Below are 71,746 nucleotides of genomic sequence, written 5' to 3' on the forward strand. Positions count from 1 at the left end.
GGTGAAACTTCTTATGTTTTTATGTTATGTTATGTTCTTATGTTTTAGTTCTCTACCACACTTAATGTAAAGAAGTTGTTCCTAATGTTGAGGTGAAGCTTCTTGTGTTTTAGTTTAGGGCCATTGCTCCTCCTCCTATCGCTGGGTACCATTGAATAAATCCTCTTAAAATACCACCTGCCTTAAGAACCTCCTAAAACTCTCGAGTCGAGGGCCGTCACAACGTCTCCTGCCTGCTTCTCACAACCCCGGGACCGGTGCATGTAGCTGTACAGCTACGAGTGCCCTACTGCCAAGGGCTCGCTGCTAGACTGGGCGTCTCCCCGGGCGGCCCCGCCAGCGCCATAACGGCCGCGCCGTCTCGACCCCGCCCGCCGTAAGATCCCCGCAGCAGCGGCGGCAGCTCACGGGGCAGCTCCCAGCCCGCAAGTTCCCTCCCAGGTCTGTCCGCCGCTGAAGGGCAGGGCCCCGGCAGGGGAAAGGAAAGAGTTCCCCCCGCCCTAAGGAAGGGAAGGGAAGCCAGACCCGCCGTTCCACCGCCAAGCGACCCCTTTAAGCCGCCGGGCGCGCCAACTCCGCTGCGCCTCCACGGGATTGGCCCGCGCAGCCCGCCCACAGCCACAGCGCGCCAAACCTGCCCGCGCGCACCACCCCTGCCGCGCCCCGCCCCCGCCGCAGCGGGCCAATCAGCGCCTCCCCTGGCGCCCCGAGCCCGGCTTCTGCCCAATGGGGTGGCTGCAGCCGCCCAGCCTCGCCCTCGGGCCCCGCCCTCAGAGGCGCGGCCGCCGACTTTCCCGCCCAGCGGTTGGCCGGCGGGAACAGACTCCCCGTGACACCCGCGGCGGGCCGGGTGATTGGCTGCGCTCGGGCGCGAAACGTAACGCGGGAAAACCTGGGGCTCGGCCCGGGCTGCGAGCGCGGAGGTATCGTGGCGGCGGCGGCGGCTCTTCCTCGGGCATCGCCGGGACCAGGGCTGCCAGCGGGGCCGGCTTCACTTCCGAAAGGTGCGGGGACGCTGTGACTGCTTCGCTCCGGCCGCTGCCATGGCCAGGGGCCGCCGCTAAATTAGCGGATCCGCTCGGGGGTGGCCGCAGAGGCGGAGGGGTGCGGAGGGGAAGCCACCGAACCACAGGGAGCCGCCGTCCACAGTGATGAGCGGCTGAGGCGGGCCCGGGCGGCGACAGGTGGCGACGGCCGCGGGACGTCCGTGCAGCTGCACGGCCCAACCCGGGACACGGGCGCGGACAGCGGGGCTGTGCCGCCGCGGATCGTCCTCCTCTTCCTCTCTCTCCGCGCTCCCTTCGCCCCTGCCCGCGAGTGTTCGGCGATGGCGGAGCGGCTCCCGCCGGGACCCCCCCCGGTGATTTTTTGCCAGGACTCCCCGAAGCGCGTCCTGGTCTCCGTAATCAAAACCACCCCGATCAAACCCTCCGCGGGGGCGAGCGGGGGCGAGGAGCCGATGCCCGTCCCGCCTGTCCCCACCAGCCCCGGCTTCAGCGACTTTATGGTGTACCCCTGGCGCTGGGGGGAGAACGCGCACAACGTGACCCTCAGCCCCGGCGGCAGCGACAGCACCGCCGGCCCGTCAGCCCTCCCGCCGCCCCGCGGGGGAGCGGGCAGAGTCCCCGGCGGGGACGAGGAGAAGGCGGGGAGCCCGGGGAGCGGCGGCCGGCACCGGCACCTGAAGGTGAGTGCGCGGCGGGCGGGGGCGGGCGGGCCGCGCGCTCACAGGGTGACTCCGCGGCGCGCGCCCCTCCCGCGCTTCCGCCCGGACATTTAAAGTGAAGTCACTTCCGGCAACGGCGCGCGCGCCGCGGGGAAGAGCAGGGGGCGGTGCAGCTGCCCGTCCTTCCTCCTTTCCAAAGTAAAAAGTAGGCTAAAAAAACCCCACCTTCACCATCGAAAAACCCCTTGCCCTCTGTCTCCTCGCATCTGGAGTGCTTTGTCCCGTTCTGGGCTCCTCAGTACAAGAGAGACGCGGAGCTCCTGGAGTGGGTCTAGTGTAGGACAACAGAGATGATTGAGGGACTGGATCGGGTCTCTTGTGAGGGAGGGCTGGGGGAGCTGCGCCTGTTCAGCCTCGAGAGGAGATGACTGAGAGAGAACCTTATTAATTGATATGAATATCCAACAAGGGTGCCAGGAGGATGGAGCCAGGATCTCCTTGCTTGTAACAAGCTATTGGAGAAAAAAGGCAGAAGCTGATATGCAGGAAGTTCCACCTCAGTATGAGGAGGAATTTCTTTATTGTGTTGGTGACCAAGCACTGACACAGGCTGTCCAGAGAGGTTTTGGTGTCTCCCTCACTGGAGATACTTGGGAACTGCCTGGATACAATCCTGTGCCATGGGCTCTAGAACGACTCTGTTTGAGCAGGGAGGTTGGAGCAGATGATCCACTGTGGTTCCCTTTAACCTGACCTATTCTGTGATCTTCTTAGTTTCTCCCCCACTGCTGAGCACACGGTGGTGCCTGTATCTCCCTCCCCTGCTGCACCAGCCTCAGTGTAGCCATTAGGAGTGGGCTGGGCCCAGTCTGGCGTGGCTCTGTGCTGTCACGGCACCATCCTTGGTCATGCTGTCCCTCCAGGGGACGCTGTGCCCGTTGGCCAAACTGCAGGGGGGAGGAAGCGCCTGAGTTTAGTTGCCTTTATTTACACCCAGGATGGAATAAGACGTGGCCGTCCGAGAGCAGACACTGTCCGAGACCTGATTAGTGAAGGAGAGCACTCTTCCAGCAGGATACGCTGCAATATTTGCAACAGGGTCTTTCCACGAGAGAAATCACTGCAAGCCCATAAACGAACTCACACTGGTGAGTAAAAGGAAGGTGTGAATAGCTGGGGAGAGCCACTCAGGAAGAGTGAGTGAAGGGATTAAACCTCCCAAGCAAACATAAAGGAACCCCAAAGAACTTGACCTGTTATGATTTTATTGTAACTGCTAAATTAATCATACTTTGCTCTCATTGCTTGTTAGTCAGTCAAAGTCTTTATAACCATGTTTGTCGTGGGGAAATATAGCAGCAGTTTGGGTTATAATAGTATAGGCAAATGATCTGAACATTTTATCTGTTGGTGTCACAGACTCATGCTGTAAGAGAGAGAACTAGTCTTGGGCTTGGTACTCTGTGCTTGAGCTTGATAGCACTTTGTATCCTGATTGCCTCTTCTCTATGATTTATTTCCTCATTGCTGATGTATTTTTCATATTACAATTGAAATTTTTTGTAAGAGGTTAAAGTAACCTAAAAAGGGGCTGGCAACTTCAGGATTGTAACATCCTAGGAAGTGTGCTTAAATATTGAGAGAAGAGTCCACAAGCTGAAAATCACCACCCAGTTGTTTTTTCCCACCACCTCAAATTCATTTTCTGGGGTGGAGGAGATCATGCGAATTTATTGAACTGTGTTTAGAAGGCAATTTGCAGTTAAGTTAAAATGTATGATGAACTCACTTAATACTCAGCTGAGTTTGAACTGAAGATGCAGTTTGGGTTTTTTTAAACCAAGCAAATACATTTTATTTCTTCAACAGAATTCCGTATTTGGCATAAAATAGGAAAAAATGTAGCTCACAACACAGACACAACTACCAGCATTCCCCTCAAACCAACCAAACAAAATCCCTCAAAAGCCTTGGCTTTCAGCCACTCCTTTTGACCCAAATCACTATGATTAATCTAGATAATGATATTAAACAGCAGCATTCCTCATGTTTTTTGGTCAAAAGGTGTTATTTCACTTGGTCCTACAATGTGTTGAACTTGTAAGAAGGACTTAACTGAGTAGGTCTTACCCTGTCATTCCTCTGAATTAATGAGCCAGACTCACCTTCATTTTGTTGCCTCACTGAGGGTGGTGGCATGGCATGCCTTTGTGTAGTGCTTGAGGAAGGAGGCACCTGTTACCTTTGTTCTTCTGGTTGCAGTTTGCCTGAAGAAATCTTCCTTGATGACTGTCCTAAGAAAACTTAAATCTGGAATAAGTTTCTCATGCAGCATCCATCATTATACTTTTCTTAAACATGAGATATTTCTCCTAATGAGATATTTCTACAATCCTGTAATAATGATGACTGCAGATATTTTATCCTAGTTCAGGCTGTGGTAAGGATAAAATTCTTCTGCTTACAACCTGAATTACATTACTTGTCCATTTACTTTATATATTTCTTTCAGTTTCACAAAACTTACGTAGGGCTATCTAACAGTCTTAAAACAGAAAATATGACTAGGAGAAGTAAAAATTCTTTTTTTTCTTTGGAAATAGGTATATTGTCCAGTAGCATAGAGGATGCACTTCAAAGTACCACTAGGTTTTTTTAAGTAGATGTAAGTTTCTGAGTGGGTAAAAGGAGAATTTATGGAAGTCTCAAGCCAGGGAGCACCACTGGATACTACGACAGTTCTAGTCATCTTTCATAAATCTCTACTGTTACTACTTTTAAGGTGAAAGACCTTACTTATGTGACTACCCAGATTGTGGGAAAGCCTTTGTACAGAGTGGGCAGCTGAAAACTCACCAGCGTCTCCACACAGGAGAGAAGCCTTTTGTCTGCTCAGAGAATGGTGAGTCATCAGAGAACAATTTGCAGCTTTCTGGAGTCAGACTAATATCGGAAATGTATGTGTGTTCACATGGCAAAAGCTTTGGAGTTTAATTGGTGGAACTTTTAGAGAAGGGAAGAGCCATGCAGAACCTGCCTAATTCTGCAAGTATGTATCTGAGGATTGCATACATTCTCTATCAGTGGTTACTAATGTATAAAATAATGGGGCATGTTTGGAACCTTGCCTGCGATTTTCAACCAAACCTAGGGTTTTATGAATGGGGAAGGGTGGATTCAAATGGTATTTCCATCCCACAGATGTTACACTTTCTCTGGTTGACTGCTTTCTGTAACACATTCTTCATGGTCACTCTGTGTTTTTTTTAAGGCTGTTTAAGCAGATTCACACATGCAAACCGTCATTGTCCCAAACATCCATACGCCCGACTGAAGAGGGAAGAGCTCACGGACAGACTGAGTAAGAAGCAGACAGCTGACAATAAAGCTGTGGCCGAGTGGCTGGCAAAGTAAGTTCCCTTATGGTGTCATCTTTCTCAAAATACTTAAAAGTGTGGTCTGACACAGCATTTATTCTTGGGGACAGTAAAGTCCTAAGAAACTAAACCTAGATGTTCTTCTGGTACACATCAGCACAGCCTTGTCTCCCCTCAAATAATTATGTACTCCTGATCAAGACAAAGTTCCTAATGAAATTTTTTTTCTTAGTTTTGTTTTGTTTTGTGTTTGCTCTCTGCTTAAACACTTCTTTTTGCTTGATCAACACCTGGTAATACTTTCATTAGCTAGTGCTACAGTTTTGCTGAATTAGCATTTGTATGAGGGACTCTGTATGCCTAGGGAGAAATGCCTGCTGAGAACACCATGGAGACAAGAAATCTGTCACAGATGTTCACTTGGACACTTTACAGTTAAAACACTGAATAAAGAAGGTTTCTGACAGCTTAAATACTACCATGTAAGGACTGAAATATACAGCCAAGTGCACTGCCCAGTTGGATTTAATCTAGTACTTCAGAGGTTTTTGCTCATTTTGAATTGTTGGTGTGCGAGTCAGTTATGTGTATTTTACAAGTATTCTTTACATTTGATGTTATAGATACTGGGAGACTAGAGAGCAGCGTGCTCCTGCTTTGAAGACCAAAGCAATCCAGAAAACGGATCAGGAACAGCAGGACCCAATGGAGTATCTTCAGTCTGATGAAGAGGATGATGAAGAGAAAAACAGCGCTCATTCAGCTGCCCGGCACCGCCGGCTCCAGGAGCAGCGTGAACGCATGCATGGCGCGCTGGCACTCATCGAGCTCGCAAACTTAGCTGTGGCACCCCTGCGACAGTAGATAGGAAGAGCAGTCTCTGCCCATAAAAAAAGTACTTTCTGGTGTTCCTTAACCAGTTAGATCCCAAGCATAAGCTAAGCACCTTATTTGCTTATAATAGGCTGCTATTCTGTAGAATTTATGAAGAATGTTGTTGCCTCATAACATGGGGCGAGAGAATTGCACTTTTGATAAGGTAGAAGACAGATGTAAAGTTTCTAAGTATTTTGTAAATATAGGACTGCATAAGGCAGGGTTGACAAATTTATGTGTTGTGGGATGCTAGATTTTGCAAGGTTAACTCATTTATCTGAAGCAGATTTCACAGGAAACACTTTCTGAGCAAAGTGTTCTCGATTAGCAGGATGGTACATGTGGCCAAAGAAGGCTGACAAAGAAGTATTTATCTGACTATCAAAGTGATGGGTCTGGGGATATTGTTAAACAGCAGTGAAAACATGTTTTTCTAATGTCAGTATATCTTTTCCTAGCATCTCCAAGGTGAAGGGCAAAGGTTAGTTATCTCAACTTGTACAGGGAAAGAAAATGCTTCATGCAGGGAATATCTTCACTGTGACTGCCCAAGGTATGAGGCTTGACTTTGCTGCTTCACATTTTTTTGATTTGATTTCAGCAGAATCTCTTGGTAGCACTTGTTGTTCCTAACATGTGTAGTTGGGAAGTTTTGCACATTGTTTTATCTGAAAATGATTAGTCTTGCAAAGTCTAGAAAAAGGAGAACAATTGGTAATATTTTTTCAGGTGTTTTTGGGCCCTGTAGTGATTTGGCACTTGATTTTGTTAATAAAGGGGTTATTTACAGGGTGTATGGATTTGTAGTAAACTATTCTAGGTCTTCTATTAGCAAACACTAAGTTTTAAAGTATTGCTTTTATAATGATTAGCAAATAGAAGCCTTCATACTTACTGTGCATAAAGCCACCTTACTGCTTTACTCCAGCATAACATGGCGATTTTTTGTTCACTAACCATAGGAAAGCTATAAACACTGCAGAAAAGTATTCACTATACAATTAGAAAATAGGCTTCCAAAGGTAGTTACAAGTGTGTTAACAGTGTGGTTTCATATATTTCCCAAATAAGTTGCAGAATGCTGCCTAGTATTCAGATGCTGATATAAAATGTTTAACAGGGTATCTTGTCACTTTGTGAATCTTGTATACTTTCAGTAGCATTTTTTCATGGTGATCTTTTACCATATTTTGCTTTGAAGGCAGCCAGAGATTCCTAATACGCTAACAAAACTTTGTTTTCAGATTGGACTTTTGTGTGTGGTTTTGTTGTTGGTTGTTGTTGTTATTAAGCTACTGCTTAAGGGGATATTAATAATGTGTATTTACTGACCTGCTTGCTTTAACTTGTTCCTCTCATTGAAAGTCAGGAAATTCAGATGAGAAGGGAAGCCTTTTTCCCTCTCACTTGAACTGAAAAGGAAGAAAACATTTTATCAATCAGTTGATATAGGCTGACCAGATGCATACAGCTGTTCCAGAAGAGTAGAGTATTTTTACATCAGGAGCTGCAGCTGTTGAAGTATGTTCTCTGATATCCTGTTGTGGTTGAAAAATCTCATTAACCCAGTTTGTTTAAATCCTGTGTTGATGCACTTAACTAAAAATAATTGAATAATTTTTAAAAAGTCTCTTGCATTGAATGTAAGTAATTTTGCACCAGTGATACGGTTTAACTTCTGCTTCAGCTTCTGAAAAATATAGGAAACACTAGTCATACAAGGCTTCTTGGCCTGTGTAAAAATTCTAATTCATTCATGTGTGTAGGTTTTGGGCTTCTAAAAAATATTACATGCTTTGGACTGTTCATCTGGCTTTATGTGAATAGTCTGATTCCATAGCCCTGAACATACATCTGTTGTAATTCTGAATCATAACTCAGAATTGCTCCTGAGTAGTATTTCACAGGGCAGAAGACTGTTATTATCAGCCACTTGCAGACTGGAATATTACTTCATCAGGATTGGTTGTGTTTTGGTGGGTTTGTTGTTTGTTTGGGTTTTTTTGTTGTTGTTGTTAGGTTTGAAGTTTTCGAGTTTTTTTTTTCAGTCAGCCAGAATATTTCCTCAGGTCTTTGAAGTATGACAAGTACACTGTACTTTGCCACAGACAAAATTCAGACAGCTGAAGCAGTTTTGGATCATGACAAGTTTTGGCTAAAATACCGAGTAAAAAAAGCAAAGATGAGATGTGGAAGACTGCTTTTTGTTTTATTAAGTGATTACATACAAGGAATTGTTTGGTGTTTTGAAAGATTTAAGTTGTAGTTTGGCGTGAGTTAAAAGCAGAAGAGTTGTGCTGTCATTCTAATAGATGCTTTGAATAAAAACTTGATTTAATTTTCAGATTTAATGTGTGCTGTTTGGTAATTATTAAATACTCAGCCTCTTCCTTATTTCTGACAGCCCGACTTGTTGTGGAGAAGATTGCAGGTGTTTATTTTCCCTGTCCCTTGAAATTTGACACAAGTTAAACCTCCCCAGGCAAATTCCGTAGAGCGTGTTTCATGGTTTGAGAAACCTGTGGGAGTCCATCCCTCCGTGCGAAGCCCAGGCCGAGCTCTGGGGGTGCTGAGGACCGGCTGCAGCCATGTCCCTGCCGCCTGCCCCCGCGGGGCGAGCCGCAGAGGCCCCGCTTTGCGGCCGGCCTCGTGTAGCAGCTCGGCGGGCCGGTGCCGGGGCTCGGCGCTGCCCCGGGGCCCGGCGGGCCGGTGCCGGGGCTCGGCGCTGCCCCGGGGCCCGGCGGGCCGGTGCCGGGGCTCGGCGCTGTCCCGGGGCGCGGCGGCCCCGCGGGCGGTGCGGTGCGGGCCCCTCAGGCAGCGCCCGGCCCTGGCGGCGGCAGCGCCCCCAGCAGGCGAGGCGCGGCGCCGCTCCAGACCCGCCCGCGGGGCCGCCGCGCCCCGGACCCGGTGCAGCCGCCGCCGCCCGGGGACGGGCCGGGGAGAAGGAGGAGGAGGGGCGGCGGCCCCACGGCCGCGCTGGTGCCGCCCGCCGTGCGGCCCTGCTCGTCGCCGCCATGAGCGCCGGTCAGGCCGCGGCGGAGGAGGAAGACGCCGCCGCCGAGTCCCCGGCGCTTCCCAGGGTGCTCTCGGCGCTCTTCTACGGGACGAGCTCCTTCTTCAACGTGCTGGTCAACAAGGCGCTCCTCAGCGCCTACAGGTGAGCGCCGGGGCAGAGCGGGCGCCCCGCCCGCCGGTGCTGGCACAGCCGGCGCCGGGCCGTGGCAGGGTGTCCCTCGCTGCCCGGCGGATAAGCGTCCCCGCTCCTGCTCCCCTTCCCGGTGGCGTCCGTGCCGCTCGCATCCCGGGCTGCCAGCTGGTGGGTAATGGGCTGGGAGCCGGGCCAGCTTCTCCAGTTTCAGACCCCACTTGTGCCCAGTTGTACCAGTTCTGCAGCACCGCCCGACGGCAGGCACGGTTCCGACAACACCCTTTTTTTACTCGGGGTCTTTACAGTATTCCCAGGGGATCGCCTCACCTCAGATACCCGTGAGGGAAACAGCGTGTGCCCTAGCTGTTCCTGCCGAGCAGTATATTCCTTCCAGCATCTTTCTTTTCTGAGGTAGCCAGAAAAGAAAAGTGAAGCTTTTAAAATGGCTTAATCGTATCAGAAAGTAATCGTTTCAGAAAATACTGAAAGGTTCCGTCCTTGACTTGATGGCGCTAATTCCCATCATGGTGATAATTAGCATTTTACACCATTATGTAAAGCAACAGCATTAACTGCAGACCTCTTACACTTTAAGTCTTTCAGCTGTGGGAAACAGAGGAACTTGAGCATTCATCTCCAAGTCATACTTTTCCCATCTAGATTTGTACTTTTTGGACTTCGATCATCCCTGTGAGTCCCTTCTGACTGAGGATAGTTTGTGATTCTATGGTTGTCCTGTGATTCCCATTTTTCTTACCATTAACATCTTTTACTTATCTTTGCTCTGTTTTTGCTGTGGTTTAGCTCATCTTGAATCAAAATAAAAAGAAGAAAAACCAAAATGAAAAGAAAGCTAAAAAGCCAAACTTGCTGTCATTTTCTAACATTCAGTGCTATTTAAACATATAGCAGCTGTATTTAATATGTCTCATAAATTGTACATGGTGCAAGTTGAGGTTTTTTAATACTGACGGACTGCAGCTTCCTGCAAGTCCCTGACATAGATCTAGCACATCTGTGTGAGATAATCGAGTACAATATGTCCATCAGTTAGCCTAAGTTTTATATTAAGACCTTATAGCATTGCTGGAAATATTTAGGCCTCTGCAAATCATAAACGTCTGGAGAAATCTGTGTAGTACAGATGGGTGAGCTGTCCATTTTTGTATGGAGTAGCTGTAAATACTAAACAAAACGCAGTTTAGGTGTCACATGACTTTAAATGGAAGTCCTGCTGTTTCTTGTTTTTCCTGCCCCCGATTCTTCTGTTTCCCTGAATTTCTTTTGCTATTGGTTGCTCTTAGCTCTGTGCTAGGACTTTAATGCTCTTATGGCCTTCCTGCTGTGATTCAGCACATTGTATATTTTGTCAATGCTTTGTTCCTATCCCAGTTATGTTAATTTGAGATGTACATTTCTCACTACACCAAGTAAGAGTACAGCAGTTCCTGCAAATGTCATGGAGTGCAACAAGGCCATGGATGAGTTGTTCAGCCTGGATAAATTCCAGGAAGACCTTATTGTGGCTTTCCAGTATCTAAAGGGCTCAAGAAGGACTTTTCAGAAGGCCATGTAGTGATAGGACAAAGGGAAATGTCCTTAAGCTGAAAGAGGACAGGTCTAGATTGATACTAGGAAGAATTTCTTTGCTGTGAGAGTGGTGAGGCACTGGATGGACTCTCCATCCCTAGAGGTGCTCAAGACCAGTCTGGATGGGGCTTTGAGCAACCTAGAGTGGTGGAAGATGTCCCTGCCCATGGCAGAGGGTTTGGAACTAGGTGATCTTTAAGGTCCTTTCCAACCTAAACCATTCTATGATTCTATCCATGCTTTCAGCTCAAGCCAACCAAAGGGTTATAGTAGGAATCTAGCTAATTTAGAAGGAAATAGATGTTTCTACAACATTTATCTAAGAACTTGATTAGGACAAAAACATATTGCTAGTCTGTTTGGACTGTAGAGATAAACTTCCACATTAGAGCTAGTGCAAGAGGTTTAAGTTACTATTCCATATCAGGATTCAAAATGTATATGTGAAGCTACTCAAGAAACAGTGCATTAAGAGTTCTCTTACCTTCACTTATGAGTATTTCCCAAACAGCTAACAGTTCAGAATTGACCAACTGTGCATGGGCTGTGTTATTTGGACTGCAGAAATAAAAAATTATTACTACAATAAGTGTAATCCCAAGCTCTTCTTAAGCACAGGCCAGTCATCCTCATGTTTAATTGTTGATTTTGGTATTAAACTTTAATTTTTTTATTTTTTCCTAATTATTTCTTTCCATTCCTCAGTACTAAATATCTGTTCATGCTTTTCAGCTTCCCATCACCAATGTTTCTTGGAATTGGACAGGTATGTTCACAAGTAAAGCATACTAAAATTATTCATTATTTTGTGAGGTGAACTAATGATAAATAGAGGTAGATTTTAGGGGGCAAAATCACTATAATAAGCAGTTATAGTGAACTTCTTGTCTACTGGATTAGATACACTATAAGGAACTGTAATTTGTTTCATTGAAAACAGGCAACTTTGAGCTTGAGTCAAAATTATTGGCTGGAGAGAGTCATGTAAAAGGCTGGAATGCTATTTATTTCTTCTTGTAAAATTCAGTAATTAAGGAATCTGGCCTTCAAAACGGTCCAGCTTTGTTCTAGCAAGTGCATACATTCTATGAGAGTCCTTGAGCCTTTGTGGACTACATGCAGAGACATTGCCCCTGTCTGTAGCCAGACCATGTGTTTCCTCATAAATTTCTCCCCACTTCCCAGTAGTTTTCCAGTAGAACCTGTGCAAAATTTTGATTCTTTCTTGCTTTACTTGCACGTGGGTAATTTGCAGTATTGCAGCAGAAATGTTTTTTATTGTTTTTGTTGTTAGGAGGCATCATAGTAAAGCCAAAGTTCATATACTTGTGGACTGGGTCCATAAAGGAAATGTATCACTGCAGAGGGATCACTGATAAAGATTGAGCCTTGAAACAAGTGTTGTTTAGGTAAACACATTTTATAAAGAACTTGCTTTCTGCCAAGGCTGCACAGCAGAGGGGTAGTGAGGAAGAATTGAAAACAGGCTGCAAGTCTGACATCTCTGCTGTTACAGGGAGTAAAATGTCTTGTAAAGACTTAGCGATGGGATAGAGCGAGTTTTACACATCCAGACTGCCCAAGGAACCACAGATCATGTTTCAGTGAAAGGATAGAAAATGTGGCAATAATTCATGTCTTGATGTATCTTTTTTCTTTGCAGAATCTAAGACTTAATGGCATTTCCATTTTTTTTGTTACTGATCCTTCCAAGGTTTTTCTGAATACTATATAAAGTACATGTGATATGGTATAATGATTTAGTCTGCAGAATATGACTCCACCTTATCCTCTAGACAGCCAATTACTGTATTTTAGTATTAGGGAAATTTGACCCTTTGTTTTGACTCCCTGGGGACAGCATTAACGCCTATGATATAGGATTGCTCAGATATTCTTCTTTATTCTGTCTGCACCTTTATTATTTCTTCCTCATGTTGTCAACAGACTGATTAATGCCCAACTTCCATCTTACATTACCAAAAAAAAGTTTTGGGAGTGATTCTGCAGACTAAACAATTCTCTGAATAAAAACTTCATGGTTTATTTGGGATTATGTCCTATTTTATTTTCTCAGCATGCACTGTTTCACAGAGAGCCACTAATTTTCTTCAGGATAGTAAAGTATATGTGTTTAATTTACTTTTAAATAAATAACTGGCAAAATAATTTCAATTTATTAATTGCATTCTGTGCTGTTCTTTTAGAGAAATACATAAAACCTAGCATTTGTCAAATTTGTATAAAGATTTTGTGTTTGAAGCAGTTTTTTCATTCATACGTTACAATTTTGGTCTTATGTGACTTCTCATTTTTTTCTTTTTGTTTAGATGGCCGCCACTATACTTATCTTGTATGTGTCAAAATTAAGAAAGATTGTTCACTTCCCTGATTTTGATAAAAGTATACCTGTGAAGGTAAGGATCACATATGTCTTGGTGTTAATAGAAAAGTTACTTCTTATATAACATTCTTTCTTACAAAGACAAGAAAGCATTTACATTTCTTTTTCAAATGGGATTATTTGTATCATTGTTTCATTTAAAAGTTTATTTGATAATTTTAATTTTTCTGCAATATTGTAGTTTGGGCCATAGATAGAAACTGTTTGCAGAGAAATCTGGTGCCATTATGTTATGTAGCACATGGGAAGGGTGCTTTACTTTTATACAGATGCATGAACTCTTTCATATTCCTGAAAGGTTTTTCTGGATATAGCTTTCTGTGGGATCAATGGGAGATACCTTTGCAAAAGACTTTTGAACATAGCATAATGAGAGAAAGGCTCCTTGGAAATATGAATGGAGCATGTGATAAAATAATAGAAAAACAATGTGATTGATGAGAAACCAGAGCAACAGTTGACTCCTAGTATAAGATTTTTGTTTTAGGAGGGGCTAAAATAATGCCCACTGAAAATGCTGTAGGTGGTGACTAGCTTCATCATACAGACCTTAAATGTGTATGGTCTAAAGAGACAGGACAGAACAAATGTGAGAGGACCTCCTCTTACCTCAGTTTGGGAACTAGGATGTGAAATGACTACAGCAATGATCCTCAAAGATTTTTGCACCTAGGCGATGTTGCTGAAGTGTTTCTTTGATGCATTAGCCTGTAAGTTTATGTCTTGTTGCAGGGTATCGGTTGTGCTCACTCCAGGAACAGGGAGTGTTCCCAGCCCTGCTGCAGGGATGAGATAGTAGAGCTTTTCAGGCCCACATCTTTACTGCAGAATCATGTCTTATTATCAATATGAGGTTTAGAATGGATGTCTCACAGATATGTTTATTCTTAATGCATGTTGAAATTGTTGGGATTTCTACATGTACAAGTCTTGGAGAAAAATCTGTGGAAACATTTATAAAATGGACAGTCCTTCTTTATTCCAGAATAAGAAAGGTTTCCCAGTGGGTAGCTTTGAGTTCCACATATAAACAGCTTGAGAAGTTTCTTCCTTCCATCCCCCCCCAAGTCTTCTGTGCTCCCTCTCTGCTGTTGTCTTTACTTATGTTAAAAAAATACAGCACACATTTTCTTTATCCTACTAATATGTCTTGTTTGGAAGACTGCTGGATAGGCTGGGAGCAGTCAGCATTTTAACTTCCAGGTCTTGCACATTGTTTGTAGAGCTGGATTTGACTAGTCATAGTGAATCAGCTGGATTGCTTATTGTTATTTCTCTACTTTTTAAGGAACCCTTAGGCCAACTTCTTATCCTTTTGTCAGATTTTGCTTTGACACTAAGATAATCATTACTTTTCACTCCTTGACTGGTTTATGTCTTCAGTGCATTCAGCTAGAGTTTTAAAGTAGTGAAATGCTTATTTTAGTGATGAAGCTTTGAAGTTCCTGACCCTTTTTAAGTAAATGATTCACTGATCTCTGCTGTTATGCTGGATGTTGTAATACTATCTTTACAAAGGAATGAATTTCAGAGGAAAGCTAATATAATGTCTGCTCTGGTTTTAGCCTATAAATTAAATGAATCCAAATGTTCTAAATAAAAGTCTGCAGATGAGATAGTGCATTACAACATTTTTGCAAACTTATGTTGACAGGTGGAATATTTATCGTTACTCATACTCCTGCTTTCTTTATAGTCCTGTTTACTTTTACTGTGACTTTCACTTAAAAGTTAACTTCAGTTGGCTATCAGTTAACTTTTACTTCACCTTTTTTTCTCTCTTGCTGTGGAAGAAATGCAGAATTTTTAACATAGATAAAATATCCCAATCCTCTGTATGCTTTTCCAGCAAAGTTTAAGAATGTATAGCCTTTGACTATAGTGTTCTCTAAAGTGTTCCTGTGTAGAAACAAGGGCAACTATTACACATTAAGACAGATGATCTGTTATATCTTTCTGCCATTTCAGCTCCTCTTGACTGATAGTGAATGGGACCAAATGTACACACTGCCTTTGTCCCCATTGATTATTTTGGTTGGTTCAAATCTTCCACAAATTTCAACCTCACCCATTCTGTGATACTGTAATATTTTCTGTAACAGGAAAATTAATGGCTTTGAATTGCAGCTGATTATTGTAGGGATTCATGTGTACTTGTACATTTTCTTAAGGCCCTGAACTTCCATTATTGTTTATCTGTATTGTGTTATGGACCATATGTTTCTGTGCAAATCACTCTCTTTGCTAGAAGCAAAGTTTAATTTACTCATAATTGCTTACCTTTCCTTTCCAGTGTCTCACATGGCATTTCTGGGTAGATCTAAAATGTTGTGACTTCCATATGTGCCAATATATGTGGAGTATGTACAGAAGCACAGCATACTTATAGTTTACTAACTTTTTTATCCCACCTCTTAACTTGCTTATTTAGCTACTGTTGTTAATATTACTTTAATGCCTAAAATTAAATATTAAAATGGGTATTAATCTGAGTGTTATAGTAACTAGAATAAAAGTGATTAACATTTACTCTTAAATGGATTCTAAGTTTCATTAGTGGTAGATTGCAACTCTTTTAATGACATCAATGAAGCTGTGGTCATGACCAGTCACATAAATGGGAGCTGCAGATGAGTTTGCAGCATGGTTACAGTTTTTTCCATTCTTTCTTGATAAATGTACATCTGGTATGACAGGTATCAAATTCTATCAAGTAAAGTTTCTCAACAGTACTTCTAAACAAAATAATCTGAGTTGTGCTTTTAATTTTATCACAGTTGTTTCCTCTGCCTCTGATTTATGTTGGAAACCACTTAAGTGGATTATCAAGTACCAGCAAACTCAGGTACAGTAAGTAGAAATTATAAGTAGACTGTTTGGATTTAACCCTTTTCTCTTGTGGGGTAAAAAAAGAAGCACTAAAGAAGAGCATTGTCTTGAGTCTTAAATTCATGTTGTGTCTGTCTGCCTGTCTGTCTAAATCCCTGGTACTGTTATGGAATTTTGATTTACGAACATTTGATCAGTTTACAAGATGTCTGCTTCCTTTAAAAGGAGCTTAGCCAGGCCTGTACTGACATAAAATCACAGTATTCCTGTGTGACCATGAAAGTGCTTATACATTTGCCTCAAACCCAAGCATCCAGCTTTTCCTGGGTGTCCTAACCAGAGAGTTGGAAAACTGTAAGGTGTTTCTGAAAGAAGAGGCATAAGGAAAGTATTTGTAGAATGATGCCATGGCAGATATTTAGGAATCACCAAGGGATGAAAAAACTGCTGTGTAGTGCAGTAGTGATGGCCTAGCCCTGCTGAATGCCAAAAGCAGATTGCCAGGGAGCATTGCTCCAAGGGTGCCTTGACTTCCATGTGCATGTGAATGTAGACCTATGAGAGTTGCTTCCATGCTAGTGCTAAAAAGGTGTCAGTAATGTAGACATGTGCTGTAACAGAATGAATGACTGTATTTTCTGTGGAAGATGAGCACAGAAGGATGATGGCTGCAGCAGGACTGGAGGATACAACACCACCATTGTGGTGATTTTTTTATGTCATTGCAGCCTCCTGAGAGTTTGGTACCAAGCTAAACCAAAACAGAATTTAGCAGGTTTGTGTGCATCTGAGACAAATGCTAGGAAGGAAAATAGAACCACAGAACTATAGAATTGTCAAGGCTGGAAAAGACCTTTAAAATCATCCAGTCCAGTTGTCAACCCAGCACTACCATTGTAACCCTGGACCAGTAACCTTATCACCCAGTGCCAGATCCAAACACCCTCAGGGATGGTGACTCCACCACCTTCCTGGACAACCCACGCTAATGCCTGATCACCCAAACAATGACATTTTTTTTCCTAATATCTAGTCTGAATTTCCCTGTCTCAGCTGAAGGCCGTTTGTTCTGGTCCTCTCACTGCAGGCACAATAGGATAGACCTGCCATCACCTCACTACACCCTCCTTTCAGGGAGTTGTAGAGAGTGATGAGGTCTCCCAGGGTATTACTTGTAATTTTTTTACATTTCTTTTCTTTTATAGAATTAATATTCTCTAGCTATGAACACTAGATGCCTGATTCCACAGCTCTTTGTTGAATGTGTTCACAAGCTGTTCCACTGAAACAGACATAAAGACTTAGGCAGTACTGTGCCTAGTAGCGCTACAGTCATTGTGAATATGAAAGTAGTTTCAAAACTGTAAAAGCTTGCTTTTTCTTTCCCTTTTCTCTGACTGTAAATTTTAATGTTTAATAGGGTGTATCAATGTACATTCTCCCTCTCCTGTGGCTGGTATACCTCATTTAGATTTACTGGTTGTAACTGATTTTTATAACAGAAACTTTAAAATGCCAGCAGTGTTTCTATCATTAACATTTTGTTCCACTGCATTTTGTTACAATATATGACACTTGTTTACATCATTGCATTCTCCACCTTGTTTGAATTGTCTGGAAGGTGCAGGTGATCTTTTGCATAAATTCGAAATATCCATTATAAAGTTACTAAACATTGTGTTAGGAATTGTGTTATCTATTAATGCAATTGTTAATAATTATCTTAAGCAGGGGATTAATTGGTCCATATGGCCATGCTGTCACATTTACAAAGTGTCAGATGCGTTTTCTTACCCAGAAAGGTTTCCAACTACATTACTGCATGAAGATCAACAATATGTTGCTAAAAGAAGCAGTTTGTTTGGTAGTTGAGGCTGGTCCCACCTTTCATGTTTCTTGTATTTCCTATAATTTTTTAGTCATGGATTTATTTTACTTCTTTTTTTCAAAATATGTCTTGTTTACTAAGCATGTTTTCTTTGTGTTTTATTTCTGTTATATGTTTTCATAGACAGGTTTATTGTCTTCTCTTAAGTTTATAATATAAATAATTTTTATTTAACTCTGCCTATGAATTTTGCAGAAAGAATTCTTTCATAAGGGTAGGTAGAAAATACCTACTATATTCCATTTCAGTAATGCAGAGTGACCTTCAGAACATAGCCAGTTGCATTGATTTACAAATTGGCAAAGCTTGCTATATCTTTCAATGATTGGTATCTAATGTGCCTCTTATATCAGACTGACATTTTTATATATGTATTAAATGATTTGGTGTTTGTTTTGGTTTCTTATTGCTGGACTAATTGTTCCATTTCCTGGACTAGTAAAATAAGAGTTAGAATACAAGAATGCTGTTAATCTGATGCTATGCTTGGATTTTTATTTTGTTTTTTTGACAGTTTGCCGATGTTTACAGTGCTCAGGAAGTTTACCATTCCACTTACTTTACTGCTGGAAATCATCATACTTGGGTGATCCTTTTTGTTTGTTTTTGGGGTTGTATTTTTGGTTTTTTTGTTGTTTTGTAGGTTTGGTTTGGTTTTTTTTTTCATTTAAGATACCTTTGTTTTAGAACATGTCAAATGGATTACTTATGTCATCTCATCAGTGTATTCAATGAGTCATTTTTACATACAAATAGAGAAAAGCAAAGAAAGTGATTTATGTAGCTTTTTTGAAGGCATAGATATATACATTTCAGTGAAGACAGGGAAAAAATCTACTTGCCAGTTTCGTGTCTCATTTTCTAGACTGTTTCACAGATTTCAGGTCCACAGACACAACTCAGACACTTTCAGTGCTTATGTTTGTGTCTTGTCTTGGAGGCTCTTAAATTGCTTCAAACAGACAGATGCTTATGTCTCCAAAGAATGCTGATAGCATGGCAGTCTGCTTATGTAGAGAATGTCTGGGTCAAGTCTGAAAAAATACCATGTTAATGGAGCAAAATGGCATCTGCCAGTCGTTAGATCAGAGAATTCCTTACTTACAGACACCTATGTTATTTTTCACAAGAAGTTATGAAGGATATGCTAGCTACTCAGGATCTCTAATTTCAGTAGTCCTGAGTTGGAGGAACAGGAGTATAAATACATCATACTTTGTATAGAACTTGACAGTTCTATCCATATGGCTAGTACTGGACTCACAAGATGAACTCACAGGGAGAAAAAACAGCTTGCTGAAGCTCAACCCAGACAACACTAGAGTGATGGTCAGGGAAAAGCTAAAAAAAGCAAAAAGCCCTCAGGTAAACTGTCATCTCCTTTGGCTTTAGCAGCAGTTAATTGATGAGTGTGATTTATATTTGAAGATGCTCTGGAATTCTTTTGTAGTTTTAACTTCTCCCAGGGAAAACAAAACTTACTGTCTTCTGTTGGCCTGAAGACTCCCACAAGCAAGGGAAAAAAAAAAGTGAGTCAGTGAGATTATCATAAGTGCTCAGCTGGAGAATAGCATTGTGGCCTATGAGTGCAAACAACATCCTAACCAAAGGAAACTGGGGAGGAGAATGCTGTATTGGTGCAGACTGACACCTTGTATTTCCTTAGGGCTGAAAATGAAAGGGCTCGAGAGAGTCTGTGCAGGCTTATGTCAGGATTTTTGAAACAACCAGGATTTGGGTTGTTATTCTGAGAGTCATTATAGTCAAAGCCCAATTTATCTAGAGTCTGCTCAGTGCTTTATTTTTGGGACAGTGGTCCACAGATGTGCTGTTACACAGTGCATTTCTTTAAGAGCATTGTATGTTTTGTTTTAATGGATCTTCTCTCTCAGTCTATCTTGACAGAATCCATGTTTTCCCTTTCAAGTACAAAGTTTCAGTTTGAGTTCAAAATAAGTATCTATTTTAAAATAATCCAGACAGTGTGTTGTATATTATCTTCATCAACAAAGGTGATATAAAAAACTGCATGAGATATATACAGTGATTTTCCTTTATTGGACTGCTGAAAGACACTGAAATGTATCTGCTATGAATATCGGTATACATTAAATTTATTTGGTTCAGTGCTGTTACTTTGAACCTTTAATCTTTGCTTTTATAATTGTCTAGTAAGAGAGTGCTCTCAGTGCTTTTTCAATCTCCATTCTCAGGCCAAGGTCTGACAGCCTGGCACATGGGCAATCACGTTGTTTCTGTAAAGTTGTAAAGACTTTGCCCTCCTGTTAAATGTTCTGTGATTATTAATTGCTTTGAAACTTTTCAGGCAGACAGCCATTTAATCTCTGCTTTAAATAATGAAAATGTGAACTGTTTCAATTTTTGCCTACAGGAAACGATACCCACTGAATATTGTAGGCAGCGTATTTACCATCATTCTTGGGGCTTTCATAGCCGCTGGGTAAGGTTTTAATTTCTCATACAAAGCCTTATTATGAGGGGAGGGACAGCAGGAAGACTTTTTCCTTGTTTAGTTCTAAGTAAACTGAAGCTGAGATCAGTTGGAGAAAGTTGATTTGGAAGATCTCTCTAGTGACATCACTGGGAGGTACAGTTATAAAAGGAAAGAATCTGGTTCCTGCTGACAGTCTTTGGGTGTGTCTTTTTCCACCTCTAGGTTTTCCGTGTTGGCAGGATCATAGGTGAAGCAAGTTAAAACTATGTGAGGAATGTTGCTTTTACTTCATGGTATCAGTGTATTTTAATAATATTGGAAAAGTATGTTCTTGTTCTGGATAGAAAGACTGATATTTTGGTTGTCAAATATGGAGTTAGGCATCATGCAGTTTTTTAATCATAAAAATCCCACTTTTTATTTAGTAAGTTCCATTGTGAGATAATGTTCACAAAGCACCCATATCCATACACTGTTGTCCTATGTTTTCTGTTTGAACATTCCTCAATCTATCAGGAAAGGTAATGTTTTGATTATTTGTTTCCTGGCTTTTCTATAAACACGGGTAAATAATTTCCATGTGATGTGACCCAGATAGAGCCATGTCCTATCAAATTACCCTGTATTGATGAGGTCACTAGTCAAAACAGAAGATGTGACAATATGTCTGCTCTGACTGTAAAAAACAGTGAAATTTTATTCCCTAGCCACTTTTTGTAGTAAAAGAAATAGGTAAGTATATTCAGTTATAATTGGACTGGTTGTCAGGGTTGAGATGGGTGGAATTTTTCTCTGAATGAAAACTGAACATTTCCTGCCACTATAACGCTGAGCATTAGGAACTCTCTGATGTCTCATTTGTGATGGTCCTGTAACTGGAGAAATGGAAACAACTGCAAAGAAGGCTTGAAGCAAAACCTTTGACTGGGTGGAGTTCATGGGATTTGCATATCCTCATTCACAATATTCAGCTTGGTAAGCAAGGTAATACAATGCATTGCATATTTTTTGCTTATTTACAATATAGTATTTCTTTCTTTCCCAGATCTGATCTCTCTTTCAATCTGGAGGGCTACATCTTCGTGTTACTAAATGATATTTTCACAGCAGCAAATGGAGTTTATACAAAACAGAAAATTGATCCAAAGGTAACTGTGGGGTGATTAGATTGAATTTAGCATTATAACAATATGATAACAGTGGGTTTAGGGCAAGTGTAGGGAGGAAACCTCTGAAGAGGTCCCTCTATAAAGCAAGTTCAAGTGGCACTTCCGCCTACCTGTTCGGGAGATAAACTTCCTTAGAGAAAAGTGGAAAAAAATTGTTTATTGAATGAGCAAAGTACTCACAAACATGAAAAAAAAGAGAATCATATTAAACAATGGGACCTCTCATCTTTCTGAAGAGATGGCAAATTCAGAGAGTCCTTTTTGTGGCGTGTAGCTCGGCTTGCTCAGTCTCTTACCAGTCCCTTCTGTGCTGGGAAATGCCGAGTTCCAGCCCCAGTGGGCCACAGGTGTGAGCTCCTGGTACTCGTCTGGGTTTTCAGTCCAGAGCAGGGCTGATCTGTTCCAAAAAAGAAGAAGTCACTGTCCAGGGAACTTCTTTGCCTGAGCTCAATAAAAAAACTAGCTGAAAGCAAAGGAGAGCTCTCTGCTGCTGTTTGTGCTGCAGACAACACACACTGAGAGACAGAGAGAGCCGAAGCGCTCTATCTCTGTTTTTGAGTACAACACCCCCGACATTCCACCTCTTCTCCTTATCCCTCCCTTCACTCTTGGACCTAGTTTTAAAGGCACAAAACTTATTTCTTGGCTAAAAAGATGAATGGGGATACAATTCAGCATCAAAAAAAAAAAAAAAAAAGCAAACAGTTTACCTCTAAATATGATACATATTTATATAGGGACAATGACTTTTTAACCAGAAACACACTTTATTTGAGGTTTATGTAAAATAAACTGAAATCTGTCCAGCCTGAGTCATAACCACAGTATCTGTAGTCCTTTTTGGTTATCTAAAAGCAAGTCTGCAGCAAAGGCAGGTGAGACAAGAAATTAGACTATACCTTGATACATATTACTAATGTAAATGGTGGGCAGGCTGCTCTTCAAATGCAGTGGCATGAAACATACTAAGTTATAGCAAAGAGGATAGAGGTTTGGTTTCTGACTTCTTTATTTCAGCAGAAATATATGTTTTTTAATAATTTTGGATACCTTAGTAGATTCCAGACTTCATTTTTATTCATGAGCAGCACATAACAGCCTCACAATTTTCTGCAAAATACAGGAGAAGCGATAGGCTGGAGAGATTTTTCTAAGCAACATGGCTCAATCTGGAGGAAGGGAAGGCTATTTTTTCATTCTCTCAATCTTCTGCCTTTGTGTCAAGCAAGTTAACCCCTCAAGTTACGTAAAGTTACATCAATTACCAGTGATTACAGAGCTCTATTTGTGAGTCAAATCTCATTCATTTTTCTGTTATATGTTTTCATGGTTGATTTGCAGTAGAAGGACTGTATAATTCCTTGCCAGGCAGAGACTTGAGTGAAGTCAACACAAAGCATTTCTGCTACCAGAGCTTTTGAAATTCTTGGTGTCATGTAGAAAGTGTCCAACATATAACAGAACAGTAATACTCTGATGAGTGCACAGACAAAGTGACTGAAGTGGAAATTCAACTTAGTACAAAATACTGAATCTGAGGATTTCAAATTTGTATTTTAAATTGACAAATATTCTATTCTGTTTACTCACTGACAATAATGTCAGAAGAATTACCAGACTAGTATGTAGTATTTTGCTCCCAAATGGCTTTTAATGCTTTTAATGCCAAACAGCATGTTTCATTTTTCACAGGAGTTGGGAAAATACGGTGTCCTGTTTTATAATGCTTGTTTCATGGTGATTCCAACAGTTATTTTTAGCTTTTCTACTGGAGACTTTCAGGAGGTAAGTAGCAATATTGCATATCTCAGACTGATAATGTTATTTTGTTCAGATTTCATTTGGGTAGTGACATTTTTTTGTTTGTTTCTGAAGAGGTAATCCTACCTCTGTGTTAGTGATTAGGGTTTAAAAAGCGTAAGTTGGACATGTCCTTCACAGGTAAGAACTTTCAGTTAAGGAGTAGCTGAATTCATGTGATAGTTCTTATTTGAGTCTTGTCTATGAACTAACATATGTTTGGGGACACTCAGCTAGAACAAATGGTTGAGGATCCAGCTGCACTTTGTGATTTACCACAAATTCCAAAACAAGATTACAGCTACACAGACAATTTCCAGTCCTTCTCTCATTCTGATGTCCAGGGCAGATTTCTGTTAATCTCAGTCTAATCAGGTAACCTACATTTTCCATTCTCATAGAATGGCAGCATGACTTTCCCCAGGTAATCATAATACAGTATCCATAGGCGATATGTCCTGACACATAAAGTATCAGACCAGAAGGTTTTCATGGCTCCCTCACAGATTTGCTGAGTTACATTTTTCATAATAGTAAAGTGAGTCCAGTCACTCATATTCCTTTCTAGAAAAGTTTTGCATTTGCCACAGAAAATTCTTTGGAGGGTGTAATAAATCTTTGCAATATTCTTTGTTGTATTGCCCTGAACTCACATTATTTTGTCATTCTGCTCTTAGAATTCTGCTTTAAGCAGAAAAATTATGATTCGCTGAAATTGCTGGAAGTAAGTCTGCTATGAATGTGAAATTTCTTTATGTCGTGAGTCCAGCATGACCTTATGCCAGTTTAGGAAAATGCACCTGCTGTCTATCTTGGAAAAGGGGCCCAGGTTTATATAGCTGTAAGATTTCAACTGCTTTTCCAGCACACAGGGTTGGAGACATTTTGGGAGACCTGGTCAGAGAAGTTTAACTTGTTGGGTTTATTTGTTCCCTTGTTGGGCTTACCTTGTTGGGTTTACTTACTTTCCCCTGAAGTAAACCTTGTTAGGATTACTTCAGGGGAGAATAAGGAGTGTGTTGTGCCTACTGGCTGATTTGCTGTAAACAATTTAATGCTCAATTACCTGAGGAGAATAAATATCTATTAGAGAAATGCATTGTGCTTGCTGCGCATCACATTGGTTTGGTTACTTAATATTAGAAGTCTTATTAAATGATGCAGATGCACAGAAATCAATCTGTGGAGAAAACAGAGAAAATGGAAAAATACCAGTGACAAGTCAGCAAATGGTTGTAGATAAGCCTTGTACTTAAAAGATTTTCAGACCAGTTTTTACCCTGACAGAGCTTCTTGCCTTGACCCATCACAGCATGCATCTTTTGCTCTGAAGCTAAAACATCAGTACCACACCTATGTGATAGAGACATGCTTCTACTCCCCTAGATAGTTCTATAATCTTGTAGAGATTGCAGTTTGTGAGTGAATGTCTCGTTTGTCCTTCATCAGCTGGCTCACTGTAAGGACAGGAAAGCATGATGCAATGCAAGAGGAAGGAACCCCCAGAATGGCTCTGTGTTATACTCTGCAGTTTGTTGTTGCACACCAGCACAATTCTAGCAGGGCAGAGCTGCTCAAGATCCTTTTTGCTTATTGCCTCAGCTGGCTGCAGCTCAGGATGGGCTTGTGGCCTTTATTCTTTTTCCCAGGGATGTGTTCAGCCTTAGCTGAATTTGATGCATATGCAGCAACTGTAAACTAACCAGATTAAAATGAAGCATATCCAGAAATTACTAGAGATGGAAAAGAATCTGTGACATGTTTTGTAGTGACTGTGTGGCACTGTGTGTTTATTTGTTGCAATTCACTAGGGAGGGTACTTACTTCAAAGTAATTGAGCCTTTTCTTTGATCTTCATTGTTGAGACCTTAGTAATGCTTGGAGAGACAGCCTTGGGCCTTGAAAGCTGCTAAATAATCAATCTGTGGTGTGGAAGAGATTTAGAGGAAATTATTTATGTATTTGCTGTTTCCATCTGTCTCACATCAACAGTATTTATTATGCATTATTATTCACAGTATCTGTCAGTAAACAACAAAACACAGTTTTCTGTATTGTGTTTTTGTTCATTGTTTACAGTGTGCACTTCTGTATCTGCACTGCTCTGTGTGTTGCAAGTATGTCTCTAGGTATCATGGGTGCTGTCATCCTGTTGTCTCTCAAGTTAGATGCTTTAAACTGTTTCCAGAAGTAATATAAATGGTTCATAATTTTGGTATTAATGAAACTTATTTTGTGAATTTACATATTTTCATACTAAGTATATTTTATATGTGTTTACGGTTGATTATACGGCACATAATTCTCTCTCTCTCTTTTTTTTTTTTTTTAATAGGCAACACATTTCCAGCACTGGACAAATTTTTTATTTGTATTTCAGTTTATTCTTTCCTGCTTATTGGGGTAAGAACACAGGGGAACCAAGCATGTTGTTTCCATGGCAGTGTTTCAAATTGCAAATCTCAAATATAAGACTCAAATATAAGTTATGTTACAGTTTAAAGGAAATGTTTTTTCCCACTGCGTTATGTCTTGACTCATAATTATTTCTAATGGTGTAAATAGCTGTTCAGTGCTATCTGGATTTTTGACATCACTGTGCAGTGCTGGACACCATGACATTTAGCTTTGCATTTTCTGTACTGTGTCTTCTATCTGTCTCTTCGTATCATCTAACCTTTTTGCAGTAAGTTAATAGCATGTAAGTCCTTGAATATAGGAACTGTTTCAATATGTTTGTTCTTTAAAACAGCTGGAAAAGTGTGGGAGATTTAAAAGTAATGAAACAATGCTTTGAGTACTGTTGAAACTGCGGGGTCAGCAAAAGAATGAGTTGTATCCTGTTATTCTCCTCCATGTTGTGACAAAGAGATCAAACTAACTTCAAATATTGACATATAAACAGTGCAGAGAAAAGAGATTACTTTGCTGGAGCCAAATAGCATATTTTAACATATATTTTGAACATTCTGTATATGCTCATCATTAACTTAAAATAGAGATTCACAGAAATTCTTTTGTAAGGGTTTGAAACAGATGGGACTACAGAGCCTAGAAAAACACTGATCCAGAAAATGTTGAACAACTTGAAATAGTGCTAAACTTTTTAGCTCCCTGGCAGGAATTTATAAAATTTTGTCCTTTGTTTAGGTTTCTCTTGATGTATTCTACTGTCCTGTGCAGTCATTATAATTCTGCGCTCACAACAACAGTAATTGGTGCCATCAAGGTGAGTTATGGACCAGGAGAGGGACATATAAGTGCACAAATAGATAGGAAAGAGCGTTGGCTCAGCAGTGATCTTGATTCTACTTTGAGATGGAAACTCAAAATGCAGGCTAATACTGAGATACTGCTTGTGCCAAACAAGGTCACACCACAAAGTGACTCTGTTCTCTTGCATTGAAAGTCAGGTATGCTCCAGAAAACATTGTTAGTATTGATCTAATTTTTTTTCTCCTACAAGAGAAACTGGAACAATTTTAATTAAGAGATGTACATTTACCCACATTTCATCAGGCACTATCACATGCCTCTGTTGTTTATTAAGTTATTGTGTGTTAGTCAAGATGCCCTGATGCAAATCCAGGTGAACTGATAGGAATTAACCTACTTTTACTTTGAGCTAAACTAATTTCCTTTGCAGCTAATACATAGGGCTTCTATAGATGCAGAATAATGACTAAGCTGAAGTACGAAGTGTGCTTTATGGTTAAGTGCCTCAGCCTCTGTCTGAGAACTTGTGTTCTAGCTGAGTGGACTATTTAATTTTGGTGTGTACAAGTTCTGGTCAATTTTATCAACTCTAAAACATGTATGTCTTAAAAACTGAACCGGGTGTCCTTACAGTCTGTTTTCTTTAACCCAATTTAATTAAAAAACATGCATCTTGCTTTGTGTTCATGAGGACAGCATGTCTAGGAGCATCCCTCACTGCCCATGCTTTTTTTTTTTGGTGGCCAGTTTGGAGAGGACCACAGAACTGTAAAGCTGAAATAGCTGGAATAAAGCTAAAACTTAGGCAGCTGTGGGCAAAACATTTTCAGAATTCAAACTAGCTTAGGCACAGTACTGAATCCCTTCTGTGACTAAGGAAAGCAACACATTCACCATAACAAAATCTGAAAAAGGAGAGTGGTACTTCTCTTTCTACATTCTTTTTCTTTTTTGAAGGCTGCAAGATTCATCTGTCCTGGTTTGAAGGACAGGTGTCTGCCAATAAAAGCAGATGCTTCTCTTTGAAATGGAGAATGTAAACCCTCTCCCTCCAAATTATTATTATAATTTTGAATGTAAGGGGCTGTCAGGCAAATAGATGGGAATTAGGAATAGCAGTTCTTTACTGGGAAAATTAAAATAGAAATACAATATTACAAAGAACAGTCCCAACCCTGACAGAGTCAGAATACAACCTGGCACCCTGTCAGTCAGGGTATTGGTAGCAGTTCCATTAAATGGTGGCTACAGTCCTTCTGCAGTGGCAGGTGTGGTTCAGCTGAAGCAGTGCTCCTGTGGAAGGCTGCAGTTTTCCTCTGAAGGTCCAGGGATGATGTGGAAAGGTCTGGCTCTCCTCTGGAATCCAGTGGGAAGCAGGTGTCCAAAATCTCAGTTTTTATCTAGGAAGGAAGGGCTTGGCTCCTCCTCCTGGCTGGAGAATCTCCCAATGGGATGAGGTAATTTTATCAGTCATAGAGTGGGACTTAATGGCCCATTAACAGATGATCTCTTTCCTGGAGGGAAGATGGGTTGTGGAAAAGATAAAGATGATTGCCCCACCTGGTTTTAAAGATGGCCCATTAACAGATAGTTTGTGCCACTAGATAAGGGTCACTGCCCCAACAATCTGCTTCAACAGATGGTGATAGAATACACATTTCTGACCACATCCTGTATTGCAACCCAACACACATTCTGTGCCCTGAAAGTGTTCTTTTAAATTTTATATGTCTGCATCAAACCATTAAGTCAGGGCAAGACCATTTCTGTTTTCTAAGCTGTAATAGTCTTCGACACACTTTGAGCAGCTTTAAAGTAGAGAAACAGTTTATGATGCAGCGCACTCCATTAGATACTGGTAGAGATGTTATTGTCCAGGCTAGCTGCTGAAACAATTGAAAGCAATGAAGTATTAGTGAAATGATCACACGTTTCTACATCTTTCCTTCTGTCTTTAGGGGACTATTTTTCCAAATCTTGATTCAGGTAGGTGAGAGGTAGCATCTTTAACTTCAAACTGTGCCTGTCTTGAACCTGTACCAGGTGATTTCAGTGCACATTTAGTTGGAAAAGTAGCAGATTAGCAGATAACCCTCTTAAGGTAATAATGAAGAACTTTTACTGTAATTTTAAGGCATCCTATTTATTCTGGGGAACCCAAAATTCACTTTTAAGAAATGGGATTTGAATTCCAAAGATGATAAAGAAATAAATTTCAAAAAGTAACTTAGCTCCATTTTGCCTAATATCAAATAGCACTTTTTTTCCCTAGGAAGTCACTGTGCATTGTATAAATTTAGAAAACATACTGATTTTATTATTCTTTTTATTGATACATTATCTATAAGGCTGGCATCCCATGGAATTAATTTAAAGGCTGATTTTAGAGTGGTCAGCAACACAGTATAGCTATTTCCTTAGAAAAGTGAATTAGTTGATATTGCTTGTATTCATGGAGGTGAAATCGGACATAAATAAATGCATTAATTTGTTTCCTTTTCAGAATATATCCATTGCTTACATTGGCATGTTGATTGGTGGAGATTACATATTCTCCATGTTAAACTTCGTAGGGCTAAATATTTGGTAAGTGAAACTTGAATGGCTTTTTTTTTATTACAGCTGAAAATTTCTCAGTGAGTTCTAGTTTTAGGTTTCATTTGACTGCAGTCATTTGGGTGATGCAGTTTTGAAACTGGCCTGAAGAAGCACTGCCTCGGGATGTAAAGTTCATTACACATTTTCACATTTGTTTTCGGAGTTTAAATCTTACTGTGGTAAGGCCTAGTTGTGAAAATATGCCCACAGTTTTACTGTGTAAAATTGAATTAGTTCTTTTTTTCTTGTGAGCATCAGATCTGAGCTGTGAGGCTTCCACATAAAAGCAAGGTGTGGTGTGGGAAATGAGTTGTGCCCATTGAATCTAAGTTCTAACTTGTGAGTTGTTACTTTCTGTGCTTAAAATGATAATTTGTGTTTATGAATCTGCGTGAGCAACTGGTAGTTGATCTTTGTCTGCTTGGGGCTGCTTTCTCAGAGGGATTACATAGCTCTGAGGCACTCCTAGTTTATGATAGCTGGTGTTCTTTAGCCCTTCAGAAGGAAAGGCATGTACCTATGAAATGACATCTGTAGCATCAGGCATCTCTGACACCACTGTTCATTCTCTTTTCTTTAGTATGGCAGGAGGACTGAGATACTCATTTTTAACATTAAGAGGAAACAGCAAGCCTGCACAACCTGGGGATGAAGAAAATGCACTTCCAGTGTCAAAGAGTTAGGCAAAATGCCTGCTTTGAAAGAGACTGAAGACACAAGTTTGTTTACCATTGCTAAGACCTTAAATAAGTATATGCTGGAACATATTTGGAACAACAAAAAAAATCTACCTCAGTTGTCACAGACATGCACACAATTCACTGGCTCAGAAATATTCTTGCACACCATGTTTTTTACAAGTAAACTGGTTTGCTTTTAGCTTTTTTTTAATCTGCAAACCATTTTATAGGAAGAAATGCTATGAGAAAATCTCAAGTTGTAAATTTCTGCATTTACCTGTACGTGGGTGCTATTTCAACAAGATCTTTGAGTTCTGTTTCAGTGGCTGCTTGTAGTTTCTCAAAGGAAAAACTCTGTGTAAAGATCACGAGGCTTCATTCACCACTGCCTTATGCCATATGTAATCCTTCATATCAGTGAGGAGAGGAAAGATCCTAGCAGTTCAGATTGGTTTCATGAATGTATTTGTTCTTGGGTAAGTTATGCAGAACATACGGGACAAAGAGGATATTTGCCCCCAGATTGTTCCCTGTGCAAGTGTCCACTAAAATATTCAGCCTATGTCCATGTATGTACATTGTGTAGACATTCTCTCTGTGTTTTTGTCATCCTCAATCACACCATTGTGTTCTGCAGCAATTGTCACAGTTGTTATAAATGAGCCCTCATAACTTTGCAGAAGAGCAAGGAGAGTAGTGAAATGACAGGGGATTTTTTTAATATTTAAAGATTTTTGTGTCTGTGTGTCTGTGTGTCTGTAAGACAGTACCAAAAAATCTATTTTTGTTAAAGTACATTTTTCTTTCTATATCACAGTCCCCTCCTCTCACATTTTGTCTGTAACCACTTCTCTGTAGAGAAGTGGTGCTACTATGTACGTACATGGTAGGAAAGGGAAACATAAATATGTGGAGGACTGACCTGTGTTTAAATAAGGAGAAATGGCTAGTGTCCTGTTGTGTCTTATATATACAGTAAAAGCTTACCTGGTACTAGTTTATTCTAAGCTTTCAATTCTAAGCAAGGAATCATAATGAGCCTGGGGATTACTACAGTAGGCTCAGCTGGTACAGTAGGCTCAGTGGTTAAGAGGCCCGGCCTCATGGACTGAGTTATCATCTGGGACAAATAAACCCACATCTATATTTCAGTAACACCTGCATCTATATTTTCTTCTTTGGAAATACTTGACAGTGCTTACCTGTTTCTCTGAGGATAAAATGTGAACCTTTGAAAACATGAGCTTTGAAGTGTTGGAAGACAGTAGAGAAATTAATCTTGTTGAAGTTCTCAATTCCCTGCAAGCATGAGCCAAGATTTTTGAAAATAATCAAACCAAAAGAAGATTTTGAAAGACTTTGGCATGGAACCAGGGTGGTCTAATGACTTATTTGATCCCCACTTGGATTAAAATACAGCGAAGAAAACCTGAAAAGCATTACTCTGTGTGTAGCACATCAATGACCAGTCTGAATTAGATCTAAGAAACATGGCTTCACACCAGAAGCTTCAGGGAGTGACTGCCTGCATGGATTTGAATGGCAAGAGGAGCAGTGACTGCAGATACTAGAAGTGGCATTTAAAGGCACACTCAAAGCGAGAAGAGAAATGTGAGCTATCCATTTTCTCATGGCTGGCTAAGAATGTGACTTTTATTTTCTGTCTGCTAAAGACCTGTGGAGGTAAAGCGTTGCAGCAAATATTTTTCAGTGATCTGTTTTAAAATATTTCCTTTATGCTTAAAAATCTACAATATTTTTGAGTGTGTTCTTTTATAAGGATCCTCTTTCTTCAGATAATCCCTACCTCCACAATTCCAGTTACTGACCCTTAACTCTGCCATGAGACAAGGTATTGGAAGGTTTTCAATAATTATGAAATTAGTATGAGTGCCATTTGATTGCTGTATTGATGAACACGCAAAGGCACCTGCTAAATAAGGTGTAGTTCCCACAAAGGAACACCTAACGTATGCATATAATTCATTAATATTTTGCTGTACCTTTTATAAATAAAAATATAGAGATTACCATTTTAACAGGTGTTTTGTTTGTTTTGGTTTTTTTTTGCGGGGGGAGGGTGACGTCTAATTGTCCCAAACACTTGAGCAACACAGATATTTGCTTTTTAAATGATCTACTGCTATAGTGTTCCTGAAGTAGTTTCTTTAGTTTATTCTGTACCACAGTGGAAGTGATTTTATTTAATTTCTTGTTCATAGAACAGTGCTTCAGACTTAAATTTCTCACTTGAAATACAGACCTGATAATCACAGTCTTTATGACATTGTTAGTCAGGATCATTTAAAAAATGAATCTAGGAATAACAAAAAAATAGGTACTATCTAGAACTACTTGCAACTGCTTGCATATTTTCACAAAGAAACTCAGCTTCAGTCACTTACTGTTTTCCTCTATATCCCAGATACTGTTGATTCCAGTAAATGTGCTGATTAAAATTCTGGAAATATGGGCTCAACCAGGCACAACTATCATGTTAGAATTCAGGAAATTGCATGGCTGTTTCATCCAGAGCATCAATAATTGTATAATTCAGTTAATAAGGTGAGAACTTAAAACTGATTTTTTTTAGGATACAGCTGCTTACTTTTCTACAGATTTCTTATTAATAAACTTAAGGTTGTAAATACGACATTGATACCATTACAGATGTCAGTGTGTATTTACAAGGAAATATGCAAAGAGAAATACTTACTGGACCACAAAACAATACTGTCCTGTGCTTTGACCTGTTCATGCTCTATATTTTGTGGGGATTTTTTAGTAGTGACCTGGCTGCAGTGTAGTGAGACTAAGTGAGAAAGCAGGGTCACCCAAGGAACTTTTTACCCATTCACTGTGTATGGATCTTGCAGTGAAAGTCTGTGGAAGGCGAAAAAAACTTACCTCAAAAAAAAAATAAAATAAATTAGACTGGACTCAATGAAGAATTCTTCACATTCTTAAGAATTTACTCATTTTCTTCTCATTAGCATGGCCTAATTGACTCATATTGGGCCCGTGAACCTCTGTAGACCTATCTGAGACTCATTAGCAGCCACAGGAAAAGAAAATGGAAACAGAAAATGGAAGTCCAGAAGAGAAGACTGACAGCTATGGAGGACTGTATTTTCATTACATTCATCAAATAGAAGGGATTCTTTTAAGTTTGGGGGCATTCATTTAAAAGAGGTATTCATCATTATTTTTACATGTAGGAAACTGAAACCTCTTCAGATTTAAAGTATTCCTTGAATAGTGAGTGATTCTTTGAGTTGTTCATGGCAGTTTGTAAATACTTTTGTAAATGTAATATTTAAACCTTATTTATTTGACTGGGTTTACTTATGAGGTAAAGCCCTGAGGGGAAAACTAAAACAGATTTAATGTGGGGAAACTGGGTTGTTGTTGTTAAGATAGTAATGATTTTTTTTCTTCTTGTCACAGATAAGCTGGTGTTACCTTCCTTGTGATTCAGACACTGTCTTTACATGTAAAGCATCTGCACGATTTTGGGTGTCTGTCTGAAGGTGTCAGTAATGCAACATGATAAATCGTTTTATATCTGGTGTCAGTGTGAATTTGTCTCAGAAATGTCTGGGCTACAATTTAACTCTTCACTGTAAGAAGTAGTGTTTGTGTCTGTTTGGAGTAATTTTTTTTTGTTCAGAGGTTTGGTTTAGACTCATCTCTGGTCCCTATGAATGCAAACAATAACAATAAAATTAGTTTTTCTGGTTTATGTAGTTTCCAGAAAAGGAATTAAACCTTTTCCCTAAAGCCAACATCAGAAATCATTGTTTAGTTTGGATTTTCTTGGTAGTTTACGAATGTGGATGTAATGTAGGGATGTTATTCTAATCTAAATCCTGGACATTTCCTGGAAGAATGAAATCATGTGGCTTGGTTAATCCCCTCACTTCTCTGCCAAGGCTCAGAGACTAACAGTGTGCTGGAAAGAGGCATTTTCCATGCAGTGCCTGATTCATACAAGCTCACTGCCTTTGCTCGCCATGGAAGTGTTTCAGCATCAGCTACTCTGTCTTGTTGGGGGTCTGATCTTTTTCTGTACTCTGGTAAAATGCATCAGATTTATGAAAGACCTTTTCCCATATATCTAGAGTTCTTTACCTTAGGCTTTCTTTCAGTCAGTGGGAGAAGGGTCTGGTAGAGGAAACTACTTCACCTTTTACTTGTAATTCAGTATTGTATTGTTACTTTACTAATCAGGAGTAGTTTTCCTTGTGTTTCTTTACCCTGTTCCTTCAAATGAAACACAGTTTCTGATATGAATGGTTCACTCAGTTCCTTTTTCCTTTCTCCTAAATCTTTGGGTTTATGAGCCTGTAGGTTTTGTGTACTTGGGGAGAATAGAAAACTATTACTAGTCAAACTGGTAACAGCTCACATCCTGGTGTGTAGATGTGAATTCTCTGTTGCTACTTCTGATGTTTTCTTTCTGCTGCAGATGCTTTTCTTTTAATAGCATTGCCCAGATCCTCAGTTTTCTGGTATGCAAAGCTGCTAGTTTATGTCTAACATATGTTCTCCAGTTTTCAAAGCAGCTTTCTTATTCCCGTTGATGTTGCTTCAGTGTGTTCTTTTCCAAAATGCTGACCTATCCTTAATGATACCACTAATGAACTAAATTTACTTTAGTCTAAAATCTTCAATGGCTGCAAGTTGGCAGTGGTTTTTTAAGAGAGTTTGCATTTTTGTAAAACAACAGAAAGTGTAATAAGCACCTTTTTCTTCCTATTGATTATTGATGTTTTTCTTAAGCTTGTTAGATGATCAGTATAAAGCAGAAGGAGCAGATGCTGCTATTCTGAGTTCCTTGGAAACTGATGTTGCTGATGGCAGCTTGTTGTTAAGAAATTACCTGAAATGTAGACTTGTGCTTGAGTCCTTTTTCCTGCATTAGACTTGATGGGACTAAATATACAAAATTATTAAATATATAAAATAAATCTATTAACTATATAATGAACAATTAAATGTATGTTTAATTACTACATCTCATAGTGGATTAAGAAATTAAATCCATTCCTGTGTAGAAGACCTGCCTGAATAGCAGATACTTCTAAGGAAGTGCATAGGCCTCATTTTGATTTAAGTGAGGCAAGGACCTCGCTTTCTGTGTATGAGATGAGAAGCAGCATGTGGAACTTTCTGTGTAAAATCTTTCTTCCTACTTAAGGTTGGAAGATTTGTTTCCATCAATGGACCTTTATGCTCTGTTTTTATAAACAAAGTCTTCTGCCCCCAGTAAAATTCATAAAGGTCAAATAATTTGCGGTGTCATGTGGCACATGAGACTCTGAAAATAATGAAAATTAAAGTTGGCATGTGGAAGCTTGTTTCTCAACAGACTCTTCAGTCTTCATCTACAGGTCTGTTAGGAAACTAAATATCCAGCACTTCTTCACTGGGATCTCATTTCCCTGTTAAATGAGAAAGTAATTGCTCTTTTGTTGGCAACACCTAACCATTCAAAAATACCTTGCTTTTTGTGTCTCTGGCAGCACAGAAGTCCTGAATCCAATTTTTTTAATATTGATTATTTTTTTATTTGCTCTGAAACTTATCAGTTTTACCTTGGAACTGATTTGGTGCTTTGCTACTTTATTTGTTCTGTATTTCTAAGTTGTTAAAGATTTTCTATAGCTCTTCTTTGGTATTTGTATGCATAGTGTTTAGAGTTCAGGGTACTTTACAAATGCCAGCACTTGTTTATTTTCACAGTAAGACTAAATCCAAAAGTAAGCTGTGTAGTACAGCTTTGAAGGAGGAACATTTTACAGTTGGTGGCAAGTTTGATGTGATCTTTCCTTAGACAGAAATCCTGTGTGAGAAATTGTTGTATCAGTTTCATTTGCCAGTTAGTCTTTATGTCCTACCATTCTCCCACCAGCATGTAAATTCAAGGCTTGCAGAAGAGAACTGGTGAAAATACATATATGGAAGAAAATTCTGCCAGCTCTTCAGCAACTGACTTGTTTCTTGTTGACACCACTGAAAATGAGAGTAATAGCTACCTCCTGTACCACATGTGCTACCTTGGGGAGAGATTTGCTTTGAAGACAGAAAGTGCTGAAATGAACTAAGAGATGCATAGGTCACAAGGAAAAAAAATAGAAGATTGATTCTGTTCTTCAGTGGAGAAATTTAGGTTGTATTGTTCAAGAAAAGCAGATGATGAAGATTAAACAATTCAGAGAGAAGAAGCTAAACTAGGTCTCCAAATGTAATCTGTATATTTTTTGCTTTCTCCAGTGGTCACAGGAGCAGGGGATGGGATTGGAAAAGCATATTCCTACACTTCACTTTATCTTAACAAAATGACAATTGCAATCCCTCCATCAGTGTCTTCAAATCAGTAAAATTATTCTAGAATTCAAAGTCACTGTGACAAAAAGTCCTAATCTTTCTCTCCTGTATAACCAGAATAGCATTAATTAGCTTCTGAAAGGAAACCAGTGCTGCATTTCGGAGGAAAATAATTTGGGCCTTAGTGGTCTCATCAAACCAGGGAACTAAAATGAGTAATTCAAAAGAGGGCCTATTGTCTGTCCAGAGAAAGAAGTCTCCTAAATTGTCCCTTTTTTTCCAGTTTCACAGCTAATCTGCAATGGGCTGGTCAGGTATTAACACACAAAATGTAATTTTCTAGCCCTTACACTTAGACATTTTGAAAGCTTTAATAAGGGATAAACTTGTATAAATTAATATAAACTACAAATTATGGAAAGTATAAGGAGTCCTAATGGTTTAATTCAGAATCAGGATCTCTGGGAGGCTGCAGGAGGAAGAGGATCTCTGTGCTGTCCCTGTAGCCACTGCTGTGCAGGGGCACTGCAGCAGTACCTTCCTATTCACACTCAGTAGTCAATACTGAGGGCAGGCTGGCCTTGCATTGTGTTGTACTGGCCTTGGTATTACTGATTGTGACTGAGCAGTACATTTTCTCCTAAACTGGCTCCCTTTCTAGAAGCTAAACAGCAATGAATCATGAGTTTCTGTCTTCAGGGCCAAGGTGACCAGGCAACAAAGGACATCCTGTAACATGCAAGAGTTTAGATATGATGCCTTCTGCTCATAGACTATAAAATATATTTCACAGGAAAAGAAAAAAACAAATTTGAATTGATTTACAGGACTTTTGCACTAGTCTTTTCATCATGCATTGTTTAAACACCTACATACCTTATGACTTCCATAATTGGGAATGGCAATACAATAACTACTTTTGAAATAACATTGAATGCAGAAAGCTCAGTGATCAATACCAGGTATTAGAGTTTAACATTTGTCATAGTTGTGAAAAAAAACCCCATGGGAGAAAAGGGAAAATGCTGCCTCCTGTCTACTAACCGAGTTGCAGTATTGATAAGTAAATGGGAAGGGTCTGGTGAATACACAGGTCAGGGTGAATGAGTGGGATCAATACAAGGAGAGCAGGCATCAAAAATGCCTAAACATTATTATCATGTCTCTGGGTGAAGTCTTCTGTTTATGCAGCTTGCTGAACTAATTTTCTGTGTGTGCACCTGGTGATACTTTATCCATGTGAAGGCTGCGAGAACCAGTGAATGTCTAGATTGGAGCCTCTGACATTGTTCTGCTTTGTTTGTGCTGTATGGGTTATGCAAGAGTAAATCCCTTTAGATGGCCAGCTATAACATATGAATGGCTCCATTATGCCATAAGAAAAAGAAAACTCACTGCTGTCCTTTTTTTTAAACTTGGCTGGAGCTGGATAGATTTTGTGGAACATTTGTTCATTATTTTTGGCATGTGTGGGATGACTGAGAGTCATGTTTCTCCATGCTGAGATGTACCATCCTCTCCAGGTGGTCTCTTTGATCGAAGCTGTGCTCAGCTACCACTCTGTGGGACAGATCCCAAGCCCATACCACATGAGCTCATGGCTTGGCACATCATCTTGCTGGCTGTAGTAGGAATACACACTTGTGTGTGGCTTGTGGATAAATAAATTTGATCCTGCTGTTTTAATGTTTGTGTGCCTTCAGAGTTTCTGGCTCAGAGCTGCTGTCTTGCTGCTCTGATGTCAGGGTACAAAATTCTCTGATATTCTTCAGGTGTAGGTTCCTCTGGGGCTATGTGCTGATGTGAAGGCAAGCCTTGTTTGATGGACACAGTCTTCTAAAGTATTAGTTCTGATGTTAAGTGCTGAATTTCTTTCTGATGTTCTGAGCTCAGGCATGGACTAATAAGGAGTCACAATTAATTTAAGGACTCCACACTTAGTAGTGTATGCTACGGGATTCTAAGGAGAGCAGGTTTTGTGTTTTGGAAGGTGACTGGAATGGGGTGTCCTGTGTTCAGTTTTACGTGGAAATCCCAGTAGGTGGTTTGTTTGGGTAAAGCTCAGCAGACTGAGGTCCAGGGAGAGATGACAGTATCAACAGGTTCCATACTCTGGTTTCCAAGGTTTATGCCTAGATACAGGACTCTGCAAAGTCTCTTAAGCCCAAAAGCTGCCTAGGGCTATGTGAAGAATGAGGTCTCAGAACACTACTTTGTTGATGCCAGGACAGAGACCTTTAGTTTCACAATCTTGCATTGAGAGGCAGGCACACATGGAACTTGAGTTTATGCTCTTCTGAATGAATATCCAGGCTTCCCTAAAGACTCTACATGTATTTTGAGTAGACGAATTATTTTGAATGACTGACCTGCTTGAGGCCTTTTAAGTGACTGTTGTGATGTCAGAGTACTGGAATTTTGGATCTAGTTTGCATACATATACTTGAAAAGCCAGGCTTCTGTTACGCTTGGTCCATGAGTTCTTGGGCTGATAGGGTTTAAACTCACCACACATAAAAGAAGAAACAAATGCAAGTCATTTGTGAGTCTACTGCTGGTCTGTCACGTCTCTGCCCAAGGATTAGCATTTCAGGTACTGATGTATTCTTGTTTATTCTGTTTTTATGGTATAGTAACTACAGATGTGCTTTGTCATCTGTTACTGACATAGCACTCAGACATACTGGGTTTATGGACAAGGCCGTGGCATACTCTGAGATTTATGGTTTGGCCTCTTCACACTTCTCATGTGATGTCAGGGCATAAGCAGGGTGTTTTGGCTCATGTGGTTGTCTTTTTTGCTACTGTTAATAGTTCATCACTCTATTATAAGTCAGGCCAGTGCTTGTGTTCAATTAGTGTTTCAGCAGACCATTTTGAGACAGGCTTCATTCACCTGAGATTTATTAATTTCTTAATTTAACAGCTCCTTGAATCTTAAATACTTGTTTCTTGTCCTGAAATTTTGTGTAGTATTACTTGCAGTGTAACACCTGTTAAATATGATCTGGATCCTCCTCCAAGAATACTTGCAAGTATTCTATTTTCTCCACTTGATCTTCGATTTATTCCTGGAAATATTGCTATTTTCCTTGTTTTGCACAGAGCATGCAGAGCTAGCAGAAAAATTGCAAGATCATCCTGTCCTGTCCTCTGAGGTCTGGCCTGCTGGACCAGGAACAGGTTTGAAATATTTGAATCATACTTAGAAGGAATGAGTCTTTGATTCATAGGGACCCTGCAGTTCTGAATCTCAGTTAAAGAAAGACAAAAGGTGGAACACAGATCATATCAGTACAGTCCTAGACAAGAGAGAATAATCTTTTTTCTAGGAAGTAGAAAACTACTGTAGGCAGCTACAGATTCCACAAAACATTATTAAGGATTTTAAATTATTTCATCTAATGACCCATGTAGGATATAACAAATTTGTTGAGGTAAATGTAGCAGTCACACGCATGGTTTGAGTTTAAGACCTATCTTGCCTTTCATGAAGCTTTATTGTTTAAAAAATCAATTCAGACTGAGCTGTAAAAACATGCTAGAAAATGCAGAGGGACTTAATACTCATTTAATGTAGGTTTAAATTTTTTGAGATTTCAGAGTGCTGATTCTGCTTGAATTTTCTTTATCATTAGCCCCATTTCTAAATACTTAGTTGTCATGATTTGTTATGGCTGGAGTTGGTAATAATGATCTTACATTTAGGCAGACTGAGTCTCAGTGGCACTTTATTCCTTTGCCACTGGGAGTCAGGATTTCCTAACATGTGGAGCTTCCTATTACACAGTGCTGGGAGCCAGTGCTCATTCTTTAATGTGAAGGGAAACACATTTTTAATGTCAAAGCCTTTGTATATTAGGAATTTTTTTTTTTTTTGTTCTAAAATATCAACACTAAAAGTTACCATAATTTGAATTATTAGGCCGGATTTAACCTTTCCTGCAGGTGACCAGGGAATTCTAAGCACAATTCTTTCTGTTTGTTTTGAGGGTGTGTTTGTATCTCATAGTAATGACAATGTCCTACAAAACCTGTTTCTAGAAAGGATGTACCTTTTCTATGTGTGTGAGGAAACAAAAGAGATTAGAGGTGTATGGCCTCCTTTGCTTTGAGAAATGCCTTGAGTCAAACTCCTTACAGACAAAGGAAAATCTACCAATACGTAGGCAATTACACTTCTCTATTTGAGAGTTTCAAGTGAAGTACTTAAAGCAGACTTTAGAAACCCCAAAGCACCCAAGTCTGTGCAGGTGTCTTTGGATCCCTGATCAGTTATGTTAGAGGATCTCCACAAAACAAAATTGTGAAAAAGGCTGAAAATACAAATTATTGTGGCTAATGCCTTTAGTGGGGCATCATCCCCTTGTGCTCTTGTTGGAGAAAATTTTTGAGCAAAGGTTATTTCTTAACACTCTCTGCATTGTTTCCTGAGAACCCAACAGGACAAACTGTTTCCTCAAATAGTTTTAAGAAGAAAGAGTTGCAGGGAGTCAGCTCTAGAAATGAATGGACCTTCAGTGGGTAACTGCCTTTGGCAGTTATTTCTTCTTAGCAAATCTGAAGGTTCTTTCAGATGACATGACCTTTATGTTTTGTGATAGCTAATTTAGCTCTCTTTCTCCTTTTTCTCACAGGCTTTTTTCTAGTTTTAGTTTTACCTTTCTTTATACATTCAGTTCAGCTGACACTTGTTAATAACTTCATTTCAAAAACTGGGGCCATGATCTTTTCCCAGACTTTGCCTAAAAATCTGATGGGAATGGGCGGCCTCAGGAAAACAGGAAAAAATCATTCTCTATTTTTGCTGCTCATGTTCTGCACATAGTGATGCCAAACTGACCATAAATGGATTGTTATGTTAAATAGTGTTTTCATCTATAGAATTCCAGCTATTGCCAGCCTCTTTGTGGATGTACATTTTTGTGACTCTATTTGAATATTTGTGTATACAATTCACCTTTTTTTCTTTGATTTCTTTATATTTTTTTCTTTTAAATTTGCAACTAATTTAAAAATTAGAAAAAAGCAGTTAAAATTTATCCATCTAACCTGCATCAGATGTAATTTATACTAAATAAAAATTTATAAAGTCCAAATCTTTTCTAGCTGTCAGGCCTTCAGTTCAATAGGCTCAATGTACTTCCTCAAGAAAAATAAATTGTTATGGAAGGTGATACTGTAAAATGACTGGAAACACAGCAACAGGACCAGGCTCCCAGACCCAAATAAAAATGAAAATAAAAATGTATTTCTAAGGAGTTTTACTCCTTGAAAACTTTAATTCATTTGAAGCTGGTTCAAATTGTTTATTTTTTTTCCCATATTATTAGGATTTGATTGTTGTCCAGTATATTTTTCTTGTAAGGGTCCAAGTGAAGAAAATATTTTGGTAGTCTCTAGAAGACTCATAATATTTTGGCCTGGTTTTAGCATCTCTTGTTTATTCATTAGGCAAGTGACAGGTGAATGAAAACCATTTTAAAAATCCATTATTGTTGACTTTGCAAAACTGTAAAAAATGGAAAGATTCATGTAGCCTTACTGTTTCCAAACAATTTTATATTCCTCTCTTGTACCTAGCAAGAGGTAGATTAACTATAGTGATGATAAGGAGAACTTTTGAAAAACTGAATTTGGTAAGTGTTTGACTCAAACTCATCCTCTCATTTACCAGGCTGGCTTTACAGGGGTCTGCAAGTCTTTTCCCTTGGTGTCCAGCACAGGAGGGTGCTGGATATTGCTACAGCTGTACTTCAGCCCATCTAGACATGGATCACCCCAAAAATATATGCTTTCTTTCAAAGAGTGTAACAGGCAAAAAAAAAAAAAAAAAGAAAAAGAAATGTGTGCTCTTTGCTGCCTTTATCTGCCCTTAAAAATCTGTTAATACAGGTAAATAAGTTACCTTTAAAGTAGTTCTTGGAATAGAGCAGAGGAGGACTAAAAACAAAATCAAAGTACCAGGTTTGTTTTTGGTTGGTTAGTTTTTTAAGGCATTCAAATTACATTTGGCTCTTGATGAAACAGTTAAATAGAGTGCCTTTAGAATTAATGTTCTCTTTCTTTTCTTCAAAGGAAATTAGCCATTAATCCTGGTGAATGTCTTGTATAAATACTTTAAGATTGACACTTAGAATTTATTTAGGAGTCAAATGAGTTTTTTATCCTCCATTAACTTTACAGATTGCTATAATGAAAATCATTCTTTCCACCATCTCTTTTTCTATACATGGCATCTTTCCAGCAGATTCCTTGATTTACATGTTTAAAAGTATGTGTCACCCCAAGTCTATATCTATACAAGTTGGAAAGACTTGCCTTTAAGAAGGCTTAGCAGCTGAGTCCAACAGAGTGTCAGGTCCCAGATACTTACCTAAGAGAACAGCAAATGTATCAGGGATGTGGCAGACTTGGGTGAAAAAGTCCACAAATTTTCAACCTGCAGCTGCCAAACTCAAGGAATGGACCCAGAAATTTTCTGTCTAATATGTTTTTTTGTTTGTTTGTTTGTTTGTTTGTTTGCTTTTTGGTTTTTTTTTTGTTTTGTTTTGTTTTGTGGTTTTTTTTTTTTGGTGGGGCTGGATTTTTTTGTATTCTCTTGGAAGGCAAGGGGAATCTCTGATGAGGAAAGCTGTAAAATCTTCCACACTATGACTGATTACAAGGCCATCCACTGGACTTTTTCCTAACTGAGACCATACTGCACTACACGGTGTAGCAGCATGTAATGAAGGACTTGCCTGTCCTGCAAACACTCCTACACCTTCTGCACACACCCTTGGATTTTCACTTCCTCACTGACAGCTTCAAGCTTCACTGACACAGCAGTGTTATCCATGTAATCCAAAGTGTGGGAAGGTGTGTAACCCCTTCTGGGTGTGACCCCAGAAGTCAGGCTGCACTGATGTTTAGACACTGTTCCATCTGGTTGTGGGCATAGCATTTCGCACAGCTTGCTGAAATTGGTGGCAAATCCCAGTGAGGTCTTTCAAATGTTTTCAGCAGGTTTTGGCTGAAGTCTAGACATCTGTTATTCACTGTGTCAGGTTGGAAATTAGTATCTTAACAACAAATAGATTGCACAAACAAAAGGAAAAAGAGAATAATACAGCCATGAAAAGCACAGACTATCTGATGTGGAGGAACTAAAATCAGCAGGGAGCTCTGGACAAATTATTCTTGTTTCCCTTTTTTTTTTTTTTTTTTTAATAACTACACCATACATTCCTTGCAGTCCATTGTACATTATATTGAAAAGACTTGCTCCATTTTCAAATTGATTGTATTATTTGCCTAATTATATTGCCACATCTGTTTGGATACTGAGTGCTATAAATTAAAAGAGTCTAAACTGTGGGTGATTACAGACATCTCAATGTTTGGCTTTCCATGTTCTGTGAGCCACAGGTGTGCCTGAGAACAGCACTGAGAGCTGGAGCTGGCTTAAATCCACATTAAGAAAAACATTTTTCTAAAGACACACTGGAATTGAAAACTAGATTTCCATTCATTCAGACTGGAAAGCTCTTTTAAAATGAGATAAAAAATACCAAAGTAGGTGTTACACAGGGCAGACAGGATACCCCAGGTATAACATATTTAGTACTGTGGTTGTGAAACATTGATCAAACCACTATACCAGAGGATTAGAATTTTTTTTTAATGGGAAATAAGGTGTGTGATCATCAGATACAATAAAAATACAGCTGTAACATTTAGATTAGCAGAATACATATCTAATGAATTTGGATTTCGTGATGCAGGGAGCTACACAGAAATTATGCCTGCTAACATAGAATAAAATACTGAATTAAAAAAGGAACTCACACAGCCCAGGACAAAATATATCTTGCTCCCACAAAGACCTGTGAAGATGCTAATTCATTCAGCTGTCCTCCCTGCTATAGGCTGTTTCCATTCTGCTCTGCTGTGTCCTCTGTTTCCATTCTGCTCCAAGAAATAACCAGGTAACATAGTGAATTCTCTGACTAGCATAAGACAACTCATTTTGTACATCCTTTCTGCATTCTAAAGGGCTCTTAATAATGTCTGTTGTGTCTTGCTGATCCCTTAGGGTAAACTCCTCAATTTGCTCTCCTACCTGCAAATTTCCATAATCATGAATATGAGCACCATCTTAGACTTAGTACTTCTCTCTTTATATTCAAATGTTGCTGTAGTACTTTAAGAAGGTCTTTCTACAAAGATCAGTTCATGTGCAGCTTGGGCATTCATTTTGCTATCTTGATTTTCAGAACATCTTTATAACTCTCTGAACTATCTAAATAGGAGGGGAGTGATTCTGGAATGCTGTATATCCTAAACAACTTCATGCTTCATTCTGATTTATTACCTTTTTGGTAAATTTCAAAAAGCAGCACATTATCCCATCTGACAAGCAGATTCCCCAGTGGTTTGAGGTCAGGATGAGTTAGATGTGTAAGTCTTAACGATACATCATATAACACATTGAATTAACCAACTTGGTTCCACTATTAATTTTCCTTAAATTAGTTTTAGCACTATTATTTAAAAAACAAAACAAAACAAAACAAACAAAGAAACAAAAACCCAACAACAGCAAAAAAGGACAATAACCTGTCCTGGTGTTTAAAAAGCAAACTGTTCTAGGACACTTAGGAGTTTTAAAAAGAGATGTAATGGCATATATCTTCAAAGACTATCATAAATCCGTGTCACAGAGAGGGAGAGACATAAAAAAATGTTGGAAGTTGGTTTTTGGCTCTCTTCTTTGCAGAATTGTTATAATTTTCTGAAGAGCTATCCCCGGATAATTCATTTGTCAGCATGAGAGTTTTATTGTTTTTTAATATATTGGTTTATTCTTAAAAGAGACAGAGGAAAGCCATCTGGAGTACTTGTTTGTTGGCTGACAGTGCTGTTTGCGGCCATACAGTTCTGTACAGACAAGGAGCTGCAGAGAAAATCCAAATGGCTTGTTTGATCCTCATTTTTATGTTGCTCTAGTTTTGGCTGCCCTTCTGATTGCCCATGAGAAAGATGGCCACAACATCACTACACTTTTTAAGACCATCTCATTTTGTTTATAGAGCTCTTCAATCAGAAAGTCACTGTAGGTGTCTGCTCCAGCTGTTGCTCTGTTCTTTCCCACTCACTGCATTTACACTCACAATGTCCTTTTATTTATAGTTTCACCATTCGCCCAGCCTGGGACCATGACGGGGTCATTTGCCACTAGAGTTGCTTTTATAGGTTGAAGGTTCAAAGGATGTTTTGTCCCTTTCATACACAGAACTGCAGCTTAGAAAGAGGGCAAGGAAAAGGGCACTCCTTCCTCCTTTCTTCTGTCATGGAGACAGATGTCCTCTAAAACTGCACACAAGATGCAGTCAGTGTGCTTGCAGTTTCATCAAACTGCATTACTTCAGTAGTGTAAAGTGGTCAAGATTTGCAGTTTGCAAAGAGCTTAAAGGGGCAAAGAGGAACAACTGGATGGGAGCATCCTCTGATAGGTTCTGATTCATTGGATCCAAAAGCTGGACCCAAAACCAGTTTTCTGCATCCCTACTCTCCCACAGGAGCTGGCACAAGGCCACCTCTTAGGGAGTGAGAACCAATGGATATGACAAAATTTCTGGGTAATAATTCAGCAAGTCTGATACCTATTCAAGGCACTGCTCTCTGTCTTCTGTATGATAAAATCAGAATACAAACCAGCAAGAGACATTTTCCCAAAAGCTATATGCACTTTTTGTCATGTGTGCGCACCTGAATTTCTGCCACTTGCAGAGAGCCTGCAATCTGATATTCTATTGACATTTCCAGGCTTTGCCTGTCACTTTTTCAGCAAACTTCATCTGGATTTCAGGTTGCCCATAAAACTTGAAAGCAGGTTTAGTAGCAAAAATTTACAATGTGAACATCTAGTTAGAGGAGACCTTATTGGGCCCCTTTAAAAGAGAGCCTTGCCTTTAAAAATGAATAAATAGGACTTTCTACTTCTTTTCCTCATGAAACTGCACTGAAAATATGAACAGTAATAAATCAACTGCTGAGAAAAATGGCAATGTACAGCTGGGCTCCCCTCCTGCATAGAAATGACATTGGAAAAATCACACACATTTCCCTTTCCCTTCTAATTGACTTTGTAAAATTTAAGCTATAACCTCCCTAAAATGCCTTTTAGTGCAGCAAAATCCCGAGAAAGGTTCAGATTATGAGAGTGTGAACATCAAAACAGGTAAGGAAATTAAAAATAAGTAATGTAGAAAACACTGCACCTCATTCATCCTTGTTTACCCCTCCTCTTGTGTAAAAAGATAAGTTGCACTTGTTAAAATGCTTATCTTATCCATCAAAATTCTTTTAAACTGTTCTGAAAAGCTGTACTTATGTGGGGGATCTGGCATCCACATTCATTTGTCTAACATATACTGACACTGTTCATCTGTAAATATTATGATAACACGGGGAAGAAGTCCTGTTTGGCTTATTTCTGAATTTGTGTTGTTTTACCTTACTGAAGGACTAAATGTTGTTTAGATCTTGTAAGAAAAATTACACTGATTTCAGGGCATAAATTCATCCTGTATTGCCAGGCCATTTTCCTGAAAACAGCTGGGTAGAGTGAGAGTGTTATGCTTCTGCTGTATTATTTCTAAGAGTAAGAAGGTTGAAACAATTGCTTGCTGTATGATGAACATTACTTAGCAAGTTTCTCTCATTATTTATTACAGCTCTCCCTCTTTCTCAGTAGATGCAAGCAGGTTTTCTTGGCTGGTTGGTCTTTGGTTTTGGGTTTTCCTTTAGTTACAGAGCAGGCCACAGATCAAAACGTGAAGGTTACACAGGCTGATTTCACTAACAATTCAGTGTAGGAGAACATTGAAAAGGGTGTGAAAGACTTGGGTACTGGTGTATCTGGGTCACTCATTAAGGTCTATTAATTGATGAGTAATTTCTGGCTGTAGTGTATTAAAGAGACCATTGTAAAAATGATGCATTGCAACAACATTAGCCAATGCTTGAAACCAAGTATGCATAGTGAGTCTGTGGCTCATTATCTGGTGTGACTCATGAAACAACAGTGAAAAGATGAGGTTTTGGAAGCGTTTATTTATTTTTAAAGAAAGTAATCCTTTTAATAATGAAAGAAATGAAACAACAGCAACAATACACAAACAGCTTTAACCACAGTCTGATTTTCTGTTTGCCAGAGTCAGCACTCATCAGTATCGGTGACTTCAGTGCAGACAAGACTTGGTGCTAAACAGTGTTTCTCTTCACATGCAGCTCACAACCCTCTGGGTCTTGAGGAGAATCAACTTGTTTAGCTAGACAAACTATGCACTTTGTCTAGATTTGATTCTTAACATTGCATTTTCCCTGACTAGTTAACAATGCTGGAATGCTTCATAATCCTCTTCCATGCCCTTTCCTTAATAGGTAAACCATACAGGAGGTAGGATTATTCTGTGGATTTCATCTTCTAACATAACAATGAGGAATTGTAATTCATTGAGCAAGGCACAGATTTTTCCCCTGCTACAATTAAGTATTAAGCATTCAGTTGGGTTGGAAACAAACTGGGCCTGAAGAAGCAAATTTTGATTTGGTTTCAATGCTTGGAAGAGCTTGAAAGAGAAAAAGAATGGTAGATTTCAGCTAAACTGCAGGAAGCATCCAGCTATAGAGGGGAGAGTACAGCTGACCTGGTTGTAGCAGAGATTAGCAAACCTTCTGACTCCCTGCTGGCTTGTAGTGCAATGGGGTCCAGTCCATTCAGCCACAGCTGAAAATACTGGGTTCTTGTTAGTATTGTTAAAACTTATTTTCTTTGGAAGATGTTGCTTAAGTATGTGGAAATAAGCAAATAAATGAACCAAATTAAAAAAAAAAAAATAAAATAAAAGAAAGAAAGAAAAAAAAAAAAAAAAAAAAAAAAAAAAAAAAAAAAAAAAGAAGAAACCTCATTTAAGTACTATTTACTTTATGGGGGAATTAATTTACAGAGGTTGAATAGGGTGACAGGATTAAGGATGTGATCAAGTTCTCCATTGCCTTATTGTTATTTACCCCTATATCACTTGCAGTGAAAAACCCAGCATTTCTAAGTGTATCTTGCTAGGACCTCTCTCAGGATTCATTCAGCTTTTGTGTCATCATCTCTTCCAAATCAGAGAATCTCAGTCAGGCTGCTTCCCTCAAACTCTGACTTAAGGATGAATTAATTGTTTTATTGCTTCCTGCAGGACCTTGTCCACTGCAGTATTATTTGTGTTCCAGGTAGGTATGTGACACATTCCCATCCATTCTGGGGCTGTAATGTACTTCCTTGGAAAAAAATCAATCCCACGTTAGAGTGACCAACTAGTTTTCATGTGTTTTATCATTTAACTCATCAACAGACAGTGATTTTCAGCAGGAATGTCAGTGTTAATTTAGGGAACCCACCTGTTTCTATTGCCTCTGAAATATTTTGATCAGAGCTGACTGGAAAATTTTTAACACAATTTCTCAGTTGAAGCACTACAGGTGAAACAGCTAAAATATTTTGTTAATAATTTTTGTTTGGGTATGCAGGAAGATTTGCTTCAGAATTAAAGTTTTCAAGACAGGTAAATCTACAGTTTGAATTTCAGCACTGTACTTGCATTTTTTGTCACAATTCTCTTTTGCCAAAATACTTTGTAAAAATGCAGGACAGAAAATCCAGGAACTGTCTCCTAATTGTGTATTGTTACCCCTTGGTGCTAATTTTGGTTGGCCACTTCCCTTCCAAGAACATTTAGTATTTCATGCTTTTCAACTCTGATTAAGACTTGTATTGCTCTGCTGTTTGCGAGCAGAATGTTAACATGAACATAAGCATTAGATCTCAACCTTGGCTTTCATTCTTCTTATGTCTTTCCAAAAATGACATGAAAATTAATAGCAGGTGTTTGTCTTTCTCTGGCTTTCAAAATTTACATCTCAAATTTGTCCTGCTGCTTAATTGCTTAAGATAATAAATCACGTCATATCAATCAATGGAAGCAAATTCTCTGAGCAGCTTAGTGACATTTCTGCTCCTAGGATTTATTCTATACATATGTGAAAAGAACAGATATATCTGCGTATCTGAATGCTATATATATATTTTCCATTTTGTAACCTCTCAGTCTGGACACAAATGTTTTTTCCTTTTGTCATTTCCCATTTTACATATCTCAGAGTCAACCTCTTTTGATTTTGCAGTGCCTGGGCATTGTTTCCCCACTGCTGCAACCACATCCTTTCCAGTCTTTCACAAATATTCATTTTCTTCAAAATTGCAGAGGAGAAAGTATTATCCTAACCAGCATTCCTCATGGTCAGGTCCAAATAATCTTTAAATCTTTTTGGATTTTCCTTTCCCCTCCCTGTCTGGATTCCTGCTAAGATCCCATTCACTATTTATTGCAGTGCAATGCCTGAGGTCTAGGTATCCGGGCTCCCACAGATGTCAGTGGGATTTTCAGCACTGTAAAAGAAAGCCCTTTCCCCATGTTTTACACTTTATTTGGAAATTGCTCTTCACCCAAGTGGATGTGACTGGCTCATGTCGTCAGGCTTTGTGAACCCCATGCTGCTCCTACTATCCTCTGGAGCACTATGGCACTACTAAAAATAAAAAAATAAATAAATCAGGAAATAAAAAGTATTCAGTTAAACTGGGCCATTAATTTGACTACTTTTCACTACTGCCCTTTACAAGTTAGGTCACGCTGCTGTCCTGACACAATTCATGTTGTAAGTATGACTTCTCCTTGGTACTTAGGCTTACTATCAGTGATACCCTTCAAAAGCACAAAAAGAAGTTTCTTATTACCTGAAAAAACTCATCCAATTTCATGTTAAAAATCAGGTGCATGATTAAGTCTATTGCTAGAGTAAGAATGAAAAAATAATAAAATAATTAGCACCAAAAAAGATCCTAAAGCTCTTTCTGGAAGCAGAAAAAATGACATAATTTCCTGATTTTCTGCAATTTCTGATCCTGCTACAGGCAGAAGTGAAAATAAAAAAAGATCATAGAGTCTACTTTCTCTTTGCACTTATGATTCCATATTGAAGAATGATGAAATTCGGAATGATGAAATTCGGAAAAGCTTTGGATAAACATAAGGCTCTTGCTGCTTAGAAGGCTAACTTATGGAATTTTTTTAACAATTCAGATGATTTTCAGGCTATGAGTGCTTCTAAAATATTTTCCAAAATGCTGAATGGGCCATATTTTAGCTGTATATTTGAGCTGTATATATATGGTTTGATCAAGTGAAAAAACTTGTTATTAAAATAAAATCAGTTCAAAAATGCTATCAGGAAGATGGGGAATGGAAATAATTCTTGAAATACTTGTCTTATAGATGAAAATACAAAAATTGAAACAGATTCAACCAAGGTATTTTTTCTGTAACTTTGAATTGTTTTTATCTTCTACCTTCAATGGTTTGAGTGGTAATTAGGCTTTTTTCATTATGAACTTCTGGACTTCACAGTCCATCATCCATGCTGTTAGTGCTGCATGATTATACATATAGGAACTCCCACAAATTGTCAGTCAATTAAAGAACAGAGCAGAAAACACAATATATATCTGTCCCCAGTTAAAAGTGTATGGCAGAAATAGAATAGGATGTGATCGACAGAATCAAGCAAGAAACAGTGTTTGAATATATTACCTGTTCATCTAAGAGAGGTAGTTGGGCTTGGAATAATGCTTTTAAAGCTCTGGAAATACCCATATTACTAATTAGAGATATTAATTCATCTTTGAGATTAAGGATCCTTGTTCTCCTTTTAATACTATGTGTATTTTAAACATGGGGTCCCTAAACTAAAAGTTAGGGTCTTTGGATGGATTTTCTAGAAAACATTGCTAAATACTGCATTTTAGAGGCCAGAACATGCTTTTAGTTTGGCTAAAAAAGACCCTCTTGCAGTTTAATTTTCACTTTGGTTTGTTTTGTTTCTTCCTTGTTGTAAAATGCGTTAGGTTTTAGTGATGCGTACAGGGAGTTGTGAATGGGGAAGCTAAAGCAACAGATCCATAGAGCAGGAAAAAAAATGTGCTGGCTAAAGAGCAAAGGGGATCTGCCAATTACTTAGGAGGATAAAAAATTTCCTTTGATGACTGACTTTTTTCTCTGTTAGACGTACAATTGCATATACAATGTTCCCATGGTTGTGATTGCAGTAGGCAGTTAAATTTCACTTATGACATTATTCCTGGCTGGTTTAGGCCAAACTAAACTGTAAAAAGGAGATCTTTTGAAAGCATAATTGACAGTATAATAGGAGAGCTATGCCTTCTCGGGAAAAAAATGTTTTCTGCTCATGCAGTCTTTTACTATAATCCTGTAAAGTGTAAACAGAATGTAACTGTTTAAATTACATTTCAGTCAGGAAGGTCTAATTCTGAATCTCTCCTCTGGTTTGAGTGCATTGCCTTGTCCGTTATATACAATGTACTCAGCTATAAGGTAAATCTTTCACATTGCTCTATTGAGACATCCCCATTTAGTGTTTATCAAAGCATTGTATCAGTATAACACATGATCAGTATACAAATAACATTTCTTCATTGAAATAATGGAGTAATGTAAATTAGCACCTGAGAACTAAGAATCAGTGAAACTGTGTAAATAAAATCCAGCTCAGGGTATGTGTTGGTTTCACGTGCTTGGGGGGAGGGGTGGATTCACCTCCGAGCAGGCCCCCTGGAGCTGGGAAGTGGGAGGGGCTCTCCCGTCTCTGGGAGCTTCCCCTGTGAGCTGCTGCCACCAATCAGAGAGCTGATTTGGTGATGGACAGCTCGGGAAACCAATGAAAACTTATTTCCCTTTCACAAATCACAGCGGATCAGCTTTGTTCGGGCTTTTTCGGCTTCCGGTCTCCGGGGGTGCTGGTTGTCCCCGGCCGGGGGCTGCGGCCCGGCTCTGGGCTCGGCCTGGAGTCCGGCCCGGTGCCCCGGCTCCGCGGGGGGGGGCCCAGCTCGGCACCCCGGCTCTGCGGGGGCCCGGCTTGGGACCCCGGCCCTGGCTCCGCGGGGGCCCCGGCCCGGCCGCATGGTCCGACCCCCCTCCCTGACCGCATGGCCCCGCGCGGCCGGAGCTCCCCTCTGCACGTGGAATGGCCGAGCAGGGGGGATCGGGGAGCCGGCAAAGGCTCTCCCTTCCCCCTTCCCTCCGCATTCTGAGAGAAGAGGCCTCCAGCTGCCCCTGCTGTTTCTTCACGATCTGGATACAATTGTAACTTCTTCATGCCTGGATAAGATCCTTGATTCTTCCTAAGCTCTCCTGAATGGGAAGGAATAAAACCTGGAGACTCCAGTAGTCAGCGCAATGAAGATAAAGTTCCTGGTGGGAAGAGATTGAAAAGATGCGAACTGATAAGTAGCTGAAAGCCTTTTTGTGGGCTAAGGGAATGGTGACTTTACTAAAATTCCTTTAAACTGTGAAATATACTTGGGGAGGTTTGGATGCTTGAAAAGAAGAACCTTATTTTTGCCTTGGAGAAAATAAGAGCTTTCTGTTCTGGGACTGAAAAGTGAACAGAGACATTTAATAGAGAAAGAGATGACTTTTGTGCCTCGGTGAATAAAACTCTCTCTGTCTTGGGACTGGAATAGAGACAGAGACATTTGATAGTGAAGAAGATAAAGAGAATCTTGTTTTTCAGCAGCCTGCCTTTAAAAGTACTACCCCATGTGTGTAACATAACCCATTGCACAGCTCTGGAAGGACTGTGACAGAATGGGAGGAAAATCATAATCTGCAATATTTTTCCCGGGCGGATGTGGATTGTGAAGGTGAAGACGCCCCCTAAGCCATAACCAAAAAGGGACTTTTCTCTCTTAAGTAAACTGAACTGATTATTTGAATGTATCACTGACTGAAGTGCTCTCTGTATGTTTGTTGGTAAGAAATACTGAATGAAGGGGAGAAGGAAACAATCTAAGGACCTTATTCTAAATATTTTTTTTGTGTTATTAATAAATTTCTTCTTGTACCTTTCTAAGTTTTAAGCCTGCCTTGTGTCTACTCCTGGGTCCCGTCTCTAAAAGAAATTAAATATATTAAAGCTGGCAAACCCAAGTCACACCGTGACAGGGTATATCTGATTCCTGGAATATTTTTGTCTTTGATTACATAGTGTTATACCAGTGTTCACAATCTCACTTCATTCTGGGAAATGATGAATTTTACTGGGCTCACTTATCTAGTTTACTTAAAACTTACAAAATGCTAGGTTTTGCTTATGGAATGAAGAATAAAATTTCTGGTAGCTGAGTGACAAGTTGCCTGGCTTCATAGATTTCACCTTAAGTTTTTGCTCTAAATTCAAATCCATGAACTTACAAAAGTGTGGAAAGAATGATTTTGAGTAAAACTCCAAAAGCAACTTGACGACCTACAAATGAAAAATTCTAATGATACTTTCTTGAAGATAGCTAAAATTTAGATTGGTTAAAAAAAGAGTTATTCTTGGTAAGAAAATATAGCTTTCTTTTTCCTTTTCCTCTTCTATAAATCTCTCATTGCTCAAAATTTGAACTTCATTCAAACCAGAGACTTTTAGATCCTTAAAAATGTTCACTTAACATTATTTCAAAGTGATGTGGTACATTGATAAGATTATGTTGTCTTGTCTTTCTTCATTTTCAGGTATCTTTTAACTTTGGGGTTTCTTTTGTTTTGGCTTGGTTTTTGTTTCAGTTTGTTTGTTTGCAACTTTTATTTTAATCCTCTGAAGGGAAATTATTTTACTTGTCAGCATTATATCATGCAATATCATGACAGTGTTGGTGTTACAATTTTAAGACTGTCAAATGATGAGTTTGAAAAACAGTCTTTTTTTTTTTCTTCCTTACTAGGAGTTTTATATTTTTAATTACAGGGGACAAATTCAACATTGTCAAGTTCCTGACTATTTCTCAAAGATCTAACTCCTAAAATCTCTCTTGAAAGAAAGTCAACATTTGCATAAAATTGGTATATGCATACTCTTCATGGTGCGGACAAAAACTGAGAAAGATAAATCTGAAAGATTGAAGCTAAAACTTTCCTGCAAATTCAGATATACTGGACTTTGAAACACCTGTCTGTAGGTTATGCTACTAGGTAAACACTGAAGGCACGACTTTTATTTTGCTCTGCTTTTTGTTGCAAAAGAAACACAAGTGCAAGAGTCTGACTGGCATGGTAGGTGTCATCCAGAGCAGAGAGCCACATGAAACAACAGCTGGAATAAGTGGGACTTGAGGATGTTTATCTCTACTTTTTTTCGCAGAAGTGTCAAAGCTTCCAGTGCAGTCTGCAGGAGTATTTGTTGCATGTCTAGCTCAGGATAGTGCCAGGTTCTGTCTTTTCTGGTGCAGAGAAAGAGTCAGGCGTGCCCTTGTGCACCAGCAGAAACTGTCTCTTGAAAACTTCATTTCTGTGTTTCCCACCACTGCTCTGGGCCTTAGATTGTACAGTGTTAGGCCATTCGTGTTCAGGATATGTTCACACTTATTTCAGAGCGTAGTGAAAGCGCTTAACTTCCTATGTTAATGGTTTGATTTATTTGCTTTGCTTCTATTCTGAACTTCTGTAAGTACTTCCACAACACCTACAAGCAGAGTATAAGGCAAAGGTAATTATGTTATATGTTATATGTTATATGTTATATGTTATATGTTATATATTATATAATATATATTATATATTATATATTATATATTATATATTATATATTATATATTATATATTATATATTATATATTATATATTATATATTATATATTATATATTATATATTGTATAAGGTGTTGCTGTATCTTGTCATATTAGCCTTCATTTTAGCAAATTCTTCAAGAATATCTGAAATGCCTAAAACTGTCTTGTATAGCTGCTCTCAGCTAACTGCTGGGGGACTCTGCCAAAGCTGTTTCTCCCCTCTCTATGCAACTTTTTTCCTTTTTTCACCATACTACTATCACTTATTCCACATTGTGCCCTAATCCAAGTTAAAATATGTCAGATGCTGTGGGATTCTGCAGAGTGCCTTATCAAAACACTAGATGGCATTACACTGTTTAGTACTATTGTTGTTGTTGCTGTTGCTGTTGCTGTTGCTGTTGCTGTTGCTGCTGCTGCTGCTGCTGCTGTTGTTGTTGTTGTTGTTGTTAATTTTAGACAGTGATTCCTTATGGTGTTTCTGCTGCAGTGACAATGTACCAAAACCCTGGTGTTATTACAAAGACAGCAGAAGAGTTTGTTAGAGAATCACTGGAGTATATCACCTTTGGAGATGAGTTTTTTGGATGTTTTATCCATGAAACCTCTGATTGAATTTGGTTTTGTGTAAATGACTTCCAAAGATTTCAGCCAAGGCTGTCTGGGCTCAGCCTGTTCTTTTCACTCTATTCATAGACTTTGGACATTGAATGAGGAAGAGACAATGGGTTGTTAAAGTTAATATGGCACCAGTAAAATATGAAGAGAGGAATATAAAAGTAAAGTGTAGTGGTAACAGCCCAGTATGGTTTTTTCTGCTTATGAGCCTTGAGCTGAGCTCAGTTTGATGTCTGGTTAGTCTTTATCCTCTCTCCAGCTGCCACTTTTCATGACCTTGCTAAGGAATTTTCCAAGACCTCTACTCCTTCACAAAAATTGGCCAGCAATTTCAAAAGTTATTAGTGGGGGAGAGGAAGAACATAAAACCAGAATGTACTATGACAGAGACATCATTTCCTTGGATACCATGCTAACAAAATAGAGTAAATATTTATACACAGCAGCTGTTAATGATGAGCATTAAGTGCAAATATAAGAAAGGGAACAAATTTGCTGAAAGCAGAGGAATTAACGTTTCCCTCTAAGAGAACTGTAATTACTGAAAACCTGAAGTAAAAGCTTTTGTGGACCTTATACAGGCTCTGAGAAATTCATATTGCCATTTTAACATAATCCTGAAGGTCACAAATAATCATGCTTATTTGATGTTTATGATTAAAACAATAATTTGCTTAATTTCCGTCTTGTTCACAGTGTATTTTCATGCTTTCAGTGAGTGTTTTGTGTCTTTGGTTTCTTTGGAAAAGTCAAGGAAATTTGCAAGAAGAAAAAAAAAGAAATCTGTCAGAATGTAAAGTATACAGTGGGCTTTGGGAAGTCTACAATGTTAAAAAGAATGCAAGATTTTACAGAGCCTGTGAATATTGCAGAGCTCTGCAATATGCAATATTGGGATGTAAGAGGCAGCAACATAGGAAAAGGTTGCACAGTAATTCTACACTGCTGAATGAAACCAGAAGACAGGTGTTTGCCTGTGAAATCAAATCAGTTGCTATTAAAAGGTATTTCAAGGACAATGCAATCACCAGGCATAGTTGTTGTGGGTTCATAAAGGGAAAATCCTGACTAATTAATTTGATACCAGTCAAGAATAAGGTTACTTGCCTAGTGGGTGAAAGGAGGTGGTGGTAGAGATTGTTCTTGATTTTAGAAACATTTAGCAAGATTTTAGTATGATTTTTGATACTGTCCCTCAAAATGTTCTTCTGGGGCAAGATATTGTGATGATCAGGTTCACAGTGTACTGCAGGAAGAACCGGCAGAGTGCCAGAACTTCACGGGTTTTATTATGTGGGGCTACATCTGCCTGGTGAGCGATCACCAGTGGTGTTCCTCATGAATTCACTGTAGGACAGTTCTGGTCAACAAGTTTATCAATGATCTGGATGCAGGAATTGAATGCACCATTAGTAAGAGTGCTGATGATACCAAACTGAGAGGTGCTGCTGACTGTCCTAGGGCACAAGAGCCTTTGTGGAGGGATCTGGATACATTGGAGCATTGGGTAACTATCAGCGGCATGAAATTTAACAAGAACAAATACAGATTCTGCCCCTGGGATGCAATAAATCTGGCCACAAGTATAAGCAGAGGGAGGAGTGTGTGTAGAGCTGCCCTGGAAGAGGGATCTGGGGGTGCTGGCTGGCAGCAGCTCAGGGTGATCAGCAGTGTGTGCTGGGCAGCCAGGAGGGCAAACCCCACCCCGGGGTGCATCAGACACAGCATCACCAGCGGTGATTGGGATCATCCTGCTGGATTCAGCCCTGGTGCAGCCCTGAGTCCTGTGAGCAGTGCTGGGCCCCACGGTCTGACAAGGGTGGGAAGGTCCTTGGATGGTCCAGAGGAGGACAGCAGAGCTGGTGGAAGGGCTGGAAGGCACATCCTGAGAGGAGCAGCTGAGGGCTCTGGGTTTGTGTGGTTTGGAGAGGAGGAGGCTCAGGGGTGACCTCATTGCTCTGTAGAGCTGCCTGAGGAGGGGACCTGGAGAGGGAGGGTCTCATATCTTCTCTTCTCTGGACATGAGGAAGCATCTCCCTACTGAGAGAATGGTGAAACACTATCACAGGCTTCCTAGAAAGGTGGTTGTTGCCCCATGACTGTCAGTGTCATTGTCAGACTGGACAATACTCTTCACCTTGGGCTTTAACTCCTAGTCAGCCCTAAAGTGGTCAGACAGCTAAATTACATGACCTCTTTAGGTCCTTTCCAACAGAACTATTCTATCCTGGGCTAGGCTAATTTATGCTATTTATTCAGATGCATTTTTGTTCATTAAAAATCACTAATTTTCTTATATCTTTTAATTTTGCATGTTTATTTAAATTCTACATTTCAAAAAGTATTTGTAAAAGAGCATGAAGATAATAAGGACTCTATTAATAAATAATTGAGACTTTTTTGCATAATGCAAGGGACAGTCTCTGTAATCTTTGCCACACATATGGAAGAGAAATCACAAAATGTATCCTGCTGGTTCCAGAAATTCCTGTCTTCTACATTAAGTTAATGACATCTATGCACAACACATCACAGACATATATTATAGCGCCATTTAGGTCCCAGCTTTCTGCACATGTCTCCTATACTTGTTATAAATCTCAAAGGAACAACTAAAAATTGAGCTGAGATCTCTGAAGTAAAATAATGAAAGTTGCAGTACATAAAATTATATGTATCTTTCCTGCAGTATAATCAGATATGATCCAGATCTGTAAACAGGTGTAAAAAAATCACTTTACTCACATGGGCTCCTATGAGTTGGTTCTGCCATTGAACTCAATGAAACTGCTGATACACTTATGTTATTTCGCCCCAGAATTGGAAATAATTCTATTACTTGAATATTATCATCTGATGTAGAAAACACCTGGAAATAAAAATGAGACATCTATACTGGACATTTCAGCATCGCTGGTTTGAAATGCAAGGAACAGAAACGGTTTGTTCATCACTCCATAAAGACTATATTTTCAAGTGATTAAACTGTATTCTTCTAAGTGTTATATTTGTGCAGCTGTGCAGCAAATAAATACACAATACAAGACATGTTACATATTGCATGTACACCAAAAGCTGTTGAAGTTCCTGGGGGAAATGCACATTGAATAAGAGGCCCAAGTGTGGAATGTAGGGTTTGTGTTAGTCATTAGTAGAAGTGCCTGTTTCTCCACACATGTATATGCTGAATGAATGGATTCTCAGACACAGCATGAATGCAGTACGTCTCTTTCCCAGCTCATCCACTCCAAACACATTCTGAGGCGTTGTCCCCAGACAGCTCTCTGCATGTTTGATTCTCATGTGTCAGCAGTCCCTGCAGAGTGAGGCAGCTCCTACGAAACAGCGACAGCTCCTGCTCTGCTTGAGTCATGGGGGTCACTCAGGGATTCAGTCACAGCAGCAACTAACCTGAGGACTCCCTTGCCTGCAGCTTGTCACAGTCCCAACAATGCAGCCACAAATTCCCTTATTTCCTCTCTGATTTTCACATGACTTACCTGACTCATGTTAAAGAACACCCTTTCACCCTTCCTACAGCTACGATTTTTTGTCACTGGAAACAAATGTTAGTCTGACATACAGGACCCTAGTAACATAGAAGTAGCATTGTACCAAGGACCCCATAGGGTTAGTGAGTAAGAGACTTGGTTACCAAGGTTACAAGTCCTGTAATCTGTGACAAATGACAATTCCGTATTTCTTGTCTTGAGCTGGTTTTTGATTCTGTGTTCTGCGTGGGTCTTGCAGGCTGTTGAGAAGAGAGCTGAGCAATCAGCTTATGTCGATTTGCTCCTCTTGATGAACAGAAGGATATTGTTACTTTCTGCTCTTGCATGGTTAGCCTGTAAAGCATCCTTATTTGACCATTCAACTCAGGTAGATGGCGTGATTCATGGGGTGTCCTGTGCAGGGCCAGGAGCTGAAGTCGATAACTCTCATCCGTCCTGTCCAACTTAGCATATGGGATTAGGATTCTATGATTATGTGGTTCTGTGATTCTATTAGACCAGATCTTGCTGACTTCCAATCTCCTAATAATGAATTAGAAGTGCTCTCTCTAATGATAAATTAACGAAAGTCTGCAAGAAGAGGTTTCTCTTCCTTTGACTTCTCAGAGAAGTTAGTGAGTGAATCAGCCATCAGTGTGTAAGCTTGGAGGAGAAGAAATCCTGCCCTCCTCTTCATTTTATAGACCATGTGCTCTCTCTGAGTGCTGAACAAACAACTCAAAAGTTATATTATCTGCTTTTGCTCTAGGACCTGTTTGATGGGGAAATGGAAACAGAAGGGGAATATGGCAGTTCTTCCCAGTACTGCCTACCTTGGGAGAAGGTGGAGAAGTAGGCCAGCAAGTCAGGCTGCAAGTTCTGCTTCTCCCACAGAACCCATAGCACAGAATTTCCTCTTTTTGATATGACACTGCTAATAGCCACAAAACCACACACTGGAGCAGTGGCTCTTCATGGAAGGATTCTGTATTACCCCTGTTTATGGAGTGGGAAGAAGAGGCACAGAGAGGTGAAGCACCTGCCCCAAGCCACCCAAAAGAAGGAGAATCACGTCAAGACAAACCTTGTTCACCTCTCCCCAGCCCCATCCTCCAAGGAGCCTATGACTTCTAAAGGAGACTCATGGCTCAGAAAGTTAAATGTCTTCAAATTAAGTAACAAGAATAATGTCAATCTGCCTAGAGCCAAACTTTGCTGGGGTTTTGTTCTTATATCCTCACTCCACTAAACCTGGGAGTTTGATGAAAAGCTGCCATCCACAACATTAATACAAAGTTATGCCTCCTTTTCCCATTGATCAGTGAATTACAGAATGGTTTCAATTGGGAAAAAACTTCAAAGACCATCTACTCCAACACCTCTGCCATGGGCAGAGGCACCTTCAACTGGAAAAGATTGCTCAGGACCCATCCAGCCTGGCTGCAAACACTTCCAGGGCTGGGACATCCCCTGCTTCTCTGGGCAACCTGGTCCAGTGTTTCACCAAGCCCACAGTGAAGAAACTATTCCTTATACACAACATTAGTCTACCTCCTTTTGGTTTAAAACCAGTGCCTGTCACTACAGACACTGATAAAAGGTCTCTCTCTCTCTCTCTCTTTTTAGACTCTTTTGTCTATTGGAAGGATGTAATGAGGTTTCCTCTAAGCCTTCTTTTCTCCAGACTGAACAACCCCAACTGTCTAAGCCTTTCTTCTTAGGAGAGTTGCTCCAGCCCTCTGACTATTACTGTGGCCCACCTCGGGATCTCAGGCTCATTTCTTCCTCATACTGGACACTCCACAGCTGGATGCAGCCCTCTGGGTGCACTGTTCCTCTTTTCTCATGAAAACAGAGGACAGAATACCCTCCCTGCCCCTGCTGTGCACACTTCTTTGGATGCTGCCCAGGCTATGGTTGCCTTTCTGAGATACAAGCACATGTTGCCAGCTCATATGCAATTCCTTCTATCTTCTAGTGTCTCCAAGTCCTCCATAGGGCTATTCTCAATCAATTTATCTCTCTGTCTGTACTGATATGAGAAATTGCCCAAATCTAGGCACAGGACCCTGCATTTGGCCTTGTCACCCTTCTTGAGTTTCACATTTCCCCTCCCAAACCTGCCAAGGTTCCTTCCTTCAGGTGTCAACTGTTCCACTCAGCTTGGTGCAATCCACAGCCTTGCTGAGGATGCACTTGATTCCTTTCACTGTATCACTGACCAGTAATGGTCCCAAGTGACACTATCTTGGTAAATTTTGTGACCTCTTCAGCCAGAAGGAGAACCCCATCTAGCTGTTTTCTGCTTCCTGGGGCTGCTTCAAAAACTGTCTACACACAGTATATCAATTCTGGCCCCAACAAAAGTCACACACTAGAAAAAATCCCGAAAACTCCATGTGGATCCTGTTGCAATGGAGGCCATCAATTCCCTCAGATCTGGCACTTTCATGGAAGAAGGTTTTTGGCCATGGCCATCTTCCTTATGGACTGGGTGCCAGGGATGTTGAGCCACAATTTTCTTTGGGTATGTAAGACAATCACCCAACTAATGGTAGTACAAAAGCATAAAGTGAAAGGGACGAAATGGTAGGGCTTTCAATATCTACAGTTATTCCAAAGAGGGCTTGTTTTCCTCATTTTTCTGCAAGGAACTAAACCCAGCCTATTTTTCTGAGCAATGATGGAGCAGAAGAGAGATAGAAGGAAAAGCACTGGACCTGTGGATCACCTACATGTGATGCCATAGTGTTGGTGACTTGAGTTACCCTGAAGTTGGTCTTCAATAAGGACCATCATAAAATCAAGAAAATTTGAGAAAGCCAGATCTTTTTGTCCTTGAGGCTCCTTTAGGGTATAACAGTGCCAATGCTCACTAGGGGCTTTGAATGTATAGTGTGCAGGCCAGGATGGAGTTGAGTGAGGGTTTTGCTGGTTTTTTGTTTAGTTGAGGTTTTTTTTGTTGTTTTCTGGAGTGATAAGGGTTTTTTTGTTTGTGTTGGCTTTTGTTTTTTGGGGTTTTTGTTTGTGATTTTGTTATTGTTGTTGATGTTTGAATTTTGGTTTGGTTTGGGTTTTTTGTTTTGGGGGGCTTGCTTTGTTTTGTTGGGTTTGATGGGGTTTTGGTTGGTTGGTTGGTTGGTTTTTTACTTTTGACTATTTTTCTGTTTGTTTTGTTGGGTTTTTCCCCCCAAATCACTATTTTTTGAGTGAAGCTAAAACAATTTACAGTTGTGGGATACAACTTCAAATCTTTGACTTACACAGATTTTGCTTATTGCACTAGTCACATGCTCAGGCAAAGAAGAAAATCACTTAAAAAAAAAAAATTCCCTCCAGTTAGTGCAAGACTACTGGATTAAGGAAAAAAGGAAATATGCAGTGCAGGATTGCTTTTAAAAATATGTTGAATTCAATCAGTGGATTACATCTGTAGTTGAGTCAAAGCCTTACTTTCACAAAGATTGGAGTTTCAAGTCTGTCTAGACAAGTAATTTACAGCAACAGAAAAAAATCTAAACCATTGAATCCTAATGTTGTAAACAGTCTGTTATCAAGACTGGTAATACAGACAGAGCTCTACTTTTCTCAAAGACCACCCACAAGAGCAAGAATTTGATATGGCAACTTGCCTGAAAAATGTATTTATGATATCCCAGTATGTGGTAGCTGCATGAAAGAGCCATACAAGTGGGGAGTGCTTTGCTGAGGGAGCAGCTGATGGGATTGGCCTTGACAGTGACTGCAGTATGCACTTCAGAAATGTCAGTCCTCCTAAAACACAGAACAAACACAGAGAGTCTTCTAACAGTTTATTGGCTATTCTGTTCTTTCCTTTGGTCTTTCCAGCATTATGGCATTTCAAGAATCCCAAATTAATCATAACATGTGTAAAGGGACAGCTGTCTTTCACCCTATCCCTCTCTTTTTGAAGGGCCTTCTTAGTTAAGAGCCTCCTTGCAGACCTTCTGCATGGCCATTAAGCCATGGTGGTGTATACCCTGGTACATATGGGTTTCTGAAGGCAAAGGCAGAGCTCAGCATTACCCAGAGATTTCCAAAGTGAGACACACCATCACTCACTGTCGGTGGTTGTAGCAGGAGCATGGCAGACATCTGGTACAAACTGCCCCTTCACATCCCCTAACAGCTTCTGGGGCAGCTGTAAGACAATGAGAGCTTTCTAAATCTCATTTTCAGTCTTGGATATTAAAGCTGGATACCAGCATCCACACTCACACACTTAGGTCCCCATTTTAGAGCAGTGTGTCATCTACATTGAAATTGCTGTTCAGCTCACTGAGTGGATTGAGAAAGTGATGGCAAAATTCACTTCTGATTTAAGTCTCCTATATTGATTTTGGTGTATTCTAACCTTTCAGAAACTATTAAAACCAAGAGTGACTGAAACATTATATACAGCATATTTTGAACTAAAGTGATCTAAACTTTTCCGATGTTTCAAATCTAGCTGAATTTGGGCATTTGTCATGAAAAACTGAGGCATTCACACCAACTGTAAAACAGTTCTGCCCTCTCCACTACCAATGTTTTGGGGTTTTGATTTTAGTCGGTTTGGCTGGGTCTTTTTTTGTTATGGTTTGGATTTTTTCAGTTTGATTTGGTTTCGGCAATTTTTGGGGGGGTTGGCTGGTTGTGAGTTTTTGTTGTTGTTGCCAAAAAGAAAGGTACAGGGAAAAAAAAAGGCTGTTTAGTGGTCCTGGCTACTTGCTTGGTGAAGAAAAACACAAAACAGCAAGCTGGCCCAAGAGACCTTTTACATTCTTCCCTCCCCTTCTCTTTCCTCCACTACTTTGCAAACTTCCAAGTTGAATGGTTCAGGAGTGAGTGAATGGGGAGCAAGGTCAAACACAGCTTTACACAACAAAGTCACATCTTGATAGCTTTGCTAGCTCAAGGGGAGAGTATAAAATCTAATGGCCTGTTGCATTTTGTACTGCCCTGAAGTATACAGGCAGTTAGGATTGTTACTCCCTATGAATAGATTAAAAATATATTGGTTATTCCCAGGGAGCCTTTTGGAAAATCTGTGTGGCAAAACAATTGTTGCTACTGTTCAAGATACTAAACTTTGTATAATATTAAACAATTTTATAGTAGTAGTAGTAGTAGTAGTAATAATAATAATAATAATAATAATAATAATAATAATAATAATAGTAGTAGTAGTAGTAGTAGTAGTAGTAATGATACTAAATAATGTTTCAATATGAGAGATTTTGTTGAAATCAAGAACTACAAGGAGATGTCCTCCTGCTGCAAGACTTTGCTGTGTTGTAAGCACAGTGTGAGTTTGTTCTGGGGAAATACCTTCACTGAACAGGTCAATGAAAATTAAATCAAGATTAAAGTTCTTTTCACTGTCTTCAAATAGACATTGACCTAAAATTTAGTATGGAAGTGAATAGCGGGAAGAAACAATGATTAAAATGTATTTGTGCAAAAATACTTGGCAGAGGAAAGGAAGAAGTCAAAAGCAACCATTTTGATGTAGACTAAAGTGTATTTGGGGTGTGTGAGAGAAGTGAGGGAGTGCCTAAGCTGAAAAAGTAGAAGGGGACAAATCTAGGCTGAGGACAGGACTCAGTAAGGGGCCTCTGATTATTAAGACTCTGGATCAAAGTGTCTCTTCATGAAGACAAGAACATCTATCCCACATCAGAGATACTAAGGTGTGAAGCCACCTTTTTTGGAAGACTTATTGCAGGCATAGGGATGCTGGTTAGTATTACTGCTGTTTAATGGCTTAGAATATGATTGCACTGCAAGTGCTGGGAAACTTGATTTTTTTTCTCTACAGATTACATAGCATAAAATGACTTCTGGAAGAAAATAGATGCAGTCTATATTAGGATTATAGTTGCTTAAATTTTCCTGTCCAGGGTAGGGTACCTTCTAAAAGTGTGCATTGGAAAGTACTGATCTGACAACGTGGAAAGTAAGCAGGAGAAAGGCTTCCAGTGACTTCAGTGGGCTCTGGCTCAATCCCCACTGAGACAGAATGAATCTGCATAAAACCAGACATCTTCTGCATGATACCAGATATTGTTATTAAAGGGAAAGTATGTATGTATGTGTATATATATATATATATATATATATATATATATAGTATTGTAATCTGTCTAGACTCAGTCCTAACAGGGTTTTTTTTAAAGCAGCACAAATTTCTCACAGGGAAGTGACCTGACTGAGTTAATCAGACCAAATGATACCTCTTACTGAATATTGAAGTGCTGTTATTGAAACTAAGAGATCAATCTGTCAGATTTAAGTGCTTGCTTGGGATGGCTGAGCCAGTCTCCGGGAATGAGGCGTAGGTTGGCCTCACTCCTGGAACAGGCACAGCAAGGATGTGCTCTGCAGGGAAGTGAGCACGGTGAGGGAGGTGAGGTGCAGAGATGCCTTTGTGCTGCTGGCAAAAGGCACTGTCCTTCTGGTGTCATACCAGAAAATGGAAGAGTTGGCTGGCGCCTGAAACTGTGTCCTGGGAAGTAGTAAACCAAGAGCTGGCCTCACCACTGAGACGTGTAACCAAAACACAGGCAGCAGTGCAACTCTAGCTTGTGAGTGGGAAACAGCAATTGTGCATTGCTCAGGAGCACTCCAAATTGTACCAAAAGCAGAACAAGTCAGGGTTGAGAGAACAAATTAGACTTTCAGGGTTTATGTGCACCACTGTTTAAATAAAGAAAGCTTTAAAATTATAAGGGAGCCATGCAGCTGTCTGAACAGACACCTCTGGGGGGCACTATGACCACAAATAAACCCGACAGATTTAGCTACTATTTTATTACCCTGTTTTGTTTCATCTAATGGCATAGCAAGCTTAGCGCAGTCACGCAGCTGCTCTCCCCAGGATATACACTGGGAGTTTTTTTAAGGAGAAATGAAAGAAAAATCAAATGCTGATTTTGAGGGAGTTTTTCTCGAGACAGAACACAGTGAAACCGAGATAAAGGCATCTCCTGCCTCAGCCGTACACAGATTGCAGCATGTTTCAGCCCCACACTTGGCTGGAAGGTCTGACAGTCCTGCAGAAAGTCCTGCCTTTTGTACACCTCTCAACAGCATGCTGTCCACATTAATAACTTCCGAAACACCTGACTGGGTATGCTCACACCAAAACACACCGTTGTCAACACAGTGCTGAAGAAGGATCAACACTACAGGAGATCAGCCCATGGGGCACACCTGGTTCTGGTTTATGTCTGCTCTGCTCCCAGACTTTGGTCTAAATCCCCTGTGTTGCTCTGTTCCTACCCACGGGCTAACATGTGGCTGGGAGTCAGATCATCTGACTGCTTTATGGGCTCTTATCTTTCACTGCACTGCACACAAGCAGAAATGCTTCTGGATCTTGCTCTGGTAGAGCAAACAATTATATAAGTGACATTAGCTAAATAAAACATCTTTTTGCCTTTGAAGAACATAAAAGAATGTTATATATCTTCTCGCTGATCAAAGGTGGTTATACTGCACTTTTTGTTACACATGCAGATTGTTGTGTTTGTCTAACATTTACAGCATGTAAGGCTGCTTTAATCTGTCACTCAGATTTCATAGTTTGTCTGCCTTTGGTTTTATCTCAGCTTTGAACAGTCAGGTTTAGTGAGAAAGTGTAACTGGGTATTTATGCCCCCCTTTTATTCCAGCTTGGGTTTTCACCTACATCTACTTTCTAATCCACTCCACCCCCTACTCTCCGGCCTGTGCTGAGCAGCACAGATGACTTAAGATTGTAGTAAACATCTCACTTCAAACAGGATGGAAATATTTCAGATACCATTGGAATGGTATTCTCCCTCACACACAGTGACAAAGGGACTTGAGTGTGCATACAAGAGTGGGAGGAAAAAAAAAAAGTCTGTAAAAGGAACAGAATTTAAGCATTGGCAGCCAGACAGTGGCATTCTCTGGCAGACTGGCAGCTGCAAGTTGCCTGGAGGCTTTTTGAGGCTGGTCAGGAACCACAAAGGCCATGGAGCCAGGCTTCATGCCACCCTTAACAGCACAGACAGTCACACACAGACTTCACTGCACCATTTCTAACATTATTAAATCTAAACCACCTTGAATTGTAGAGTCCAGGACTGGCTTTCTAAAAATGTAAATGAAGTTCTGAGCCTATGTGAAAGTTAAGAGACAAATAAAACTTGAAACTTCAGCCATTTTAAGTCATCTGAACACATATCTGTTTCAAACAAATATTAATTTCCTGATAGTTTAGAGTGAAGAACCCAACTCAGCTTGTACTCTGGTACATAGGTCATGCAGCGAATTTATTTCTTGACCTCTTTAATTTGTTTTGGTCCTTAGATGGGACCAATATCTGTGAAAACTAGAGCCCCTTCAAGATGAAGATAAACGAAACCAGTTTTACTAGAAAGAGTTGAACACTTTGTATCTTCAATCAAGTGCCATTCTTTACCTTTCTCTCTTTACTGCATTTCATAGAGGCAAAATATCTGAGTCACCTGGAAAGAAAGCCTTTTGGTGGAGAAATGTATGCATGTTAGGAAGGCATGCAGTGGAGAAGTCAGAAACCAAGAAATGTCTTGGGAAAGGGATGAGAGATTTACAGGAGAAGTGGTCCTGGTGGCAAAAGAAGCTTGGAGAAATGTCTGCAAGGTGTGGGTTCTGGACATAACTTCCAGTGAGACAACCAAAGGATGACAGCTGCAGACTGAAAGATTAGGAATGTGTCGCAGTTGAGGAACTAAAATAAAGACCTAGGAGAGTAAAAAGTGTCTAGGAGACATGAAGACAGAAATCAGCTTGTGAGGCAAATGCCTAATGCCCAAAGGCAATGGAGGGAATTTATGTAGAGGGGAAATTGAGAAAGCAGCAGCAGACAAGCCACTTGATTTTGGCTCCTGTGTTATAAAAGCAATCAAAATCTATAAACCTTTCCATTATGTCTGATTCTGTCTGTCCCATTGCTTCTCCACAAGTCTGAAGGCTTGTGGAGCTGTTCTAGCAGCTCACTCTTATTCCTGAGGGTCCTAAAACTGCTCTTGGCTTGAAGTGTGTGCCCATCAGAGGAAAAAACCAACACCAATCCCATTTTTTCTTTCTCCTTCTCTTCGATTTTGGTGTGATGTGAACATGATTTCAGTCACATAATGGGAATGAGTTGGAGGTTATGTGGCCCCTGCTGCACCTGAATTTTAAATTTATTTCTTCCAATCAGTCTTCTGGGGCTGTTTTCCTGCAAGACAATGTAGTACAGCCCACAGACCACAGTTTCAATTAAAGCCTGAGAATTTTTTGGTAAGGAAGTTCTGCAAACTGCAATGACTAAAAGCTTCTGAACATGGTATACGTATATCACACTTAACCACTTTCACCCAATGTGAGCTGTTCAGAATGGATAAACAAAGTATGCTCAGCTTACTTTTTTATTTTTTTCAGCACATAAATAGTTTTGAAAGGAAGAATGTTCAAGGATTAATTCTGTACAAAAAGAAAAACCAAACCAGCAGAAGCTCTTGGTGTCTGAGACAAATGTTAGCAGAACATTGTCTAACTATCTTCACATGCTGATTTTATAGATCTAGTCTTTAAAAGGCAGCTTTCTTCTTCTAAAGCTCCACCCACATCATAAATCAAGAAATAGATCAATAAATAAAGTAACAAAATATCTCTGCTGCTGATACACAGTAGATGCCAGTTTCTCTTCCTGTTCTGTTTGGCAGATTCCTATGAATGGCACAGGGTGGGTGGCCCATACATTGATAATCACCTTAATTTTCAGAGCTGCTATTATTAAACTGTGTCACCAATCCCATCTGGATTACAGAAAGCAATTTTGCTGATGAAATCACTGAGAATTTCAGTAAAAGTTGAATAATATTCTTTCAATATTGAATAACTGTGTGGATCTGGCTGTGCTTGCAACATAGGCATATGGCAAGCACATGAACAACATGCTGTACTCTGAACCCATTGTTTTAGTTTTTTTTTCTAGCAGTTTCAGTACAGAAAAATCCAGTGCTAGTAAATTACTTGTAATGGTTTGTTAGGAGAAAAAGAAGTTGTAGCAGAAGAATATCCTCTCTCCTTGATGTCCTCTCTCTCCCTTGCCTATTGAGAGAGTATTAATGTTGCACACAAACAACATCTAATTTTTTTTTTCTAAGCAATTCTGGCAAAAAAGAAAGTAAACTTCATATTTTAATACAAGTAAATCAAGATTTGTGAGGAAAGATAGGTAAGAATGACAGAACACTCTGTTAGATTGAGTGTCATACTTGGATAAAACTGGAAATCTTACAGGCACATATGCCCTCATTCAGGTTGTATGTAATAAAAAAAACTGCTTCTCCTCACAAGCACTGTCTACTTTTATGCTTGCACCTTGTATCACAGCTACATCAACACAACATATTTTGGTGTAATGAATTAATATTCTTGTTAGCAACAATCACAGATACTTGTTTCTTATTTGAAAATTTCAGATATTTCAGATGTTGCTATCGGAGTTTTTGAGGACATACAGTCATGGCCCTTTTTTTTTTTAAATTTTACATTCTGTAACGTAACAGGCCTCACAATAAAAATGAAAATCAGTGTATTTTCAAAATTTTACTTTAATTTTTAGATATAACACTTTTATATATTCTCTGACCTAGTTGCAAATCTCTGCTGAATGTCAGCAACAGGTTCTCTTTTCTTAACAGCTTCTTAATGACTCTATAGAGACAGCTCTGGCTCCCCAGGTGCCATGTAATTCCAGCAGTGGGCATATTCTTAATCCCATTTAAATGTGGAGTAATTTCCTACTTTTTCACAAAAAGAAGGGCCACCCAGTACTGTCTGATACATCTGATATGGTGGGAGTGCTCACAAGCACAGCAAGAAAGTGACAACTGCTTATTCAGTGTATTTTCACACTCTATTTTATGCTGTAGCACATACATAGTGCATGGATGTCTATGCTGGAGATGGCTATTTCCTGCCTTAAAGCTGTTCCTGCATTTGGCCTTCTCATTTTTCTTCATCAGCCATCTTCTCATGAAATCTTTATTTCTGTTGTAGGATGTTTATTACCTCCCCAGGGAAGCAGTGCAGAGTACAGCCTCTTAAACAATTCGAGATGCTTCACTTCTGATCTGGGCATTGTTGCCTGCCTCTCTCTGGGAATGGCAACTGCATGGAGTATTCCCCACCCTCTTTTTTACAGGACTGTTCTTTGTCCCTGGGACTCAAAAGCTGTGCTGCTGAACCTGGCCTTGAGCAATGTGAATGTGTGCCATACAATTCAATGTGAGGTCAGCTCCTCCAGGGATGAGGTGCTGCCCCCAGTTCCACCAACCATCAAGGTATCTGGCCAGGTACCAGAAACACAGCCTATTCACACAAAAGTGGAATTCAGCTGATTTCACTGATCCGGAAGCTACTTTTTTTGTTGAATATGTCAATACAATTCAGGAGGCAAGCAGAGCTCCTCTGGGAACTGTCAAGCTGCTTTCACCCTGCTGGGGTGACTTCCTAACGTTCCAGCAGCATGGTTCCATGTGTAGCATTGATGTAGGGAAAGCTACACCTGAGCTTGGAGATCAGTGTTGTACTGGGATAAGCCCATGCACTCTCAGAGCCATGTGAGTCCTTTTCCTCTTCTGAGGGCACTAGACATTTTGGCATTCAGATAAATAAAGTCTGTGTGAAACATGTGTTGTACCTCTCCACACAGACGCACATGCGTGGCACAAACGCTCTGAGACTGTCGGGTCATTTATAACCCTCTTTGGTTTTTATTACCAAGTAGACACTGTATTACTCATGTACACAACTTGTATATTCACTATTATTTTCAGCTGTTTTAAAGTAATAAATATTCTTATGCACCTGGCCATAGTGCAATTCTTATACAGCAGTCTGTGTGGTGCACTGACATCAGTTTGTACTTGTGGGGATGCACTACCACATAGGGAGCAGTTGTTGCCTTCCAAGATGTGCCTTTTATTATTTTGAGAAAATTAGCTTTTGCTATCAAGTCAAAACACTGGAAAATGGGGATAATAAATCTTAAAATGACACAGTTTACAAAGTGTAAAGCTTTAGGATATTAAATATTATGAAAAGGGGCTTCACTTTGTTGGGTTCAGTCATGTTCTCTTCTTCAAATTTGAGTTGCTCTAATTAATATGGGGTTCCTGAGTCAGGGAAAAAGCAAAAAACAGTGAAGTATAAAGGACATATATAATCAGGCAAAAGCCTCTGGAACCAGGAAAGAAGGGCAGCACAAAGAATATTGGAACATGGTAGTTCAGAATACACATATGCTTGTAGAATCATGATAGACTTGTTCTCAATTCAGATATATTTTGAAGGTATCATAAAAACTTACCGTGTAGTTTCTCATCAGGTAGTTGTCTGGGTGGGCCCTGACATATATCAGCATTTTAGAAATTACATTTAACATCTAATGAGAGGTGAAACATAATTCTCCAGGTTTACAAGAATGGGTAATAAAGACCATGAGTGATGGTCTGGCAGAAAAGTCCTGGCAAGGAGGGTCACAGTGGATTTTAATGACTTTGGAATGTCATATAAGGGTACTCTTGAAGTCCACATATTTTGGTATCTCCTTCTCCCTCCATGGAATCCAGGTCTAGTGTGGCTGCATCAGAAAAGCTGAATGTGTGCTACTATGCACGTGGTGTTGTGCTGGATTGTTTCCTGGGAGCAAGCCACTGAGGAAAGCCCTGCTTGTACAGACTGTAACCTTCCTGTACAGCAGATTGTAACCTTTCTTCAGCAGTGGGATGGGGCAGGAGGACACATCCAGACATGTGACAGTGTGCTTTGATGGGCCGTGCCTTCTCCCCTCTTTGTTCCTGATGAAAGATCCTACATCTCT

The 71,746-nt window shown here is 39.8% G+C and overlaps 3 protein-coding genes across 3 annotated transcripts; all 3 read left to right on the top strand.

Annotated features, from left to right (window-relative positions):
* The first annotated feature begins 904 nt into the window (after positions 1–904).
* Positions 905–8,265, top strand: ZNF367 (zinc finger protein 367). The gene is made up of 5 exons (XM_056514415.1): positions 905–1,687; positions 2,664–2,814; positions 4,449–4,568; positions 4,938–5,076; positions 5,667–8,265. The coding sequence occupies exons 1-5, from the start codon at positions 1,328–1,330 to the stop codon at positions 5,905–5,907; spliced, it is 1,011 nt and encodes a 336-aa protein (XP_056370390.1). The 5' UTR covers positions 905–1,327; the 3' UTR covers positions 5,908–8,265.
* Positions 8,266–8,805: 540 nt separating this feature from the next.
* Positions 8,806–31,735, top strand: SLC35D2 (solute carrier family 35 member D2). The gene is made up of 12 exons (XM_056513601.1): positions 8,806–9,076; positions 11,390–11,423; positions 12,988–13,074; positions 15,839–15,906; positions 18,293–18,364; positions 20,171–20,239; positions 21,279–21,381; positions 23,095–23,187; positions 25,538–25,605; positions 26,353–26,431; positions 28,922–29,004; positions 29,597–31,735. The coding sequence occupies exons 1-12, from the start codon at positions 8,934–8,936 to the stop codon at positions 29,697–29,699; spliced, it is 1,002 nt and encodes a 333-aa protein (XP_056369576.1). The 5' UTR covers positions 8,806–8,933; the 3' UTR covers positions 29,700–31,735.
* Positions 31,736–33,709: 1,974 nt separating this feature from the next.
* Positions 33,710–55,366, top strand: HSD17B3 (hydroxysteroid 17-beta dehydrogenase 3). The gene is given in 13 exon segments (XM_056514567.1): positions 33,710–33,863; positions 35,973–36,017; positions 41,604–41,665; positions 44,883–44,988; positions 46,198–46,251; positions 46,821–46,929; positions 47,400–47,472; positions 48,263–48,289; positions 50,399–50,433; positions 51,434–51,514; positions 53,750–53,769; positions 54,637–54,683; positions 55,211–55,366. Coding segments are annotated over 13 exon segments (969 nt in total).
* The last annotated feature ends 16,380 nt before the right edge of the window (positions 55,367–71,746 follow it).

Source organism: Oenanthe melanoleuca, chromosome Z (assembly GCF_029582105.1).
Source record: "Oenanthe melanoleuca isolate GR-GAL-2019-014 chromosome Z, OMel1.0, whole genome shotgun sequence".
NCBI classification, from domain to species: Eukaryota; Metazoa; Chordata; class Aves; order Passeriformes; family Muscicapidae; genus Oenanthe; species Oenanthe melanoleuca.

Excerpts from the sequence above, each read along its gene's own strand:
- ZNF367 (XM_056514415.1), top strand. The coding sequence starts at position 1,328 with ATGGCGGAGCGGCTCCCGCCGGGACCCCCCCCGGTGATTTTTTGCCAG. Across the intron at positions 1,688-2,663 it reads GCCGGCACCGGCACCTGAAG|GATGGAATAAGACGTGGCCG; the intron begins GTGAGTGCGCGG and ends ATTTACACCCAG. Across the intron at positions 2,815-4,448 it reads CCATAAACGAACTCACACTG|GTGAAAGACCTTACTTATGT; the intron begins GTGAGTAAAAGG and ends ACTACTTTTAAG.
- SLC35D2 (XM_056513601.1), top strand. The coding sequence starts at position 8,934 with ATGAGCGCCGGTCAGGCCGCGGCGGAGGAGGAAGACGCCGCCGCCGAG. Across the intron at positions 13,075-15,838 it reads ATAAAAGTATACCTGTGAAG|TTGTTTCCTCTGCCTCTGAT; the intron begins GTAAGGATCACA and ends ATTTTATCACAG. Across the intron at positions 25,606-26,352 it reads ATTCTTTCCTGCTTATTGGG|GTTTCTCTTGATGTATTCTA; the intron begins GTAAGAACACAG and ends TCCTTTGTTTAG.